The 70477-nt window shown below is 43.6% G+C and overlaps 4 protein-coding genes and 1 pseudogene across 6 annotated transcripts; 2 read left to right on the forward strand and 3 right to left on the reverse strand.

Moving 5' to 3' along the window:
• Positions 1-7318: 7318 nt before the first annotated feature.
• On the reverse strand, positions 7319-8918 carry LOC146980504 (uncharacterized). The gene is made up of 3 exons (XM_085787975.1): positions 8896-8918; positions 8153-8649; positions 7319-7999 (listed from the first exon to the last, which is right to left on the reverse strand). Exons 1-3 carry the CDS (start codon positions 8916-8918, stop codon positions 7488-7490), a joined length of 1032 nt encoding a protein of 343 aa, XP_085644101.1. The 3' UTR covers positions 7319-7487.
• Positions 8919-15372: 6454 nt separating this feature from the next.
• LOC146980505 (WD repeat-containing protein 5-like) lies at positions 15373-27242 on the forward strand. Its single transcript, XM_085785707.1, has 13 exons — positions 15373-15667; positions 17184-17292; positions 17376-17449; positions 17965-18054; positions 20114-20203; positions 21650-21733; positions 21880-21935; positions 22067-22113; positions 22259-22334; positions 22880-22913; positions 23043-23117; positions 24069-24156; positions 27079-27242. Exons 1-13 carry the CDS (start codon positions 15593-15595, stop codon positions 27177-27179), a joined length of 999 nt encoding a protein of 332 aa, XP_085641833.1. The 5' UTR covers positions 15373-15592; the 3' UTR covers positions 27180-27242.
• A 4091-nt stretch (positions 27243-31333) lies between these two features.
• On the reverse strand, positions 31334-38550 carry LOC146980506 (inactive phospholipid phosphatase 7-like; annotated as a pseudogene). Its single transcript, XR_015036534.1, has 4 exons — positions 38272-38550; positions 36597-36916; positions 35044-35225; positions 31334-31563 (listed from the first exon to the last, which is right to left on the reverse strand). The product of XR_015036534.1 is annotated as an inactive phospholipid phosphatase 7-like (transcript).
• A 5034-nt stretch (positions 38551-43584) lies between these two features.
• Positions 43585-44049, forward strand: LOC146980507 (uncharacterized protein BRD3OS-like). Its single transcript, XM_085785708.1, has one exon. The coding sequence runs from the start codon at positions 43699-43701 to the stop codon at positions 44047-44049; it is 351 nt and encodes a 116-aa protein (XP_085641834.1). The 5' UTR covers positions 43585-43698.
• A 5656-nt stretch (positions 44050-49705) lies between these two features.
• On the reverse strand, positions 49706-69922 carry LOC146980508 (bromodomain-containing protein 3-like). Of its 2 annotated transcripts, none has more exons than XM_085785706.1 (11): positions 69749-69922; positions 68344-68455; positions 67395-67532; positions 65369-65516; positions 61746-61915; positions 60387-60818; positions 58156-58284; positions 55181-55363; positions 53515-53747; positions 51747-52045; positions 49706-49867 (listed from the first exon to the last, which is right to left on the reverse strand). In XM_085785706.1, the coding sequence occupies exons 1-11, from the start codon at positions 69838-69840 to the stop codon at positions 49749-49751; spliced, it is 2055 nt and encodes a 684-aa protein (XP_085641832.1). In that variant the 5' UTR covers positions 69841-69922; the 3' UTR covers positions 49706-49748. The 2 variants fall into 2 exon arrangements, with proteins under 2 accessions (XP_085641832.1, XP_085641831.1); XM_085785705.1 differs by having other exon boundaries at positions 55157-55363.
• Positions 69923-70477: the final 555 nt, after the last annotated feature.

Genomic DNA, 70477 nt, shown 5'->3' on the forward strand with positions numbered 1-70477 from the left:
CTGTGTTGTGTTGTAAGCTGCTGTATTGTTGTAAGTTGACAAAAGGTGGAGAGACTGCACATGACTTGGAGTTTTAACAAAAAATTCCAGAAAACTGCTGTCGTGTGTGTGTGTGTGTGTGTGTGTGTGTGTGCGTAGGCACGTGCACACATAGGGCCCAAAGGGTGCTTGAGCCCCTGCCCTTTTTGCCTCGTATTAAAAAGTGCCCTTTTTTTTAATGTTTTTTTTTCAATAAATGCATTCCTGTTGTGCATGAGGATGTAAAAATGCCACGGTTATCTAGGTTATCTACCGTACGCATTTCCTTGTAATATACACGATTGTGTATGTACGTTGGTGTGTGTGTTGTCCGCTGCTGCTCCGCTCTGTCCCTCACTGAGGGGCGGGGGGTGGGGAGCTGCCCCGCGGTGCGCGCTCCCTCACATGCACGTCCAGCACGTCCAGAGAGAGAGAGAGAAGTAGAAGCTGCTGCCTCATCGATAACTCTGTGTGTACCGCTGCTGCACGTAGATGAGACGTGACAGTGGAGCGACTTGTGTCGAATCTTGTGAGGTATAAATCCACCAACATAACTTCCTGTCAGTTCTGACAAGTCGCCGTCCACTTATTCAACGAGCTTAATATGAGTCATATTTCAGAAAAGCACCTTGTGTTTGTTTAGCTGACTGCTTGTTTAGAGTTAAGCCCCACCCCGTCCTCTGTCTAACATCACCTGAATGTACTGAACAACAGCAGCAACAGGAGGAATCACTCACTCAGCTTGATTTCACTGACTATTTGAATTAGTTTCCAGATATTGAGTTACTGCTAATTGTGACTTTGCTGTGGTAAATATTGCTGGTGTTCTGAAATATGCACAGTAGCAGTCACAGTATCATTCCTTGGTTTTGTGTGTGTGTAGCCTGTAGGCTTAGCCTACCTATATTTTGCACTCACATGACTTTTTTTCTGCCATGTTAATGTGCACCCAATACCATAACCATATTATCCTTAGCCTACCAGTTCAGAAGTCATGACTGTTTCGGGAAGTTGGGAAATTGGTCCAGCATGTTGACTGCAGTCCTGAAGGCGTGCAGGCTTTCTCTACCGACTAAATAGTAACTGTAATTTATTTTTATTTATTTATTTTGATATTAAGGCCTGAAAAAATTGTACATAGCCTACTGCCCTTTTCTGATGTTGAGCCCCTGCCCCTCTATAGTCAGATATAGGCCAGATCTGTCCTGACTCCTGCGATACACTTTTATATGGCCTTCAAGAAAAATATTTTGTTAATAATGGCCCACCAATATAGCATTCACATTACTCACATTACAAATCCCATAATACACTACCAGCTAACAGCTACCATACGGTCATGACCAAGCAATAGGCCCAAGCTGGAATGAACAAGTTTGTGACACACTGCAACATCTTTTTCCATTCTTCAAAAAGAGCCTGGATGCTGGATGGAGATTGATGCTCAGTGTGTGTGCAGATTAACATTACCATGTTTGCAATCAATGTAGCACCACTGTATATTTTTTGTGCTTTCCCTATCTATTTCCCTATCTATTTCGAACAAACTTGTTTCAGTTGTTGCTGGTATGTGAAATCTGGTGCATGTCCACTGTCTTTTTTCTCTCGCTGTTTGCTACCGATCTGCATAATAAATTACATTTATAATAACTTTTTAAATAAATTTAGCAACACCACAAAATCCTGGAGGGTCTGGTTAATGTCCTATAGAAAAAAAGGTAGAATAAAAGTTACATTATATTGAGTATTTAGTAATAAAAAAAATTTTTGGGCGTAAAACTAATGTTTGCGATCAACTCAGAATCATGAAAAACCCCTAGTTTGACCCCTCACAAGATACTTAAGGCCAAATTTAACATTTTGGAATGTTCAAAAATCCAGTTACGGGTACCCCAACTTCGAGTAGTTTTTTAGGGGGTTTCCCACGGGAGTTGAATTTCAACATTTTAAGACAGGATATTACGCATGTTCCTTAAGACAATTGTGAAGAAATTTCTTGGTAAGGATTTAGTTCCCAGATTGGTCAAATATCTGCTAAAATGCCCTTACTATTAGGTCAAATCGAAATGTGCTGATTCCCTAACTCCTAAACAGATAAGATGTGTTTTCTTCATGTAGCCTAACTGTCTTCATTTACTTTAATGTTTCAACAAATCCACTCAAAAATGAATTCACTGTATCATACAATTACATCATTACATTCTGTATGAAGCAAGTCCCGATGTCCTCTACAAGGGACAGTCAATAAAAAATTTATAAAAAAGTTTATTGAAAAAAAAAATTGTTGCAACATGTTTCTTTGGACCACAATACTTAAATTATAATTAAAAAAATAAACTAAAAAGTAAAACCTTTTTTCCTCTGGGTCTCAGGAGGGACCAGCCTTTCCCTGTCCCAACAGCTACTGTCAGGTATTGTACCTCCTCTAGGAGGCTGAAAATCACAGGACATGTCTGTCCTGTCCTGAAATGTGTGTTTCTCAGGCACGTGCACATGCACACATAAGGCCCAAGGGGTGCTTGAGCCCTTTTTGCCTCATATTAAAAAGTACCCCTTTTTATGTGTTTTTGGATAAATAAATAAATTCCTCTTGTGCATAGGGATTAAAAAAAAACTGTGGTAGGCTATAAAAATGCCACGGTTAGAGATAGGGATGGGAATCGAAAACCGGTTCCTCTTCGGAACCGGTTCCAACTTGGATCAATTCTTGGAATCGTGTGCGTGTCTGCTTTAACGATCCCCTTATCGATTCCGTTTGGTTCAGAAACTCGCGCATTAATTGATTAATTACGTGACGTTCCGTTAAAATCAATCTTCATTATAAATGAGGGTGCTTAGTGTTTATATCCACATGTCACCGTTTGTTCTCACAAAATAAAGTTAGTGGCGTGTCTGTGTGGAGCGGAGCTGCTGACAGATGCAGCTGACAGTGACGTTTCCTCATCACTAACCTGTGAGCCAGAGCCACCCTCCGGTCCTCCCTCCCTCACGTCGTGAGGACAGGACAACGTCTCCTGAACAGGCTACATGTCTATTCTTTCTGTTTTTCTCTCTTCATTCTAATCACTTCCTTTCAGGTTTTGCTCGTAGCCAGGTGAAACGGTAGCTGCGCCCTGTGTCTTTTCTCTGGCGCGCTCTCTCTCTTTCGCTCGCTCACTCGCTCCGCATAAAAACGAACGTTATGAAAACAATAACTAGTGAGAAGATACAGATGCATAAAAACCATGTAATGGAAACATTGTTAAATTCCTCCTGTGAGCACAGCTGTCCCACAGCCACAGTGGTCTAGTGTTAACCTGTCCAGGCAGGTCGGTCCTGGCTTCTTTTTTAATGTCAGAGCCATTTATGCAGTGTTTTCAACCTTGGGGTTGGGACCCCATGTGGGGTCGCCTGGAATTCAAATGGGATCGCCTTAAATGTCTAGTAATTGATTAAAAATAAAAAAATAAAAAAATAAATAAACTAATTATTTTTCACAATCTTAAACAACTATATTCTTGATATATTCACTTTCTTGAATAAATCAAGATAAAATAAAATGCAGCATATACAAATATCTGAGCTTGCTCATCTTGAATGAGGGTCACCAGAAATTTGTGATGTCAAAAGGGGTCATGAGCCAAAAAAGGTTGGGAACCACTGCATTAATGCAAACAAACCCATTTCTCTTTTATTCCCTCACCCAATGAGAATCGATAAGAGAATCGATAAGGAATCGAATCGATAAGCAATATCGATAATGGAATCGGAATCGCTAAATTCTTATCAATACCCATCCCTAGTTAGAGAGTGAGGTGCTGCCTTATCGATAATGCCTTGTTGCGTGCCACTGCTGCACATAGATGAGCCGTGACAGTGGAGCAACTTAAACCTTTGTAAAGCTAAAGTATGGCTCATTCTATCCACCACTTTATTTTCCCATGATCCAAGTCGGTTTTAGTAGCATTCTAGCGAGCGGCTAACTGGTAGCGTTTGCGGCTAACTGGTAGCATTAGCCACCGGTGTAGGTACTAAATGTGGGGGCTCTGGGCTGCCAAAACCGTTTTGACTAAATCAGATGTTTGTTCAGTCTATAAAACGAATTATTGAACAAACATTACCATTTCTGTGTGAACGTTTTTAGTCATGGCTATCGTAGCCGTTAGCTTTGCTGCTGCTGACAGCTAACAGCAGCAGCTAAGCTAACAGCAGGACGTCAGCTGTTAAAACCCTCCCGTTGTGGGACACGACATGAAACTACTCCAGTTAGCTCAGTCATGTTGGAACTAGGATATCCGCTGGAGAAAATGTTTTTTTCATGGGCCGTTTATTGAGTTATTTAAGACACTGCTAACGGCTAACAGCTAACGGTTAGCCCAGCTAATCTAAAATGTTTGTTCAACAATTAGTTTTATAGACTTCATAAACATCAGAGTAGTCACAACGGTGATATAGTGATGTGAAAATGTGACATAAAGCTAAAACCTCGTCCGTATTGTTATTAAAATTAGGTGATGATTATAAATAAAGTCATCACGGCCAATGTCTATCAACCAGTCTATGCTGTCAACAATACAGTCACGGTGGAATGGAGCGTCATGGCGACACCCAGCCTCATTCTCCGGAAAGTGGTGGATAGGTGAGTGTCAGGTTTTTGTGTTGATCATGATGAAAGTTGGTTTCTTTGAAAGTTGCTACAGCCTCTTCTGAACCACAGTTTTGGGTCATGATAACACAAAGCCTGGAGTGGTCATAGCTTTTCACAGCCTTTTCCCCACTGAATTATTTATTTATTATGCAATATTATAGAATTTGATGGCCGTGTGATGCATCACATCTGCTCCTTTGTTGAAGGAGTTTCCTGAGCTGCAAACCAACACCATGTCCCCATCTAGTGGTCAGATTTCACTACTAGAAGACCTTGTCCCATAAAGAGAACAGAAAACATCAAGGCAACATAACAGATTTATTCCCAAGTAAATGACATATACATATAGCTACAAAGATAGATTGATTTTGATTAAAAAAGAAGAAGAAGATATCAGATTTTAGACTTTAAGAAGGTCACATGTCAAAACATCAGCACCACGTCCAGTTTTATCTTGAACTACACAACATTCAGGTCGGCATCTTACAGTAATGGATGACTGATGTTTGTTCATTTTGAGAACAGACTGATTGATTGATTGAAATGTTTATTTCGAATATGAAAATAAAGTAATAAAAAAAAGAGAATAAGACAAAACATTTAAACATGAAATATAGAATACATATTCGAAAAGGAGTGAGAAGAAGTAAAACTTATAAACTCCCACCCCCTCTCCTTATATATGACTAGCTAAGATCCTTGTCTAAACATATCTTATGTTACAAAATCATGAATATAATTTATTTATAATTTACTTTACGTTTACTTATAATTTACTTATACACACTAATTATACATACATACTAATTATACAAACATACATACACATGTCCACATACAAATACATACACAAACACGCGCGCACATACATGCAACAGAACAGACAAAACCTCATTACATCAGTGTCTTCCTTTCACTCTCGCACTACTTTCATTTCACAGTAGTGTTGAGGTCAAGACCACATACAGTATGATATAAAATCTATTCCAGTAAAACAAAGTTTGGATTGAATAGAAGAACAGAGCTCAGAAACCTGCTGAAGTCTCCTCCCACTTTTGACACTGGTACAACCAAGGCCCAATCCCATTTCCCCCCTTGGCCCTACCACTTACCCCTACCCCTCCGTTTTGCGCGTTCACGTGTAGGGGTAGGGGTGTCCCAATTCCGTAAGGACAGAGGGGTAGGGGGAAGTGGTAGGGCTACTTACCCCTCCAAACGGAGATTTTTCAGAGGCACACTCCAAACGGAGGGGTATGAAAAGTTTCCCAGAATGCATCTTGCGGCAGCCGGCAGCGGTGGCTGTAAAACGAAAATTGTTTTATTTCTTGCTGTAGCGCTGTTATTACGTCATTTTCTTAAGTTTTAATATTTTTTCTTGCGAGAAAGTAACTGTTTAGGTCCCAAATGTGCGGTTAGTTTACCCAAATGACGGCGGGTTAGAAGTTTGCTCCGACGATTTTTGGGAGAAGTGAAGCTCCAGGAGGAAGCGGCTCCTCACAGAGACAGCAGCCGGTCTGCAGAGCTGCTCCGCCGGCCAAACTACGTCCTCGTCCCGGTCCCGCCGGGAGAGAAGGCGGTCGTTAATTAACTTATCCGCAGGTTTTTAGAGGTTTACCACCAGCATGTTACATTCTTTTTAGCATTTAAATGTTGGTCTCATTGATGAAATCTAACACCTGTGGCAGTAGCATTAGTTTATTTGGATGAAAAGTGAAGCTTCATGTATCAGACAGAGGAGCAGGCAGCTGCCTCTGGGCTCTGTACGTACAGAAATCACCACATTTACATCAGTAAATAAATGTTTTACAATGAACCGATCAGTCTGCATTAAGTTTTATCTTATTTTATTAAGTTATATGGTACACGGCTATTTGATTTCTGGCAAAAGCTCGCCACATCAGCTGACGTAAAAGCCAGTGAGACTACGTGATGACGTATGTGACTGTTGAAGGGGTGTCCCAATTCGGAGGGGTTGACTTTCTACCCCTACCCCTTGTAGCTCCGTTTCAAGGGGCGAGGGGCAAGGGGGAGGGGTAGGGGTAAAAAAAGAGAAATGGGATTGGGCCCAGTTTCAGATGGTTACACAAGCATACATTTTTGTAGAACAATTTTGATTACTGTAAACCAAACTGAGCGAGTGACAGAGAGACATTTGCAGTTACAAAAAGTCACTGTGGTGCCCAGCCATGTCTCTTTATCTAGATGGATGGATGGATGGATGGATGGATAGATAGGTATATTTATGTGTTGATGAAAAGAAGTGATCACCGCTGACATGTCTTTACTTGCATACAAAAAGGAGTTCATTGCAAAAAGGGCAATGTGACAAAAATGAAGAATCATGGAGAGCCTCTGGTGCCAATGTGAGATCCATCTTTCTCCCTGTCTTAACCCAAACCCCCTCTCTATTATGTTGGCTTTATCCTCAACACTCCACCTTCACCAACAAAGAGGTACCACTGTCCAGATATTCCATAACCTCTAACCTTTAGACTAAGGAAAAACAAAGCATCACATTACCCCAAAAACCATAACCCCACAGAGAAAGGGAGAATAACAAGGAACACATTCATCATTCCACACAACAGGCCAAATACATGACACATCCCACAAGACAGATAATCATCACCTTCCTCTATTGCACTACTAAGCAACTAATCTAACATCCTTATATACTATGCTGCTCATAAATGTATATGTGCGCCTTTAAAATCTGTATTTATTTGTATTTATTCTGTAAGAATATAAACTATCACTTTTCACAAATGAAATTCCTAACGTTCTTCAAATTTGAATTGAACTGAACTGAGTTGAGGATAATATACCACAATGGAATTGCAAATCATATCCAACTATTAATATCTGCACTGTTTCTTCTCTCAGCAAGCACTTCAAGTTTCCTGTGGTTCCTCCTCATGTTCTCCACCAGGTGCGGTATACCTTCGCTGTACAGCAGCTCATTTCCACTCATCTGACGCAGTTTTGATATCATGTCCTCCAACAGCCTCATCACAGGCTCCAGCAGGACCTGGCGACGGGTCTGCAGCTCGACCACACTCCCCACCCGGCTCAGCAGCCCCAGCTGAGTGACCGTTCGTCTAATTTTATCCTGATTATCAGCAACAACCCTACGCTTCACAGACATGTCACGAAGTTTGGCTTCTGTCTCACGAATCTTATTGTCAGCTGCTGAGATGTCACGACGAGCTTCACTGATCAAGGAATTGTGGTGCAGTATTTGTTTAGAATAACGGTTCATGGCAGATGTCCAGTTATCTACTTCTCGACGAGCTACGTCCGCAGCTTCAGAGGCCCGGTCCATGTCAGATTGAGCACTAACAATCATCATCGGTCCTGAAATTCAAGTAGATTAATGATGAAACACATCAATGACAAATATTGTAACAGAAAACTATAGAGCCAAGTCCCCCTTTTCATTTCAGTGGGATACATACAGTGATCATTTTATTGTTATAAAATAACTAATAACATTGTGTATTTACTCACCAAGAATCCAACCCACAATTGGAATAAAGGAAATACCAATCCCTGTGTTTCGTTTTCTCTCTGCTTCATCCCTCTTTGCTGTCATTTGCCTCAGGGTGTCTTCTGCTGACTGCAGGTTTCTCCTGGCTGTCGCTAAAGCTTGGTTGTAATTGTTTAAAGTGGACTGGAGTGATGACAGCTGCGTATTCAAATTATTCAACTCTTCAGTCTTCTGGCTTTTCTGCCGTGCTAACTGACTATGGTCTGCAGTGAGATTCACAGTCGCCCTATCCACTTGTTCAAGCTTTGTATTGGCCAAGCGCTCTGACTCTTCCATCTGCTGCTTCATGTTCGTAATCTGTCGTCTGATATCATCAAAGGCCTGAGATTCAGCAAGGACCATGTCTGCATTGATACTGAGGAGGATCCCCGAGACAGTGATGAAGGAAGAGAGTCCACTCTTCAGTGGTACAATCAGACTATTGGACAGACTCAACTCCACGTGCTGCCCTCCAGGCCTGTGATGCAGACAGGAAAGGGTTAAAGCTTAGTTACACAATAGAAAGAGCTGAGGAGAGTCCACTGCTACATTTTATTGTAATGGTAAACAGATTCATTTGCCAGATTCACTTAAAATTCCAGGTCTAATTAACAGAAATGAGAAATAATCATGTTTAAATGAATTGTGTGTAACAAAACTCTCTGTGACATACAGCAGGCAATGGCATGGTTTAATTTAGTACAGTAGAGTCTAATATACGTACCCATAATAAGCAACACTATCCATGATCTCAAAGTTACAGCTGGATGCTTGGTCTCTGCAAAATGAAAACAAATACTTGGATCATCTTATACAGGAGGAAAGTCAATGGAACAACAGACTCAAGGGGATTTCCAAAGCCTGGTTACAAAGAGCATGTTACAGGTCAAATACACAATTTGAATATTTTCAATTGTAATGACAAAAATCAGTGAGAATAATTAGTGCTTGACATGCTGAGACCGCCGTGGTCCCTCTGTGTAATTTGATATTCAGCTCCTGTGCCCATATCTTATTTTTCTTGGGGCCTCCCTTCTATAGCCTATAACTCTGACACGTCACACCGGTTTTAGAGTCGCTGCATTGGCTCCCCGTCTGCTTCAGGATCGATTTTACTGTAAGCTTCTTTTACTGTTTCTTAAATGTCTTAACGGCCTTGCGCTCTCTTAAAGCAGATAACAGCGGCACGGCCGTTTCGGCTAATGCTGTGTTCAAGGCAGGCTTTTGAAACCGTAAGTTACAGCTTCAAGTCACAACTACGACTTGGTAGCGTTCCAGGTAACCCGTAGCTCGTGTTTTTACCGTCCTGTTGTCTGTGAAAGTTCCCTATAACGGCCACTCGTAACTTCCGACCCGTGAACTCGTACCAGATCGAACTGGTATGACTTCACAGGAAGGAAAAACACAAAGTACGAGTTTCCTTGAACGCACCATGAGTTAGCAGCCCCCGCCCTTGTCAGGCATCAATTGGTCCTCGTGCTACGTCACCACATTCACGCGCATCCCTTGGCTGCACACACAGCCCTTCATGCCGTTCTCTCCCCTCATTGGATAACACTTGTATCCCACAAGGAAAATTTTCTCCTCGGGTTACAGCAGAGCAGAGTGACGGAGAGACTCGTGTTTAGGCTGAAATACTTCATGTAAGTGATTGCTGACGGAAAATAGGACTATTTAGGACTTATATTAACAAAAACATTCCACTGATATCTGCTTTAAGCCAGAGACACACCGAGCCGACCGTCGGGCGTCGGGCCTCGTCGGACGGCGTCGGCAGCTCGTCTGTTTGGTGTGTTCCTCTCCGTCGGGGAGCGTCGGGTCTTGTCGGGTCTCGTCGGGGCCGATTGAACATGCTCAGTCGGGATTCGTCGGCCGTCGAGAGAGTAGACTCGTCGGGTACTCTGATTGGCTGTGTGCTAGCTATGGCGATTCTGATTGGCCGTGCCCTAAGCGAATCAGCGCGGTGTGTGGGAGGGACGGAAGTGACCACAGTAAACAAACGGTGTCCTAGCCTGTCCTACAGTAAACATGGTATACAAAATAAAAAGAGGAGTAAAGCAATATATTAAGCGGCAATATATATATATATTTAAACATCAAAGATGTTCAATCAAACCCACATAGTTTGAAACAACGTCCAAAACACACACAGCTCACAACTAAGCATATAAAGCCCGTTAGCTTAATGCTAACGTATAATGTAAAACACCATAGACGGGCTAACAGAAATTAGCATCGGCTATCGCCAGTTCGCGGCAACCGAGCCACAGCAGGAAGCTGCTAAAAACTGTTTTAATTTCGGCTTAGCGCTGTTTACACGTGGCTGGTTAAATTGTTTTGGGGAGATTAATGCTGGTCTCATTGATGAAATTTAACAACTGTGGCAGTGGCATTAGTTTGTTTGAATGAAAAGTGAGCAGAGCTGCCTCTGGGCTACGGACTGAAATAACCACATTTACGTAAATAAATAAATGTTTTACAATGAACCGATCAGTCTAATACATTTTATTTTGTTAAGTCAACATGGTTACTGTACATGGCAACTACCACTTTATGACTTAGAATGTGTCTGTATTTCTATGGGGGAGTCCTCGCCACTCAGTCTCTCTGGTCGCCAGTCGGGGCGGTCACAGTGTGTTTCACTTTGTCCTTTCTCCCGACGAGAGGCAACAGACTCGTCGGCCAAAGCCGTCAGCGTCGGGACGCGTCGTGGCGGTGTGTCAGGGGCTTTACTTATCTGACCTGCTTTTACCATATCAACCCTCGCGGACTCTGAGGTCCTCCAGCACCGGCCTTTTATCCATACCAAAACCCAGAACTAAAACCCACGGTGAGGCGGCATTTAGTCTGCCGGAGAGCCTCAGGACTGCAGAGACTGTTGATATTTTTAAAGGAAGGTCAAAGACACACCTTTTTAATCAGGCTTTTAATCCTGCCTGGGGGCTGCCCAACCCTCATACACGTTTACCCGAGGAGGACAAAAATGTCCATGGAAAAAACGCCATAAAAACAGTATACCTTTAAATACCGTTAAATATTCTAATCTAATACAATACCAAACAATAACACATCGACATTATACACAAAACCGGAGCTTTGAGGGTTTTTTTTTTTTTGTTAGTTTTTTTTGGGTGACACATAATCAATCAATCAATCAATCAATCAATCAATCAATCAATCAATCAATCAATCAATCAATCAATCAATCAATCAATCAATCAATCAATTTGTTTATTTCGGGCATGTCAATTTAAATCATCATCACCACACTTCATCTTAGTTCAAATAATACAATACACATGGCCGAAAGGGAAAGCGGGAGAAGCAAAAGCTGATCTATTCCCGCCCCCATTACACACAGAATAAAAAATATTTATCATAATCTTTTCTTTCAGATTTTTTCCCCCTTATTTATTTTTATTTTTATTATTATTTTTTTTTAATGCCAGATTGAAAGGGAAATTTAGTTAAGCTGAATACACTGTTTGGAAAAGGAATGGAAAACGGGATAGATAGTGTAAGCCAAGTAGGCTGTGAATCTGTCAACAAGCGGCTAGAAAGTTCATGTGTAAACATGCATGATGACTACACTGATTTCGTGCTCACAACATGATTACAGATATCTGAGATATGTCTGCACACTCACCTCTTCAGGGAGCCTCTGCTGTCCCGTCACTGCTCATATAAACAAGCTTAGAGTCGTGAAAAGGACGGGTTGGGAGTTGGGTCAAGGAGGCTGGGCTGTGATCACGTGGTTTCTGGGAAAATTGTAAAAGTTAAAGACTTTGACTTTCGATTTTACCTATCTCTCTCTCTTAGAGATAAGATAAGATGCTTTTATTGTCATTGTATATCATGCAACGAAATTTCCATTTGAGGCATTCCCAGATACCCATAGCAGCATTTAAAATAATGTTAATAATAATAATAGGCAAGGCAAGGCATCTTTATTTATATAGCGCATTTCATACCAAGGCAACTCAATGTGCTTTACATAAAGACAAAACATTAAAAAAAAGAAGCATAAGACAGAATAAAAACAAACAAAACACTGAAAACATAGTTAAAAGCAAGAGCAAATAAAAGTAAAATAAAATAAAATAGATAAAGTTTTAAGTTCTCAGCTATAAGCACATGAAAAGAGAAATGTTTTTAACCTGGATTTAAAAGTGTTGACAGTTGGGGCTGATCTCAGGTCTGCTGGTAGTTTGTTCCAGTTGTTGCAGCATCACAGCTAAATGCTGCTTCACTATGTCTGGTCTGAACTCTGAGCTCCACTATCTGACCTGAGTCAGTAGATCTCAGAGCTCTACTGGGTTTAGACTCTACTAACATGTCATTCATGTATTCTGGACCTAAACCATTCAGTGATTTGTAAACCAGTAGCAGAACTTTAAAATCTATTCTGTAGCTGACTGGGAGCCAGTGTAAGGTCTTAAGAACCGGGGTGATGTGATCTGATCTCTTTGTTCTGGTTAAAACTGGAGCTGCAGCGTTCTGAATGAGCTGCAGCTGTTTGACCAGTCAGAAGACCGTTACAGTAGTCAAGTCTACTGGAGATAAAAGCATGAACCAGCTTCTCCTGATCAGTTTGGGACATAAAACCCTTCATTCTGGATATGTTCTTAAGTTGATAAAAGGCTGATTTGGTGACTGATTTGATATGGCTGTTGAAGGTCAGATCTGAGTCTATCAGCACGCCAAGGTTTCGGACTTGGTCTTTAGTTTCAGTGACTCAAGGTGTTTACTGACAGCAACCCTCTTCTCTTTCTTTCCAAAAACAATGACCTCAGTTTTTTCTTGATTTAACTGAAGGAAATAATAATAATTAATAATTATTATTAAATAATAATAATTCATCCTAAAAGCCTAAGCAATAAATAATAACAACAATAAAAACAAGAAGACATATATAATATAAAGTGCAGTGTGTCAGTGTGTTGCCAGCAGGGCTTTCACTGCCCTGGGGAAGAAGCTGTTTCTCAGGCCATCAGTTGGTGCCCTCATGATCCTGAGTCTGCCAGAGGGGAGGGGGTCAAAGAGACATTGTCCTGGGTGTGTCATATCAGACCTAGATCTGTTCCAGGGGTGGGAGGGGGGGGGGCGCCGATGACCTTTTGAGCTGTTCTGGTGATACGCTGCAGATCTCTCCTTTCCTCCATGGTGCAGCTGGAGAACCACACTGTGCACCCATAGCTTACAGTTTTTCTCGATTGCTAAGACACATTTCTCTAAAGTTTCTCTCATTTCCTCTTAACTGTGAACATAAACCCCAGTTTTCAAGCTACATTCACAAAACCTCAGACTCTTCTTGCAAAACCAAACTTTCACCTCAAAACAGTTCAATCTGCGCCCAAAACTGAACTATGTTGTCAAATCACAATTAAAACCACTACTGAGCCGTCACTAAACACTACATCTCAGCTCAGCACATGAAGGTGTAGAAATAAATGTTTATTGTCACTGTAGCTAAATGCATGTTGCAAAACAAAAAACCTGTAGCACTTCTCTCCTTCCCTTTCTTTCACCCTCCTCCTTCCCTCCCCACATCCATTTCACATCCATCCATTTCATCCCTTTTCCTTCCTTCTTATTTTTTCTTCCCAGTTCATCCCTCCCTCCCTCCCTCATCCTCTCTTCCTTCACCCTGTCGTCTCTCATCTTCTCCTCTTGCAAAACAAAAAACCTGTGCATTTAGCACTTGTACATAGTAGGCCTACTGTAAAAAAAAAAAAAAAAAACAAGTACAAAAAACAGAAATCTTGTGCATTTACACGTAGCACTTGTACAGTACAAAAACAAACAGAAATCTTGTGCATTTAGCACTTGTATGCAGTAAGCCTACGTAAAAATAAAGTACAAAAATATAGAAATGAGAAGTGCACAACTCAGCCACAGCATCATTTCTCTGTACTGGATCAGGCCACAGGACTTCATCCTGAACTGGCTACAGTATATGTTCCCTCACATCATTGGACACAAGTGTGATCAATTTTGAGTTGTTGTGTTCAACCAGTGAAACTTGTGCTTTAGTTGTGTTTGACTTTTGCCACCTGTGCTCAGCATTTTGCAACACAGGTGCATCACAATGAAAATGTGTTGGTAAGTTGTGTCTAAACAGGTGAAAAGTGCTGATGGTTTTGCCAAAAGAGACTGATTCAATCAGTGGGTTCAGGCAACTGAGAATTTGGTTCAGACAACAGGGTTTAGTGTTTTAGCAACTGAGAAAAACTGTAAATAAAAGTGAAGTGACTGATTGATGAAGTATTTACAGAATCAACCATATAACCTACATTGATGCAGAACAGCACATCCAAAAGTACAAATAGTCAGAAGCATTGTTGTATAATGATAGAACAATTATAAAATAGAGTTTGAAAAAAAAAGTTAAAGATGGATAAAAAGGGATGAAGAATAAAATAAAATACATGGAGAAAATAAAACATTAAATAAAACAATCACAAAAAGGCTTCAGGGAAAAACATTTCATAGTTACTGTTGCATAGTTGTTTCATATCAGTATCAGTTAAGGACATTAAACACAGTACAGTGTGTAGTTTTATCAGCTTCCTTGTTTAGTAGACAAACTGTTCAAACTCTGACTTAAACAACAAGAAATTATTTGTTTTTTTTAACTTGAAAATTAAAAATTTTGTGTGGTATTGATTGGTTGATAGGATCATAATGCATCATTGTCCTTTTTTTTTTTTGTCTTTTTCACTTTTCTTTTCTTTTTTTTTCAATAGATTGTATTGATTTTTATCAAACAAAACATCGACAACAACATACAAGTGCTCTCTGTATCACAGATATCAATACGGAAAGAAAAACAAGCCAAATGTAAACTTAGCTCATGACTGTCCTTATCCCAAAAGTAAACAAGACATCAGAAAGGAAAAGAAAAAGAGAAGAAGATAATTTAAAAAATAATGAATAAATAAACAATAATAGTAAAAAAAAAAAAAAGGGATTGATATAAAAAAAAAACGTAAATAAACGAAATAGGCTGCAGCCCCTGAATTGGGACACAGCTACAGACCAATAAAATTACATGTATTTTCGCTTTTCTAGTTTTGTCCTTCCTGACTCGCTGTTGGTTGGTCGGTGACGCATGCGCAGTAGCAGCTGCGGCGCTGCCACATTCTGGCTGTTAGCTGCTGGAGCTAAGAGCTAAGAGACCAGAGACCCCCCCTCCCCTCCTCCCCCCGGCCCAGACCCGGACCGGGAGCAGTAGAGTCGGTACCAGTCCAGACCCGGTTCGAACCCGCTCCTAGACCAGGACCAGGGTCTCGGTCCGAGTCAGTTAGCTGGCTGTTAGCACCCGGAGCTAGGTTAGCTTTAGCTTTAGCTTTAGCTGCAGGATCAAAACAAACCGAAGCTAACTGAAGCTAACTGAAGCTAGCGGCGGCTAACGGGACAACATGGCGACGGAGGAGAAGAAGCTGGAGGCGGAGAGCAACAAGCAGCAGACCTCCTCCTCCTCCTCCGGCAGCAAGGTGAGCAGGGGGTTAAAGGGACAGTTCAACATTTACTCAGATCCTCCTCTCACCATAACCCCTGTAGTCAGAGCAGTAGGTTCATCACCGTTAAAGGGACATTGTGTAAGAATTCCTCCCATCTAGCGTTGTGATTGTAGATCACAAGCAACTCAATGGTATTTTTCATGCTGCATTCAGGTGAAATTGGGCAGACGGCAGACGGACGACAGCCACTGCAGGTAACGGCATAAACAAGCCTCTATGTAAACAAGTGGTCCGTCAGCACGAGGCAAAACAATACACGTGACAACATGTTGTCATGACGATGTGGTATTGTTTTACCGTCTTTCTCTGGACTTCTGTGTTAGTGTCACTTCGGCTGCTTGGAACCAGAGCTGAGGCGTTAGAAAATAAGTACCAGGTTCTAGTGGAAAAGCAAAAAAAAACTGAGTAGAGCCGCGCCGCGCTAGTGGAAAAGTGAGGGTTGAAGGGGGTCCCCAACCTTTTCCACTTCTTTCTAGAAAATCTTTGAACGTATATGGAGTAAAAAAAATAACGTTCTCTATGCTGCGTTCAAAACAACTCGGAAGTCGTAAAAAAAACGAGCTCCGAGTTGTAAAAAGTGAATTGAACGGCGTCGAACTCTGAAATTACAGGTCGGAAACTCGGATATCATATCAGAGCTCCGACTTTTCGACTTGACGTCACGACAACATCAAAGAATTTAGACATTTTAAGTTCTTTGTTGAGGTTTGAATGCATATTTTTGTGTATTATTGCAGTAGCCTATATGAAATACGTTTATATTAAGCTGTGATTGTTGTATGGTGTGAAATTGTGAAATAAGGTTTAACTGTTATCAAGGCTGTAACATTATAGGCTATGTGCACTCATCTGCAGCGTCTCTTCTCCTCCAAAATAAACATAATTTACTGCTGCATCTATTCTTCCTATTCAGCGATGAGCCACAATACGACAAATTCCTTCAGGTATCCAGGTTTTTTCTCCCGAGTTCCTGCAGCGTGAACGCAATGATGTCGGAAGTCGGAGATTTCCGAGTTGGGAATTCCGACCTCCAAGTTGTTTTGAACGCAGCATGAGTCTCAGAACAAATATTTGTGTATTTCTGGTGTTTGATTCAAAATGTTGTCCAATGGGGGTCAGTGGTCTAAATATTGGGCCAGTTTCGGGTCATTGATGTAAAACAGTTTGAGAACCACTGAGTTACGCTATTATCTCATAGCGTGGTGAATGTGCAGCTCACAACTTGTCCACCAGAGCGTTGTGGAGTTGTTGGATTGTGTATTTGATGAGTTTGATGAGGGACAGGTTGACCTGGACCGTTCACCTCAACTGTGTTCACTGAGCAGCTCACGTCTCTGCTCCGCCCATCTCAAAACAACATGCACCGATAATTAAAGGTGATGAACCTACTGCTGTGACTATAGGGGTTATGGTGACTAAATGTTGGACTGTCCCTTTAAAGACTATAGGGGTTATGGTGACTAAATGTTGGACTGTCCCTTTAACCCAGTCTAATCCAGCCAAACCAAACTACACGGTGAAGTTCACGCTGGCCGGACACACCAAGGCCGTCTCCTCCGTCAAGTTCAGTCCCAGCGGAGAGTGGCTCGCCAGCTCCTGTAAACACACACACACACACACACACACACACACACACTGTGGTGCTCTGATGGCGCGGTAACCATGGTAACGTCTGTTGCAGCTGCCGACAAGCTGATAAAGATCTGGGGAGCGTTCGACGGGAAGTTTGAGAAATCCATCGTCGGACACAAACTGGTGAGAAGAACTTTTACCACTTTTTCCTAGAATGTTTTTGAGAAATTTTTACCAGTTTCTTCTCAATTTTTCTGTTCTACTTTTTACTAAAAGAAATGTTACCCATTTTTGTATTGTTTCTCTGAGAAACTTTACCAGATTTTTCTAAAAATGTTTAAACTTTTTTTGTTTATTTTTTTTGTGAGAATTTTCACCACTTTTTTCTAGAAATGTTTCAACTTTTTTGGAGAAATTGTACCACTTTTTTTCCAGAAATTTCTCTATAGTCTTTCTAAAATGTAGCTAGGCCTAATTTAAACGTACATTGATTGTTTGTGTATTTCTGGTGTTTTGTCCAATGGGGGTCCGTGGTCTAATTTGTGTCAGTTTTGGGTCCTTGATATAAAAAAGTTTGATACAAGTATGAACTGTGTGTGTGTGTGTGTGTGTGTGTCTCTGTGTGTGTGTGTGTGTGTCTGTGTGTGTGTGTGTGTGTGTGTGTGTGTGTGTGTGTGTGTGTGTGTGTGTGTGTGTAGGGCATCTCTGACGTGTCCTGGTCCTCAGACTCCAACCTGCTGGTCTCGGCCTCCGACGACAAAACACTCAAGATCTGGGACAACAACTCTGTAAGACACACACACACTAGGGATGCACATTTTGAATTTTTTTTTCTGACCGATAACCGACGCTCGTTAACCGATTATTGACCGTTAACCGATAAGATTAAGATGCTTGCGGCGCATGGCAAAAAAAAAAAAAAATTGATAGCTCCATTTTTTTTTTTTTTTGCCGTTAAATACACACGTGTGCCGCGACAGCTGATCAGTGCGTTCTGTCTCAGCTGATCGCGCTCTGGAGGTCAGATCGTCCAATGTAGAACTGTTTTTATACAAAGTGCAGCCAAACAGGCTGAAGGAGCAGCAGAACTCCTCTGACAGCTCCACATCTATGTCCGTGTAGCTACATTTATTGTCTGACCTTCCTTCACTGGGGCTGCTATAGCCTGCTGTCAGTCCTCCTGTGTAACTTTTTGCTGTGAAATATGACTGAAGGCAGTGAACTCTGCATGTCTCGACACGCCCCCATGAGTTGACGACATAAGGACCTAATAATAATAAAAAAATAACCGATAGTATTAATCGGTCAAAGTTCTTGTTATCGGTTAACGGTTAAACGGTTAATCATGTGCATCCCTAACACACACACACACACACACACACAGGCCGAATTCCGATTCCCCCCTTAGCCCTAGCCCTTGGCCCTAACCCTTCGTTTTGCGCGTTCACGTGAAGTGGTAGGGGTGTCCCAATTCTGGTCCAGACCAGGGTTAGGGGGAAGGGGTCTGGCTATCTCGCCCTCGAAACGGAGATTTTTCAGGGGCACACTACGGACCGAGGGCTATGGCAAGTTTCCCAGAATGCATCTTGCGGCAACCGGCAGCTGATTTATTTCTCACTGTAGCGCTGTTATTACGTCACTTTGTTAAGTTTTAATATTTTTTCATGTGATAAAGTAGCTGTTTAGATCCCCAATGTGCGGCCGGTTTATCCACATGAGGCTGTTTAGACGTTTGCTCCCATGTTTTTGGGAGAAGTGAAGCTCCACCTGTGGAGCAGATCAACGGCTCGTCACAGAGACACCACCCGTCCAGAGAGCTGCTCGGCCGGCCAACCTCCCGACCTCGTCCCGGTAGAAAAGACGACCGCTAATTAACTTACCCGCAGGGTTTTAAAGGTTTACCGCCGCATAGTTACATTCTTTTTAGTAGATAAATGCTGGTCTCATTGATGAAATGTAACAATTGTCGCATTAATTTGTTTGAATTAAAAGTGAAGCTTCATGTGTTTTGGACACAGGAGCAGCGCTGCCTGGGGGATCTGTAGCCTACGGACAGAAATCACCACATTTACATCAATAAATAAATGTTTTACAATGAACCGATCATTCTTCATTAAATTTTATTTTATTAAGTTAACGTGGTTCTGAATAGAGGATTTGTGGCAAAAGCTCGTCACGTCTGCTTATGTGAAAGCCAGCAGAGACGACTGATGACGCATGTGATTGTTGAAGTGGTGTCCCAGTTCGTAGGGGTTGACTTTCAACCCTACTCCTTGTAGCTCCGTTTCAAGGGCAAGGGTAAGGGCTAGGGGGAGGGCTAGGGGTAGGGGTAGGGATGAAAAATAGAATCGGAATTGGGCCACAGACAGAGACAGTAGGTGCGTTTCCATCAGCTGTTTAGATGCATCGAGATGTGTCGCATCGGAAAATGATGATGGAAACGCCGTGATTCGCATTAAAATCCCCTGATTCACACAAACTGAAATACGCTGCTATGGCCGGGTTTGGTTGATTGGAATGGGATGGAAACAGCTGTATGCGAATTAAGTGTGACGTAGCCACTTTCACCCCATCTGCTCCCGTGTTTGCAGTTCATTCACAAGACAACATCAGGGTTTCTGCACCGCCACGGCAAAATAAAAGCCCCCACACACCTTCATAATGATGTTACTGCACTTCTTCATAGTTCCTCCTCAGTAAAAACCAAAGTCTGTAGATGGAAACACACAGGATTAGAATTTATTTTAATGCGCATTTCCCAGTAATTCAGATCACTTTGGATGGAAACATGGCTAGTGTTTCCATGGCAACAGAGTGTAACCTCCGCTCCTGTCTCTGTCTCTTTAGGGGAAGTGTCTGAAGACTCTGAAGGGACACAGCAACTACGTCTTCTGTTGTAACTTCAACCCTCAGTCCAACCTGGTGGTGTCTGGATCCGTGAGTTAACTCTATATATCTACCCCTATATAGACCGAATCTCCTTGTTGTTTACATTCTACTTCCTGGTAGAAAACCAGCTGTGATGTGAATGAGATCAATAGTAACGAACGAGAGTTTAGCTATATATCATATTTTTCACGCCCTATCACCGTTTAGACAAATCTGAAATGATTGAAGAAACATTACTATTTCTGTGTGTGTGTTTTGTGTTGCTATGTGTTGGATTTATTCAGTTTGGGGGAATCACAGTGTCTAGAAAGCATCAGTGGCTCAGCTGACAGGGACAGCTAACGGTAGCTAAGCTAACGGTAGCTAAGCTAACGGTAGCTAAGCTAACGGTAGCTAAGCTAACAGCAGGACGTCAGCTGTTAAAACCCTCCCGTTGTGGGACACGACATGAAACTACTCCAGTTAGCTCAGTCATGTTGGAACTCAGATATCCGCTGGAGAAAATATTTTTTCATGGAGCGTTTATTGAGTCACTGAGTTATTAAAGTTAAACAGGTAGCTAACCGTTAGCCCGGCTAATCTATGATAACCATGACTAATTACAAAAATGTGCACACAGAAATAGTAATGTTTGTCCAATCATTGGTTTTATAAACTTTACAAACATCAGATTAGTCTAAACGGTGATATAGTGACATGAAAAATTAGATAAATATAGAGAAACTCTCGTCCGTCACTATTGTTCTCATGCTGGTTTTCTACCAGGAAGTAGTTGTAAACAACAAGGAGATTCGTCCTATACCTGTCTCTCTGTGTAGTGGGAAAGTGTCAGTACAGTCAGGTCAGGTCACAGCTTTATTGGCATGAACAGAAATGTGTTGTTGCCAAAGCATTTTACAAAATATTTACATACATACATATTACAATACAATTCATATTTTGTACAGTACAATTAAGCAATATATCACTCCAGGCCGTGGTCTATGCTCATTCTACCACTCTAAGAGGCGTTGTTCCCCCTTAGAGTGGTAGAATGAGCATAGACCACGGACTGGAGTGATATATTGCTTTTATAAAACGGTTACCAATAATGACAATATGAAAGAGGGATACGCAATCAATTTCATGTAGTTTTCTTCAAGCAGAATAAAAAGCTGTTCCCAGCTGTCCAGACGTTAGCTCCTAGTAGCTCTGTGTCACTGCTCAGTCCCCTCTACCATTGTTAACCCTCTGGAGGTCAAAGTTCACCTTCAACATGTCAATTACACTACTTTACTACATTTTTTAACATCGTAAAAACATCAGCTGTCTTTGATACATGACAACAACTTCCATTCATACCAGTCATACGTGCCTGAGGCGGAGTGATAGCCTACGCTGTGATAAGGCTTTAGAATAGTAGCCACGGTTAACAACCAATCAGATCGCAGGATTTCACCTTTATGTTTTATAATACAGTGTTATCCAACGCTCCTCTGTCTGTCTCTCCTCTAGTTCGACGAGAGCGTTCGTATCTGGGACGTGAAGACAGGGAAGTGTCTGAAGACGCTGCCGGCTCATTCTGACCCCGTGTCTGCTGTAAGCCCCGCCCCCTCTGACCTCTGACCCCTCACAGCTCATTAACATAACGGGAAGGAAGTGACCTCTGACCTCTGACCTGTGTGTGTGTGTGTGTGTGTGTGTGTGTGTGTGTGTGTGTGTGTGTGTGTGTGTGTGATCCACAGGTTCACTTCAACAGAGACGGTTCACTCATCGTCTCCAGCAGCTACGACGGACTGTGGTACACACACACACACACACACACACACACACACACTGAATGTCAAACATGAAACACACTGCAGAACGTAACACTGTGTGTGTGTGTGTGTGTGTGTGTGTGTGTGTGTGTGTGTGTGTGTGTGTGTGTAGTCGTATCTGGGACACGGCGTCAGGACAGTGTCTGAAGACTCTGATTGGTGAGTTCAACATCACACAACATCTGTAACAGCTGTAGAGAGACGACTGATGGTGATGATGATGGTGGTGATGATGATGATGATGATGATGATGATGGTGATGATGAAGATGATGGTGATGATGAAGATGCGTGTCTCTCCTCAGACGACGACAACCCTCCCGTGTCCTTCGTGAAGTTCTCTCCTAATGGGAAATACATCCTGGCTGCCACTCTGGACAAGTGAGTGTTTCACTGTCGTAGCCACATGATGCTAATGTTGCTATGGTGACAGGGTATTGTTTACAACAAGTTATTGTGTAATAGTCAACGTTATTATTCATATTTGGCTGTAACATCCTGATTTCTCTTGATGTTGCTTTGCAAACTGAAACTCGTTATGTTAAATTCCCTCCAAAACGTCACCTCTGGTTGTGAAAACCATGCTACGCTAACTCTCTGTGTTAGCCACATGCTACGCTAACTCTCTGTGTTAGCCACATGCTACGCTAACTCTCTGTGTTAGCCACATGCTACGCTAACTCTCTGTGTTAGCCTAATGCTACGCTAGCTCTCTGTGTTAGCCACATGTTAACTGCCTGTGTTACTGCACGCTAACTCTCTGTGTTAGCCACATGCTACGCTAACTCTCTGTGTTAGCCTAATGCTACGCTAACTCTCTGTGTTAGCCACATGCTACGCTAACTCTCTGTGTTAGCCACATGCTAACTCTCTGCTGTCTCTGTGTCTCTGAGTTTCAAACATTAACTCTGATCTCTGGTTCACAGCACGTTGAAGCTCTGGGACTACAGCAAAGGAAAGGTACAGACCTGTCTGTCTGTCTGTCTGTCTAACCACCTGTCTGTCTGTCCACCTGTCTCCCTGTCTGTCTGTCTGTCTGACCGTCTGTCTGTCTGTCTAACCACCTGTCTCTCTGTCTGTCCTCCTCAGTGTCTGAAGACCTACACTGGTCATAAGAATGAGAAGTACTGCATCTTCGCCAACTTCTCTGTCACAGGAGGCAAGGTGAGATAAAGAAGGCTAACTGAAGCTAACTGAAGTTAAAGCAGAAGTAAGCGATCCGGTGGTTTTGGCTAATGCTGCGTTCTAGGCAGGCTTTTGAAACCGTAAATTACAGCTTCAAGTCACAACTTACGACTTTGTAGCGTTCCAGGCAACCCACTCGTGTTTCTCCGACCTGTTTTACCTGTGAAAGTCACTATAACGGCCACTCGTAACTTCTGACCCGTGAACTCGTACCAGATCCAACTGGTACCACTTCACAGGTCGGAAAAACACCAGTTACGGGTTGCCTTGAACGCATCATAACAGTCCTCGTCCCTACGTCACCACATTCAGGCGCATCCCTTGGCTGCACCAGACTGGCTCTGGCTGCCCTGCATGCCGTTCTCTCTCCTCATTGGATAAAAATTGTAGGATACGAGAAAAGTTTTCTCCTGGGCTCAGAGCAGAGCAGAGTGACTGACAGACCCGTGTTTCAGACCAAACACTCTATGTAAGTGTCCAAAAGGAAGGGTGCTCTTGCGCTTCAGCCGGTAAATCGGTGCTCTCAGACAGGACCAGTAGGTAGGAAGGTGCAATTGGGTCACTTCACGAGGACTAAACCCAAAAGAAACAACTGGAGCACTCGATATAATGCAGATATTTAATACAGGTGCACAACACCTAACGTTTCGACGCAATGCGTTATCGAGTGCTCCAGTTGTTTCTTTTGGGTTTAGTCCTCGTGAAGTGACTCTTTGTAAGTGATTGCTGTCGGAAGATATAACTATTTAAGACTTATATTAACACAAAAATATCGCTTACTTCTGCTAACTGACGCTAACTGAAGCTAACTAAAGCTAACTGAAGCTAACTAACTAAGCAAACTAAGAACTAAACATAACTAGATGTTATTAAAGAGTCAGAATACACTGGACCAATTTAAGTGTGTGTGTGTGTGTGTGTGTCTCTCAGTGGATCGTGTCTGGCTCTGAGGACAGCATGGTTTACATCTGGAACCTTCAGACCAAAGAGATTGTTCAGAAACTACAAGGACACACAGGTATGACCTTTGACCTCTGAGCCGGACTTAGTTAGTCCAGATGTTAGTCCAGATGTTAGTCCAGCTATAGTCCAGATGTTAGTCCACCTGTTAGTACAGCTATAGTCCAGATGTTAGTCCAGATGTTAGTCCAGATGTTAGTCCAGTTGTTAGTCCAGCTATAGTCAAGATGTTAGTCCAGTTGTTAGTCCAGATGTTAGTCCAGCTATAGTCCAGTTGTTAGTCTAGCTATAGTCCAGATGTTAGTCCAGCTATAGTCAAGATGTTAGTCCAGATGTTAGTCCAGCTATAGTCAAGATGTTAGTCCAGTTGTTAGTCCAGTTGTTAGTCCAGCTATAGTCCAGTTGTTAGTCTAGCTATAGTCCAGATGTTAGTCCAGTTGTTAGTCCAGCTATAGTCCAGTTGTTAGTTCAGATTTTAGTCCAGTTGTTAGTCCAGATGTTAGTCCAGCTATAGTCCAGTTGTTAGTTCAGATTTTAGTCCAGTTGTTAGTCCAGATGTTAGTCTAGCTATAGTCCAGATGTTAGTCTAGTTGTTAGTCCAGCTATAGTCCAGTTGTTAGTCCAGCTATAGTCCAGTTGTTAGTCCAGCTATAGTCCAGATGTTAGTCCATCTATTAGTCCAGCTATTGTCCAGTTGTTAGTCCAGATGTTAGCCCATCTATTAGTCCAGCTATTGTCCAGTTGTTAGTCCAGATGTTAGTCCAGCTATAGTCAAAATGTTAGTCCAGATGTTAGTCCAGCTATAGTCCAGTTGTTAGTCCAGATGTTAGTCCAGCTATAGTCCAGTTGTTAGTCCAGATGTTAGTCCAGCTATATAGTCAAGATGTTAGTCCAGTTGTTAGTCCAGGTATAGTCAAGATGTTAGTCCAGATGTTAGTCCAGCTATAGTCCAGTTGTTAGTCCAGATGTTAGTCCAGCTATAGTCCATTTGTTAGTCCAGATGTTAGTCCAGTTGTTAGTCCAGCTATAGTCAAGATGTTAGTCCAGTTGTTAGTCCAGATGTTAGTCCAGCTATAGTCCAGTTGTTAGTCTAGCTATAGTCCAGATGTTAGTCCACCTGTTAGTCCAGCTATAGTCAAGATGTTAGTCCAGTTGTTAGTCCAGATGTTAGTCCAGCTATAGTCCAGTTGTTAGTCTAGCTATAGTCCAGATGTTAGTCCACCTGTTAGTACAGCTATAGTCCAGATGTTAGTCCAGATGTTAGTCCAGCTATAGTCAAGATGTTAGTCAAGTTGTTAGTCCAGTTGTTAGTCCAGCTATAGTCCAGTTGTTAGTCTAGCTATAGTCCAGATGTTAGTCCACCTGTTAGTACAGCTATAGTCCAGATGTTAGTCCAGCTATAGTCAAGATGTTAGTCCAGTTGTTAGTCCAGCTATAGTCCAGTTGTTAGTTCAGATTTTAGTCCAGTTGTTAGTCCAGATGTTAGTCCAGCTATAGTCCAGTTGTTAGTTCAGATTTTAGTCCAGTTGTTAGTCTAGCTATAGTCCAGATGTTAGTCTAGTTGTTAGTCCAGCTATAGTCCAGATGTTAGTCCATCTATTAGTCCAGCTATAGTCCTGTTGTTAGTCCAGTTGTTAGTCCAGTTGTTAGTCTAGCTATAGTCCAGTTGTTAGTCTAGCTATAGTCCAGTTGTTAGTCCAGATGTTAGTCCAGCTATAGTCCAGATGTTAGTCCATCTATTAGTCCAGCTATAGTCCTGTTGTTAGTCCAGTTGTTAGTCCAGTTGTTAGTCCAGATGTTAGTCCAGCTATAGTCCTGTTGTTAGTCCAGCTATAGTCCAGTTGTTAGTCCAGATGTTAGTCCAGCTATAGTCCAGTTGTTAGTCCAGATGTTAGTCCAGCTATAGTCCAGTTGTTAGTCCAGATGTTAGTCCAGCTATATAGTCAAGATGTTAGTCCAGTTGTTAGTCCAGGTATAGTCAAGATGTTAGTCCAGATGTTAGTCCAGCTATAGTCCAGTTGTTAGTCCAGATGTTAGTCCAGCTATAGTCCATTTGTTAGTCCAGATGTTAGTCCAGTTGTTAGTCCAGCTATAGTCAAGATGTTAGTCCAGTTGTTAGTCCAGATGTTAGTCCAGCTATAGTCCAGTTGTTAGTCTAGCTATAGTCCAGATGTTAGTCCACCTGTTAGTCCAGCTATAGTCAAGATGTTAGTCCAGTTGTTAGTCCAGATGTTAGTCCAGCTATAGTCCAGTTGTTAGTCTAGCTATAGTCCAGATGTTAGTCCACCTGTTAGTACAGCTATAGTCCAGATGTTAGTCCAGATGTTAGTCCAGCTATAGTCAAGATGTTAGTCAAGTTGTTAGTCCAGTTGTTAGTCCAGCTATAGTCCAGTTGTTAGTCTAGCTATAGTCCAGATGTTAGTCCACCTGTTAGTACAGCTATAGTCCAGATGTTAGTCCAGCTATAGTCAAGATGTTAGTCCAGTTGTTAGTCCAGCTATAGTCCAGTTGTTAGTTCAGATTTTAGTCCAGTTGTTAGTCCAGATGTTAGTCCAGCTATAGTCCAGTTGTTAGTTCAGATTTTAGTCCAGTTGTTAGTCCAGTTGTTAGTCTAGCTATAGTCCAGATGTTAGTCCACCTGTTAGTCTAGCTATAGTCCAGATGTTAGTCTAGTTGTTAGTCCAGCTATAGTCCAGTTGTTAGTCCAGTTGTTAGTCCATCTATTAGTCCAGCTATAGTCCTGTTGTTAGTCCAGTTGTTAGTCCAGTTGTTAGTCCAGATGTTAGTCCAGCTATAGTCCTGTTGTTAGTCCAGCTATAGTCCAGTTGTTAGTCCAGATGTTAGTCCAGCTATAGTCCAGTTGTTAGTCCAGATGTTAGTCCATCTATTAGTCCAGCTATAGTCCTGTTGTTAGTCCAGATGTTAGTCCAGATGTGCAGCAGTCCAGCTGTGTCCTGTCTGACCCTGTGTCTCTCCGTAGACGTGGTGATCTCCACCGCCTGTCATCCAACAGAGAACATCATCGCCTCGGCCGCTCTGGAGAACGACAAGACCATCAAACTGTGGAGGAGCGACTGTTAGACTGATCCAGATCCTCTGATCCAGATCTACTGATCCAGATCCACCGGTCCTGGTCTAGATCTACTGATCCAGATCCACTGATCCAGATCTACTGATCCAGATCCACTGATCCAGATCCACTGATCCAGATCCTCTGATCCAGATCCACTGATCCAGATCTACTGATCCAGATCCACTGATCCAGATCCACTGATCCAGATCTACTGATCCAGATCCACTGATCCAGATCCACTGATCCAGATCCTCTGATCCAGATCCACTGATCCAGATCCACTGATCCAGATCTACTGGTCCAGATCCACATACAGTCCAGTCCTGAAACCACTGAACCAGATCCAGATCCACTGCCCAGCTCAGAGATTCACCCTCCAGATGTTTGAGTGATTCTTTGAATGGAATTGATGAAGATGATAAAACTGTGATGAAGATCTAAAGTCATCATCATCATCATCATCATCATCATCATCATGTGGAGAAACTCGGCTTCACCTTCTACGTCCTTAGGTCGAGGGGGCGGAGCTTCACTGCAGCTCACCTGGAGAGAGGAGGGGGCTTTTATTTCCTTTTCACTGTTTGAGTTTTTAACAAGCGCCACTTCCTCCCTCCTCCCTTTCACATTAAAAGCCTTTCAGTCGTTCAGGGGTCAGCCTCGTTTCTCTGAGAGACTTTTATTGTTTTGAATTTGTGATTGTGAAGCCGTCGATGATTTAAAGATAACTGTCCAATCACAGCCAAAGAGGAAACTAATAAGGTGGATTAATCGAAGCAGTGTTGAAAATATAAGATCCACTGGTCCAGGTGTGTGAAGGTGGAGCCTGATGACATCACTGTGACATCATCAGACAGAAGTGGAAATGAGTGGACTGGCTCTTTAAAGCATCCTAATGATGTGACCTCACCGTTAACCTGAAATACACCAGATAATTCAGATACGTTATTGAGAAAATGGATCAGACTTCATCATGACGTCAGATGCCGGTTGCTAGGAAACCACTAGGACACGCCCACTCCCCTCTGATCAATCAGTCGTTGCAGTACCTGTGTGTGTGTGTGTTGCATTCACAGACTTTCAATCAGAAACAGCAGCGTCTTCATCATCACCGCTCAATCAGCCGATCGATCAATCAAATGATCAATATTGTTTGGAAGGATTTTTTTCTTCAGTTATTTGTAAATAAAGATTTTTGACTATGAGCTGTTTGTGTGTGTGTGACTTCATTGGGTTGTTATAATTAGCAGCAGCTCATTCATCTGATGTGTTGATATGAAACGTCTGAGAAATGAGTCTCAACTCGTTTATTAGCGGTTAATTGTAAGCTCGGTGCTGTGAAAAGTCACCGCGGTAACGCAGTGAGGAGGAATGGAGCGTTACACTGATGCTGCATTCACCTGCAGTCGGGCAGACGGCCGTCGCTAACAAACCAGGGGCCTCATTTATCATTGTGGATACACCTTTTTTTACACCCTTTTTCCCCCGTTTTGTGCGTACGCACTTTTCTCCGCCAAATTTAGGATTTATCAAACCAAAACCTGACGGGAAAAAGTGCGGACATTTACACCCATTTTGACCCTGGCGTACCGTGATTTACGCCTTTTCTGAGGAACAGGAGGAATTGGCGACACCGTTGCTGAGTCAGAGAACTGCAGTGTGAGAGGGAGAGAGGAGCGGAGTACATTTAGAAGAGCACAGTAGGATTTTTTGAAGTAATTGTGGTAGTAGTGGTGTTGAGATTTGGGAGGTTTTGGTTTTTATTGTAGCTTATTAAAATGCAAGATCATTTTTCTGACTGATTTATTGCCCGATATCGCCGTGTATGTGCTTTCGGAGAAGTTCCGCTTCTTTCCCCCGCTCTCCGCCCGTTGTCTCCGTTGTCACTTTGTTGCTGCTCCACAGAGCCACATGGCTAATTAATATGCACGTGCTGACCATATATAGTTGTATATAGGCGTTCTGGGGGCGGAGTAAGAGGTGTGTTCACGTGTGCACCATTCTTGGGTCCGGTGTGATTTATTGCGGAGAGTTGTGCGTACGCACAGTTTGATTGATCTGAAAAAGGTTTAAATATTTTGAATGTACGCAATTTTCGTCTTTTCGCCGTACGCAAAACTTTAGTAGCAGTTTTACACCCTCTTTGATAAATGAGGCCCCTGGTGTCATTTTAGTCACAGAAGTCCAGAGAAAGCCGGTAAAACAATACCACATCGCCATGACAACATGTTGTCACGTGTAGGCTATTGTTTTGCCTCGTGCTGACGGACCACTTGTTTACATAGAGACTTGTTTATGCCGTTACGAGCAGCGGCTGTCGTCCGTCTGCCGTCTGCCCAATTTAACCTGAATGCAGCATGAAAAATACCATTGAGTTGCTTGCGATATACAACCACAACGCTAGATGGGAGGAATTCCTACACAATGTACCTTTAACACTATTGATCACCCGCTCCATGTAGATATGAATGATATGAACGGCTAATTCAGAGCTGAAAGGAACACTTCACTTTGTTGATGGGGGGGATTACTGATTAATGAAAAACAGTCTTTTGAACCAAATAATCGATTTTCATGAATAGATAACAGGAGAAGTTACAGAATGTCCCTTTAATGAACACGTAATAAACCAAGAGTCATTGACGAGTTCAGGCCGGAGCCAGTGAACGCATCGCCATGTGACCTGTGCAGGTTGCTGAGTGAGTGGGCGGAGCTAGAGAGAGAAACAGGAAACAGTTTTATTTCATCAGTTCAACAACACATCAGCGATCAGATCAATACCTGAGTATCAGTCAATATCAACAATCAATAGGTTATAATCACATCTGTCAATCAAACACCTTCCCTCAATACACTCTTACTAATAACTCACTGTGTCTTCCTGAGCCCCGTTCACACCAGAACCAGAGTCTGATCTGGTTTTGGTCTAAATTAGATTTAAAGGGATAGTTCACCCAAAATTCAAATGTCCCTCATTATCTCCTACTCCCCCTCATGTGGACTAAGGGCTGGGAGAAGTTTCAGAGTCCTCCGTGGCTTCTCTGAGTTACAGGGGGTCTCGGCGTAGCAGAGCATGTCCATATGACGGTTGCAAATGGATACCAACTGTCTTCGTAACAAAAAGACACACCAAAAAACATCCAAATACCTCCATGCTGCTCGTCTGTAATGTCCGTCTTGTATTGAAGCCCCAACATGAGAAATTGTTCCGAAAAAAATTAAATAAGTCTATATTTCAAGCTTGTTTTGTAGCGGAAGCTCCCAGTGACTCAGTTCACTGCTCTTCCTGTGTCGGCGGAACAATTTCTCATGTCGGGGCTTCAATACAAGAGGGACATTACAGACGAGCACTATGGAGGTATTTGGATGTTTTTTGGTGTGTCTTTTTGGACGAAGAAAAGTGAGCTCCGTTCTCAACCGTCACATGGACATGCAGTGCTGCACGGAGCCCCGCTGTAACTCAGAGAAGCCATGGGTTTGGGAATTTTGGGTGTTAAGTTCCTGATTTTAGTCGAATGAAGAAAATGGAAAAAAAAAAAGAAAAAAGATTTGATTTAGACTCGTTGACACACACTCACACTCTCACACACACTTATTCTAAATTCAAAGGTCTGCCATGCGACCAGATCAACCAAACCAACATGGACCATCACGATCCGGTCCAGACCAGATGAGTCCAGTCCAGTAGTTTATAGCAGCCTCAGATTTTTATAGTCCAGTCCAACAGGAACCATAATCCAGTAGGACCGGTCCAAACCAGGCCAAACTGGTCCAAACCGGTCCAAACTGGTCCAAACCAGTTTAAAAAGGTGCAGTGACACATCAGCATCTGGATTCCAGAGTCCAGAGACCAGAATCCAGAGTCCAAAATCCAAAATTCAGAGTCTAGAGTCCAGAGACCAGAGTCCAGACTGGCCTAAAAGAGTCACACGCAGCCAAACCAGTCTAAACCAGTCTAAACCAGTCTGGACCGGTCTGGACCAGTGGAGTCCAGCTCAGCAGACTGGTGCAGGTGAGGATCTGGTCCAGACCGGACTACATCGCTGCAGGTCTGCCTCCGGTCCTAGACCAGCAGAGTCCTAGACCAGCAGGGTCCTAGACCAGCAGGTCCTAGACCAGCAGGTCCTAGACCAGCAGAGTCCTAGACCAGCAGGTCCTAGACCAGCAGAGTCCTAGACCAGCAGGGTCCTAGACCAGCAGGGTCCAGCGCAGCGTGCCGATGGAGATGAGGGTCTGGCAGGTGTTGGAGTCGAGCCAGACCGACTCCACCAGGCTGAAGTGCAGGAAGCCCAGAGCGAAGCCGCAGCCCACGTCCGACAGGTGGTGCTTCCCCAGCAGCACGCGGGACACGCCCACCAGGAAGGCCCACAGGTACAGCAGGATCCTCAGGGGCACCTGGAGGGACAGCAAATCAGGATCAGGATCAGGACTGGGGGTGATGTCACACTAGACTGTGACGTCACCTGTGACATCACTGAAAGATTTATAACTGCACATAAATTAGGCTCTTATTTTGAAATCCAGATCTCCTGTGATTGGAAGGACAGGTGTTAAAGGTAGGACAGGTATTGAAGGTAGGACAAGCATTGAAGGTAGGACAAGTAGGACAGGTATTGAAGGTAGGACAAGCATTGAAGGTAGGACAGGTATTGAAGGTAGGACAAGCATTGAAGGTAGGACAAGTAGGACAGGTATTGAAGGTAGGACAAGCATTGAAGGTAGGACAGGTAGGACAAGTTTGATCCCACAACCTCCCGCACCGGAGGCGACGATGCTAACCTCTTTGCCAAGAGGTTGACAACCACTTGGCGGTTTGGTTAGCACGTCTTTTATGGGTGGAGTGAGTGCACATCCGTTACACAAGCATTGAAGGTAGGACAGGCATTGAAGGTAGGACAAGTAGGACAGGTATTAAAGGTAGGACAGGTATTAAAGGTAGGACAGGCATTGAAGGTAGGACGGGTATTGAAGGTAGGACAGGTATTGAAGGACAAGTAGGACAGGTATTGAAGGTAGGACAGGTATTGAAGGTAGGACAAGTAGGACAGGTATTAAATGTAGGACAGGTATTGAAGGTAGGACAGGTATTGAAGGTAGGACAGGCATTGAAGGTAGGACAAGTAGGACAAGCATTGAAGGTAGGACAGGCATTGAAGGTAGGACAGGTATTGAAGGTAGGACAAACATTGAAGGTAGCACAGACATTGAAGGTAGGACAGGTATTAAAGGTAGGACAAGTAGGACAGGTATTAAATGTTGGACAGGTATTGAAGGTAGGACAGGTATTGATGGTAGGACAAGTAGGACAGGTATTAAATGTTGGACAGGTATTAAAGGTAGGACAGGTATTGAAGGTAGGACAAGCATTGAAGGTAGGACAGGCATTGAAGGTAGGACAGGTATTGAAGGTAGGACAGGCATTGAAGGTAGGACAGGTATTGAAGGTAGGACAGGCATTAAAGGTAGGACAGGTATTGAAGGTAGGACAGGTATTGAAGGTAGGACAGGTATTGAAGGTAGGACAGGCATTAAAGGTAGGACAGGCATTGAGGGTAGGACGGGTATTGAAGGTAGGACAGGTATTGAAGGTAGGACAAGTATGACAGGTATTAAATGTAGGACAGGTATTGAAGGTAGGACAGGCATTGAAGGTAGGACAAGCATTGAAGGTAGGACAGGCATTGAAGGTAGGACAGGTATTGAAGGTAGGACAGGTATTGAAGGTAGGACAAGCATTGAAGGTAGGACAGGCATTAAAGGTAGGACAGGCATTGAAGGTAGGACAAGCATTGAAGGTAGGACAGGCATTGAAGGTAGGACAAGCATTGAAGGTAGGACAGGCATTGAAGGTAGGACAGGTATTGAAGGTAGGACAGGTATTGAAGGTAGGACAAGCATTGAAGGTAGGACAAGCATTAAAGGTAGGACAGGCATTGAAGGTAGGACGGGTATTGAAGGTAGGACAGGTATTGAAGGTAGGACAAGTATGACAGGTATTAAATGTAGGACAGGTATTGAAGGTAGGACAGGTATTGAAGGTAGGACAGGCATTGAAGGTAGGACAGGCATTGAAGGTAGGACAGGCATTGAAGGTAGGACAGGCATTGAAGGTAGGACAGGTATTGAAGGTAGGACAGACATTGAAGGTAGGACAGACATTGGCCGCGTTTCCCAGATTCGATCTTTCTTAAGGACTTAAGAAGGCTCTTAAGAAGGGTTCGGCTAAGAAGGAGCGCTAAGATACGGGTGTTTCCCAGATGCGTTCTTAACTGCCTTCTTAAGATCACGCCAAAGAAGCTTCTTAAGAAGCTCTTAACAGGAGCTGTCCACCACCACGGTACTGAAACTGAATCAATCGATGCCAGGCAAATCGATTATTATATCACACGGCACCTAATACACGCATAAATCACACACAGTAACCAGCGCAGCTGCACCGACGGGCGATGAATAAATCGAAAACGGGATTTCCACTTGTCAAACATGGTGTTAACACAGGTCCCTGTGTCCACGGGCCTGATTAGAAACTTCTCCGCTGTTGTAGCCGCGTTGGTCACGGTGCAGCGACAGACTGCCCGTAGGTGACACGGCACAGCCGCGTAAAGATGCGGCCAGACGGCTGCGTGACCATGTGATTGATGTGTGTGAAAATAAAAATAAAAATGTGCGCAGGGGCTGGCTGGTTTACAGCCAGACAACTCTGGAAAGGATGAAAACATAAGGTAGCAAATAGCTCACCTCATAGAGTATCTCCACTGCAAGTTGAAGCATTGCTGTGGTCTGGGTTTGAATCCACCCACTAAAAAATTATTTTGGTGGTCAACACGTTTTTCTTTTCTCATCATCACTGAATGATCAATGCTATGCATATGTATAGGCTACATATATATTTAGGCAGTGGAGTGTTAATGCGTGACAGTCTTTTTAGTGCCAGCAGTAGGCTATAAAATGGCACAGGAGGATCGGTGTCACGGCTGCCACACTCCGTGACACTGACCCTTGCTTGCGATGCCCCCACCACACCAAGAAGCTGCCCACTGTGTAAAAACACGATGCAACAGCGACACTAGGGGTTGATTTAAGAACGGTTGTCTTTGATGTTCATGCAGATATGGGACGTGGGTGTGTGCGTAAAAAGTTATGATAAATGATAGTCATGATGATTAATTTTATTTATGTGCCTAATGTGCAGAGCACATATTCATCATATTTAGGTTATTTATTGTTCTTATTTTATTTTTTATCTCTTTATTTTTTATTTCGGCACATAATTTAATATGTTTTAAACATACGATGTGCACTGTTTAAATCTTGCTTAGTGTGATATTGATTTGCCTTGAAAAAGTGCTAAAAAGTCGCTAAATAGACTCGAAAGAGTGGGTCAGCTCGATCTTACATTTCCTTCTTAGTGAAAGATCTTCTTAAGCTAAGAGCGACTCTGGGAAACACGTTCTTCTTTCACAGCGCTCTTAAGAGCGCTCCAAAGAAGATCTTAGCGCTAAGAGCTTCTTAACAAATCTGGGAAACGCGGCCATTGAAGGTAGGACAGGTATTAAAGGTAGGACAGGTATTGAAGGTAGGACAGGCATTGAAGGTAGGACAAGTAGGACAGGTATTAAAGGTAGGACAAGCATTGAAGGTAGGACAGGTATTGAAGGTAGGACAAGTAGGACAGGTATTAAAGGTAGGACAAGCATTGAAGGTAGGACAGGTATTAAAGGTAGGACAGGTAAGACAGGTGGAACAGGTAAGACAGGTAGGACAGGTATTGAAGGTAGGACAGGTATTAAATGTGGGACAGGTAGGACAGGTAAGACAGGTGGGACAGGCGAACGGTGACAACGTGGACAGGGACACGTGGACACACCCACTGACCGCCAGCACCAGGTGGTTGAGCAGGAACTTGGACACCATGACAGCGCGGCTCGCGTGGGCCGCTGGGAAAGAATACGTATCCATGGCGATGATGTCCAAAAGCCCCGGAGGGAAGTCCCAGGGTCCTTTGCGTTTGACCAACTTCTGCATCCCAGCGACGGTCATCAGGTCCAGGATCAGAGCTGGACACACAGACCAGAGGGTTAGCACTGCTAATGCTACATGGCTAAGTTTAGCATTAGCAGTATAGCATCAAACTTTGTTCCTTTACCCATCAACAGCTAATGCTAAGCTAAAAATGCTAACAATGCTGTTCTCCCACTAAACCTGCTAGCTCCACTTCCTGACTCAGTGTGAAGTAGCTGCTCTGAGGACCAATCAGAAGCTTTGTTTGTCTTAAAGACAAAAAGACTCAACAGCTAATGCTATTGAGAGTGAGGAGTTGTCGTCACAGCTCAGAGCCCCACCCCCCTTCTCCGCCATGATGGAAGGATTCCGGTGGCAAAAGCCTTACTAGTCTATGGGCAAAACAAAATCGTCTACTCCGTAATTTACTGTTTTACAATGCCTGGAAATCACTGCTGTGTTAAAAACTGCTCCAGTGATTTACTTTCTCCTTATTCTTTCTTGTAATTTGTTGATCTGTTGGCGCAAAAAAGAGCTAGAATTTAGTCCGTCTCTGTGCTGTTCTGATGACGTTGCCCCTGGCAACCGATAGCGTCTCCTTCCATCATGGCCGACCGGACTGTAAAAAGCTCAAACCCCGCCCAGATTAGACCAAATCGGCACGTGACTCCTCACTCTCAATTGTTAGCTCAAATTACAGTCAGATGAGAGCGCAACCAAAGACGGTTTATAAACCAAGATGGTCCCATGACGAGAGAGCTTCCTGTATAGCTACATGTCACTTGGGCTTCTCCATGACTCCGCCCCCTTAAGGAGACCAGCAGGTCGTGACTCCGCCCCCTTTAGGAGACCAGCAGACTGTGACTCCGCCCCCTTTAGGAGACTAGCAGCAGCAGCAGGTCTTGAGTCTATTGACTCCAGTGGGAGAAGTGAACGTGAGCTCAGATTATGGTCGATTCTTTCGCTCCAGAGTCACTGAAGTAAATATTGGACTCATTTTTCACAAGACACATCTCTTCTGAACGTTTAGACATGAAAATGTCAATTTTCAGACGGACACATCAGGAGAAAATGAACTTTGTTCCAGACCTGTCTCCTGATCTCCTAGGCAACGTCAAACAAACATTTGCAAACGCCCGCGCTAATTATTTAAATAATGTTCGTCATGCTAAATATGACCGTTAGCTGTGTAAATATTTAATGTTATCATAAGAAAATATAAATATCCCACTTTCCTCTACGAAAACTTTTATAAATCCACACACGTTCACAACAGGAAGTGGAGGGACGGTGGCCACGCCCACTTTGGGAGACAGGAAGTGAAGCTGTAACATTTCATATCATTGGTGCAGCTTGTCATGAGGCATCTTGGTTTATAGAGGATCTTTGGTGTAACTGTTCAGATGAACCTAGTTCTGGTCTCTCACCGAGCAGCAGGTTGACGAGGACTTCCTGTCCCGCCAGCGTGTTGCTCCTCCACAGACAGAAGAGCGTCCCACAGATCCAGGGCAGGGCGTGTCCGCTGAGCGCCAGCAGCGTCACCATGGAGCGCAGCGGGGCGCCGGCGCCGTGCGTCCGCGCGCACACGCCCATGCGCTTGGACAGACTGATGTCGATGGCGAGCAGCGAGTTGATGGCGATGCCGCTGAACGACGGGTTCAGCTGCATGCAGTCCTGCTCCGGGAACCGAGGGTCCTTCAGCCCGCCGTCCGCCGCCGCGCCGCCGTCCGGGGCGTCCCGGGACGCCCTGGGGACACAAACAGACAACCTGTTGTCACGGTGACCAGTGATGGTAATAACGGCGTTACTAACAGAGCTACAGTTTTCAGTAACAGTAATCCAAAAGTTCCTGTTTTTCCACCGTTACTGACAATAAAATACTCTGTTACTTGACTCAAGAAGTCACTAGATAATAACACACCTGTTAAAGTGACGTTATATGTTATATAAATATATATTATAGACACATTTGTTTCAGTTCATCAACTAGTTGGAAAAAAGCTGTTTATCTGGAACTAACCAACTCACTCAGTATCCCTCCTCCACACAGGCGGAGGGATACTGAGTGAGTTGGTTCGTTCCAACAAAACACAACTCTGCCCACACCAGTAATAAACTAAACTAAACTAAACCAGTCCATGTTTCCCAGAATAAGGGACTAAATTAGCTCCATAAAATGCTTCTGTATAAAAGAAAAATAGATATTTATATAACCGAGTTAGTTCCAGATAAACAGGGGTTAAGGGGGCGAGTCCAAGTTATTTGACATATTTGAACATTTTATAAAAAAGTAATGCAGTTAATTTTCCTGGTGATTAGTTAGTTTTATAATGTAGTAATTCTTTTTTTTTTTTATTATCTTTTTTATTTAGAAAGGCAAATTTCCATCACATACTGTACATTAATTACAGTATTTGTCAATCAAGGACATAGATAAAGCTGGTTACAGGAAGTCTATGTGTTTTTGTCCATATTGCCCTTCTGGAATTTTCTTTTCCGGACTATGACTTGTTTTAGTTGAGAACAATATCAAAACAGAACAGAACTGGGGATATAATGTAGTTCAGTTACTAACTCAGTTACTTTTTGGGGAAAGTAACTAACTATAACTAATAACTTTTTAAAAGTAACGAGCCTGTTTAGAATTTAGACATTTGAAGTTATTTGTTGAGGTTTGAATGCATAATTTTGTGTATTATTGCAGTAGCCTATATGAAATACGTTTATATTAAGCTGTGTTGTTGTATGGTGTGAAATTGTGTTTCCTCGTATGTGATGAAATAAGGTTTAACTGTTATCAAGGCTGTAACATTATATGTGCACTCATCTGCAGCGTCTCCTCTCCTCCAAAATAAACATCATTTACTGCTGCAGTGATTTTTCATATTCAGCGATGAGCCACAATAATACGCCAAACTTCCTTCAGGTATCCATGGTTTTTTTTTTCTTCCGAGTTCCTGCAGCGTGAACGCAATGATGTCGGAAGTCGGGAATTTCCGAGTTGGGAATTCCGACCTCCGAGTTGTTATGAACGCAGCATATGAGCGGCCATGTGAGCTGTGATGTCATGATGTGAGTGGGCGGGGCCTGCATGGCTCTTACCTCAGTCCGGGCTCTTCCTGCTGACTCGGCTGTCTGAACGCAGCTCTTCTGGGGCCGCTGCCCCCCCGGCCCCCCCCCCTCCGGCCCTGGCCCCCCCTGCTCCCGGCGGGGGGGCTGGTTCAGGGACATGAACTCGGGCCGGTTCAGGACGTTGTTCCGGTCTCGGGTCCGGCTGCGGGCCTGGCTGCTGCTGCTGCCGCTGCTGCTGCTGCCGGGCATGATGACGGGGGACTGGAGCTCTGCAGGACCGAGGCGGATCGGGTCTGAGACTCTGAGGGACTCTGCTATTAATAGAGCAGCTGGCCTTCTTCTGCTGTCAGCTGTTCAGAGGGGGGGTGGGGGGTGAGGGGGGTGGAAAAACACTAGGATGTGTGTGTGTGTTTGGTGCTGGATCAGGCTGCAGGTGGACCCGGTCCCGGTCCCTAGACCTGAAACCACAGAGACCACAAGTTTCACACTGCAAAAACTCACAATATTACCAAGAATATTTGTCTTATTTCTAGTCAAAATGTCACTTCTAGTCAAAACAGAACTAATTCTACTTAAAATAAGACTCATCACATTAAAAGCAGCTTGTTTTTAGACACTTTTTAACTTCTTTCAAGCAGATTTTCACTTGAAATAAGTAGAAAAATCTGATAGTGGAGCAAGTTTCTTCTCTGTAACTTTCTTATTACAAGCTCAAAAAAACTTGCTTTCACTGGCAGAGTTTTCTACTTATTTCAAGTGAAAATTAGTTTGAAACAAGTGAAAATGATCTAAAAACAAGTTCATTTTTAGGTGATGAGTCTTATTTTAAATGGAAAGAGATTAGTTTTGACTAGAAATGAGACATTTTGACGAGAAATAAGACAAATATTCTTGGAAAGATTTAGAGTTTTTGCAGTGCAGTCACTTCATTCACTTGTTAGTTTTGTTTTTTTAACTACAAATCCACTTTTCATCAAATTAAAAACATTAAAATTCCACGATCTGGTTGACCTCAAAACTATTCAAATCATGTATAAAGTAATAAAACAACAATTACCTAGCAACAGTATCCAAGGGTTGTTTCAACTGAGAGAAATCAGCACAACTTGAGAGGAATCTACTGTATATATTATTGAAAAACCGTGGCGACCAGGTGTCGGTGGACTGAACGTGAGGAGGAGGAGGAGGAGTCTCCAAATTTACCTCGGTTTGACTCAGCGGCTCCAGACTCAGATAGAATATCATCACCCTGCTGGACCGGACCAGACTGGACCAGGGCCAGGCTAAATAAATACTGCCCCCCTCCCCCAGACACACACACACACACACACACACATTTATTTTAATTTTATATTATACACACACCCAAAGAAACCAAAAAGGCAAAAGCCAAACAAAACCTATTCATATTTACACCTATTTACACAATTTTATTCAAAATAGAGGTTATCTTTACAAATATTTAGTGATTTGTTAATGTCTAATGTTTTTACAGCTTTTCAGTCTTTCATACCATGTTGTAGCAGAGGATTTCTATTTTAAATTCCTGAATCCTTGGTCTTTTTGAGGAACATTTATATTTGTGAATGTAATATTACATTTCCTGTACAAAATTAAAAGATTAAACAAAACAAGTTCCTTGCCCTTTAAACCTTTTCTCATCATGCAGGAGAATTATATCTTCTTTTTCTTGTTTGAGTTTAGGCTTTATACCAGTTTAAAGTTTTCTCCTATTTGTTTACTTCAGATTCAGTTGTGTGTGGTGACGTCACTACAGGTGAGTGAAGTCGGGACCTCCAGCTACGGCTGTAATATGTTATATCATTGAAGACTGACTCAGATTTTTCTTTAAATTGGAACAACGTCCTTTTTGGAAGCTAAGAGGGGACAGAGCCTTCTCCACTGCTGCTCCAAAATTATGGAACGAGCTACCATTGCACATTAGGCAAGCCTCTTCACTGTCCATTTTTAAAACCAGTCTTAAAACCCATTTTTACTCCCTGGCTTTCAACTCCGCATGAGACTTTATTCGTGTTTTATGGTTTGCTTTTATTTATTGTTTTATTGTTTCTAATTGCTTTTAAAAACAATCAAACTGTCTGTTTTATTATTTTATTGCTTTAATTGTTTTATGTCTCTATGTACAGCACTTTGTTTTCAACTACGGTTGTTTTAAAGTGTTAGCCTATATAAATAAAGTTGAGTTTTGGTGTCTATAATGTAAAAAGTAAAAAAACAGAAAGAGCTTTTATGTCATAAATGTAATAATAACAAACTTATTCTTTGAGTCACAGGTGCTTTGGATGAACTGGGATGCCACAAACAGGGGGTTGAGTGACTAAATGTGGTATTTTCCTAAGAAAAACATATAATTGATGCTCTTTGTTTGATGTATTTATTTGAATAACCCCCAATTGTTTGTGTTTACATTAATAACTGCCTTTGTACTGAAAATAATATTGTCAATAAAGATTTATTGAAGAAGAAACAAACAAAGCTCCAGCTACGTCACCAGCTCGGAGCAGAGCGGGTAGGAACCATGTGTCGCTCCGTCATCAGTTCCCACCCGGACGACGCCGCGGACGCACCGTTGCTATTGGCAGCAGCAGCAGCTTCGGGTGCTAACGGTCTATGCTAACCATCCATGATGCTAACGGCGGCTAAAGAAAGAGGAGAAAAGAGACGTTTCTGACGCTTTAACGGTCGCTTTACTGTGATAAGTTAACGGGAGAAAAAAACAAAACAAAAGCAGAAGCTAACGGAGGCTAACAGAAGCTAACGGAGGCTAACGGAAGCTAACAGAAGCTAACGGAGGCTAACGGGAGGTAAACCCAGCTTTAGGCGGCTAACAGCTGTTAGCTCCTCCGCCGACGTCAGCGATAAAAACCGCTGACTCTACGGAAGCCGAGAGGAACGTCACACCTGACGTCACCCAGGTAAGACCCGAACCGAGCCCAGTGACGTCACAGCTGCACCAGTCCGGTCCGGTCCGGTTCAGACCAGAGGCAGCGAGTTCAGTACTGGTCTAATACAACTAACCCTGGACTGAACTGGACCCATTATGGAACCTCCCATACAAATATAAAAATACCTGATTACAGATAGATAGATAGATAGATAGATAGATAGATAGATAGATAGATAGATAGATAGATAGATAGATAGATAGATAGATAGATAGATAGATAGATAGATAGATAGATAGATAGATAGATAGATAGATAGATAGATAGATAGATAGATAGATAGATAGATAATTTATTAGTACAGACTCTGGGTCCAGTTAAAAACACAAGACAGGAGAGAGAAGCGTCTTACAAACTAATTCATAGATATTATATTACCACCACTGCCAGACATTATTTGTTAAAATTTAAAGGGACAACGAGGAGTTTTGGAAAGCGAAGTCTTCTCACACTACATTTACCAATGACAGGTGGGGGTAACGTAGATTCATCCACATTAAAGGGATAGTATCTTTTTTTTTTAAAGTGGGGTTGTATGATGTACAAATAGCCCCTAAGTACTTTAATTGCAGTAGAAGACTCTCTGCACTCCTCCCGTTAGCAACGCCAGCCCATAATACCCCTGCCCAGATATTTACAACATAGACCAGAGCGGCTTTTTTATGCAAATGAGAATGACTGATGCATCCTGGGTAATTCAGCCTAACTGGCTTCTTGACAAACTAAGTAACAAAAAGTTGTCTATTAACAGGCTGTTTACAGACAACACTGAGCCAAAACCTCCCGGTGATTCCACCAAATACCTGTAGATGTCTGGGTCAGACATTTCTGGCCACTGTGTGGAGTCATTGATCACTGTGGGAGGCTAAAGGAGCATACCGTAGATTCATTCAGACATTTCTGGCCACTGTGTGGAGTAATTGATCACTGTGGGAGGCTAAAGGAGCATACCGCTAGATTCATTCATTGTAGTTTTTCAAGATAGCGTGAACGGTGGGTTTCAAAGAGGGTGTCGAAATAATTATGAGACATAGGCCGAATTCCGATTCTCCCCTTAGCCCTAGAGCCCGTGGTCCTAACCCTTCGTTTAGCGCGTTCACGTGAAGTGGTGGTGTCCCAATTCTGATCCAGACGAGGGTTAGGGGGAAGTGGTCTGGCTATCTCGCCCTCGAAACGGAGATTTTTCAGGGGCACACTACGGACCGAGGGCTATGGCAAGTTTCCCAGAATGCATCTTGCAGCAACCGGCAGCTGATTTATTTCTCACTGTAGCGCTGTTATTACGTCATTTTGTTAAGTTTTAATATTTTTTCATGCGAGAAAGTAGCTGTTTAGATCCCAATGTGCGGTCGGTTTATCCACATGAGGCTGTTTAGACGTTTGCTCCGATGTTTTTGGGAGAAGTGAAGCTCCACGGTGGAGCAGATCAGTGGCTCGTCACGGAGACACCACCCCGTCCGGAGAGCTTGTCAGCCGGCCAACCTCCCGACCTCGTCCCGGTAGAAAAGACGGACGCTAATTAACTTACCCGCAGGGTTTTAAAGGTTTACCACCGGCTGGTTACATTCTTTTTAGGAGATAAATGCTGGTCTCATTGATGAAATGTAACAATTGTCGCATTAATTTGTTTGAATTAAAAGTGAAGCTTCATGTGTTTTGGACACAGAAGCAGCACTGCCTGGGGGATCTGTAGCCTATACAGAAATCACCACATTTACATCAATAAATAAATGTTTTACAATGAACCGATCATTCTTCATTAAATTTTATTTTATTTTATTAAGTTAACGTGGTTTTGAATAGAGGATTTGTGGCAAAAGCTCGTCACGTCTACTTATGTGAAAGCAGCAGAGACGACTGATGACGCATGTGATTGTTGAAGTGGTGTCCCAGTTCGTAGGGGTTGACTTTCAACCTATACCCCTTGTAGCTCCGTTTCAAGGGCAAGGGTTAAGGGCTAGGGGTAGGGGTAGGGATGGAAAATAGAATCGGAATTGGGCCATAGTGCTACAAAAGAAACACAAAATAAAACATTCAAATTGATTGTTAGTTAGTCTACGCTCCATCAAAACACAAAAAGCCACTGAGTGCAATGTAAAAATGCCGGACGCTGCCCCTAAATTACCCAGGATGCATCAGTCATTCTCATTTGCATAAAAAAGCCGCTCTGGTCTATGCAGTGTTGTGAACAGACACAAAGAAACGGCCTATTTTCACGGCCTAAAAGAGGTTTTACCTGAAAAAAAAACAGTTCCATTGTTCACTATAATATAATATTTTCCAGGAAAAACACAGTTTTTATTTGGACCTAACCAACTCACGTATCCCTCCGCCCAGGGTTAGCGCCCGCCGATCAGCAGTTGGTTAGCCAGACCAGGACCAGGACCAGGGCCAGCAGCTGTGTGAACATGACCCGGGTCGACCCGGACCTGGACCGGTCCAGACCAGAACCAGACCGCACCGTTCCCGTCCTCGCCGGACCGACGCCGACATGTCGGACTGTGACTGTGACTGTGACCCGCCTGTAGAGGAGCGAGCCGCCGCCACGGAGGAACTGGAACCAGAACCTGAGCAGGGTCCAGGTCCCGGTCCAGGTCCCGGTCCAGGTCGGCCCCCCCTGGCGGAGAAGGCGCTGTCCGAGGCCTTCGCGCGGCTGCGGTACCGCGACACGTCCCTGCTGGTCTGGACCCAGCAGCAGCAGGACCTGACGGCGCCGGCCTCGTACCTGAGCCGCAGCCAGTCCGCGTGGTACAGTCGCTACGGCAACCAGGCGGTTCTGGTCCGGGACAAGACCGGACTGGAGGAGGAGGAGGGCCGGTCCCGCATCTGCAGCCTCATGTAGAACCAGGACCAGGACCAGGACCAGGACCAGGACCAGGACCAGAACCAGAACCAGGACTAGAGACCAGGACTAGAGACCAGGACCAGGACCAGAACCAGAACCAGGACCAGAACCAGGACCAGAACCAGGACCAGAACCAGGACCAGAACCAGGACCAGAACCAGGACTAGAGACCAGGACCAGGACCAGAACCAGAACCGGGACCGAGACCAGGACTAGAGACCAGGACCAGGACCAGGACTAGAGACCAGAACCAGGACCAGGACTAGAGACCAGAACCAGGACCAGAACCAGGACCGGGACCAGGACCAGGACCAGGACCAGGACTAGAGACCAGAACCAGGACCAGGACTAGAGACCAGAACCAGAACCAGGACCGGGACCAGGACCAGGACCAGGACTAGAGACCAGAACCAGGACCAGGACTAGAGACCAGAACCAGGACCAGAACCAGGACCGGGACCAGGACCAGGACCAGGACCAGGACTAGAGACCAGGACCAGGACTAGAGACCAGGACCAGGACTAGAGACCAGAACCAGGACTAGAGACCAGAACCAGGACTAGAGACCAGGACTAGAGACCAGAACCAGGACCAGGGACCAGGACCAGGACCAGGACCAGGACTAGAGACCAGGACCAGGACCAGGACTAGAGACCAGGACCAGGACTAGAGACCAGAACCAGGACCAGGACCAGGATCAGGACCAGAACCAGGACTAGAGACCAGAACCAGGACCAGGACCAGGACCAGGACTAGAGACCAGGACCAGGACCAGGACTAGAGACCAGGACCAGGACTAGAGACCAGAACCAGGACCAGGACCAGGATCAGGACCAGAACCAGGACTAGAGACCAGGACCAGGACCAGGACTAGAGACCAGGACCAGGACCAGGACTAGAGACCAGGACCAGGACCAGGACCAGGACTAGAGACTGGATGTGTGAAGTTGTAAATATTGTATATAACAGTGTGTTACCGTGGAGACGTCAGACGTTACCGTGGTTTCCTCTGGATTCAGCTCGTTAATGAACTCGTTGCTGTTTCCTGTTTGTCCTTTCAGAATAAAAGCCCCTCCACATTAAAACAAACAGGTCATGTGCTGATTCTTTGGCTCCGCCCCCTCATGACGTCACTCACCTGCTGGTTAAAGGTGTTCTCAGCTGCTTCAGGGTGAACGAGTGAAGAAGTGAATAGTGAACAGTGAAAGAGTGAATAGTGAAAGAGTGAACAGTTAAGGAGTGAATAGTGAACAGTTAAGGAGTGAATAGTGAACAGTGAAAGAGTGAACAGTTAAGGAGTGAACAGTGAAAAGTGAAAGAGTGAACAGTTAAAGAGTGAATAGTGAACAGTGAAAGAGTGAATAGTGAAAAGTGAAAGAGTGAACAGTTAAGGAGTGAATAGTGAACAGTGAAAGAGTGAACAGTTAAGGAGTGAATAGTGAACAGTGAACAGTTAAAGAGTGAATAGTGAACAGTGAAAGAGTGAATAGTGAAAGAGTGAACAGTTAAGGAGTGAATAGTGAACAGTGAAAAGTGAAAGAGTGAACAGTTAAAGAGTGAATAGTGAACAGTGAAAAGTTAAAAGAGTGAATAGTGAAGGAGTGAATAGTGAACAGTGAAAAGTGAAAGAGTGAACAGTTAAAGAGTGAATAGTAAACAGTGAAGGAGTGAAAAGTAAACAGTTAAAGAGTGAATAGTGAACAGTGAAAAGTGAAAGAGTGAACAGTTAAGGAGTGAATAGTGAACAGTGAAAAGTGAAAGAGTGAACAGTTAAAGAGTGAATAGTAAACAGTGAAGGAGTGAAAAGTAAACAGTTAAAGAGTGAATAGTGAACAGTGAAAAGTGAAAGAGTGAACAGTTAAAGAGTGAATAGTGAACAGTGAAAGACTGAACAGTTAAAGAGTGAATAGTAAACGGTGAATGAGTGAATAGTAAACGGTGAATGAGTGAATAGGCTTCATGCACAGCTCCACTACTTCCTGTCTCACACTATTGGACAAACTGACAACAACCTGGATTCATCAGTTTGTCCAGTGATGTGAGACAGGAAGTAAAGGAGCTGTGCATAGAGTAGCCTATAGTGAAGGAGTGAATAATGAATGAGTGAATGAGTGAATGAGTGAACGGTGAAGGAGTGAGAGTCGAGTCTCTGGGTCAGTTTATGTGTTTATTTATGAAAACAAAGGAACTCAGAAAATAAGGATCCCATATCAGTAATTACATCAAATAATTCACTTGTTGGTTTGTTGGTTCGTCCTCTCTCTCTCTCTCTGTCTGTCTGTCTGTTTCTGTCTCTCCATCTCTCTCTCCGTCTGTCTCTCTGTCATCTCTCTGTCCATCTCTAGGCGGCGCTACGACCTCAGACAGCTACTATACAGCTACTATACAGTGCTCAACATACGGAAGAAGAAGAAGAACGTACGGCCGGAGTGCATGCAAATACATAAAATCACTTTTTTCCTTTTTCTTATTAAAATACAAAAATTAACTATTAGCATCAAAGCTCGACCATCAACTAAAAACATGAAGGGAGGGAGGGAGGAGGAGGGGGGTTACCACGGCAACGCATCATGGCCGCCGCCCGCCCGCCCGCTTGCTTGGCTTGCTTGCTGTCAAACAACAACAAAACCGTCTGTCTGTCCGTCCCAATCCATGATCGGATCAATATTATTATCGATCGGATCAATATTATTATCGATCCCAGACGTCGACAGAAGGAGGAGAAGAAGGAGAAGAGGAAATGGCGGCCGTTGGCTCCGCCCACAAACGACCAGACGATGATGAACAGACGTAGACGAACGAGTCACATGATTGTGGATTCGATCGATCGATCGGCGTCGTCGTCGGTGGTTTAACAGCGATGATGCGTTCAGGGTTCAGCCAGAGAGTCGGACATTTCAAAACCTCTTCCAGGACTCGTGACATCACACCGACCGACCGACCGGCCGACCAATCAGAGCAGAGCGTCCAAGTACAAGTACAAGTAGTTTTCGGGACCCGACCGGTCACATCCGAGTCCTGTGACCCGCGGTCCCCGAGGAGGAGGAGGAGGAGGAGGAAGAGGAGGAAGAGGGAGGGGGCGGGGCTTCTCTCTGCTGCAGCCAATCAGGAACCAGACTGTAAAAACTTATTAAACGTGACCTGTTTTTATTTCCTGTTTCTCTTCTTCACGTATCAAATTAAAACATTACCCCCCCACCCCCCCCCTCCTTCACCTCCTCCTCTTCCCTCCTTCCCCTCCCTCCTCTTTCCAACTTCCTGTTGGTTCCGACACTAAAATCAGTTTAAAAAAAAAAAAAAAAAAAAAAAAAAAAAACGAGACGAGAGAAAAGAGTCTTTTAAAAAGCTGGTTTCCTTCCTGCAAAAACTCAAAACTTTTCCAAGAATATTTGTCTTATTTCTTGTCAAAATGTCTCATTTCTAGTCAAAACTAATCTCTTTCCACTTAAAATAAGACTCATCACCTAAAAATTTACTTGTTTTTAGATCATTTTCACTTGTTTCAAACTAATTTTCACTTGAAAAACAGTAGAAAAATCTGCCAGTGAAAGCAAGTTTTTTGTGCTTGTAATAAGAAAGAAAAACTTGATCCACAATCACATTTTTCTACTTATTTCAAGTGAAAATCTGCTTGAAAGAAGTAAAAAGTGTCTAAAAACAAGCTGCTTTTTAACGTGATGAGTCTCATTTCAAGTAGAATGAGATTGTTTTGACTAGAAATGAGACTAGAGATTAGAAAAATCTGACAGTGGAGCAAGTTTTCTGTCTTATTATTTATTACAAGCACAAAAAACTTGCTTTCACTGGCAGATTTTTGTGCTTATTTCAAGTGAAAATTTGTTTGAAACAAGTGAAAATGATCTAAAAACAAGTTAATTTTTAGGTTATGAGTCTTATTTTAAGTGGAAAGAGATTAGTTTTGACTAGAAATGAGACATTTTGACGAGAAATAAGACAAATATTCTTGGAAAGGTTTTGAGTTTTTTGCAGTGTAGGAGCCGAACCGGACGAGACCTGTTCCTGCTCCGCATAGTGGACCGGGTCTGGGTGGGACCGGGTCTGGGGGGTCTGAGGGTCCGTTACAGTATGAGTGGTTTGTTTCGGGGGGGTTTGGGGGGGTTGGGCAGCGGTACAAAGACATTTCATATAGAACCTTATAAGACACAAACAAGTTCAGCACAAACCTGAAAATCAAAAGAAACAAATGAAGCAAAATGTAGTGTTAAAAAAAAAAACACATGATAAGAAAAGAAAAGAAGAAAGAGTCCGTCTGGTTCCCGTGGCGAGGGGTCGACCCGGAGAAGGAGCAGCAGCAGCAGCAGCAGCAGCAGAGTGGTCGACCAATCAGCTGCTGGTTTAAAACCATGTTGTCCTACTGGGTCAAGGAAGGAGGGAGGGAAGGATGAAGGGAAGGAAATAAAGGAGGATGGGAGGAAAGAGGAAGGGGAAAAGGAAGGGAAGATAGAAGGAGGGAGGGAGGGAACAGATCGGGTCAATTGGGTCAAAAGGAAGGAAAAAGTAAGGACGAAGGGAGGGAGGGAAGGGAAAAAGGATTGTGGAAAGAAGGAAGGGAAAAAGGAAGGAAAGAAAGATGGAAGGAGGGAAGTATGGGAAGAGAGTAAGGAAGAAGAAATGAGGACAAAGGGAAGGAAGGAAAGAAGGATTGTGGAAAGGGAAAGGAAGGGAGAAAGGAAGGAAAGAAAGGAAAGAAGGAAGGAGGGATGGAGGAAGGGAACAGATTGGGTCCATTTGACCCAGAAGGGTTTTTTAGTTTTGCAACGCTTGGATTTCGCTCCTCACGTTTCAACAGCTGCTGCAGGTCACCATGACAACCACCGACCACGTTTCAACAGCTGCTGCAGGTCACCATGACAACCACCGACCACGTTTCAACAGCTGCTGCAGGTCACCATGACAACCAGCCGACCGACACCGGTTCTGATCGGTTTGATTGAGACACAGAAGAAACAGAAACAGAAACAGGGTCAAGGTCAAAAAGTCCAAATGGAACCGGGTCCGTTTCCACGACGACGATGACTCAGAACAACGACTCAGCAGAAATAATAACTCCTCTCTGCTGGTTCTGCTCCTCCTCTCCTCCTCCTCTCCTCTCCTCCTCTTCCTCCTCGATGCTCTAGATGTTTCTGGAATGTGTCCTCCTTCCTCTTCTCCTCCTCTTCCTCTTCTCTCACTCTGTCGATGCTGTTTTCCTCTTCGTCTCTTCTCTCTCTTCTCTCTCTCTCTCGTTCCTCCAGGAAAAATAGAACAAAACAAAACGAAAAGAAAAAAAGAAAAAGAAAAAAGAAAAGAAAAACAACACTAGGAGCTAAAAAACAGGTCAGCCTATTTACATACAGTCTCCAAGTCTGGGCGTGTGTGTGTGTGTGTGTGTGTGTGTGTGTGTGTGTGTGTGTGTGTGTGTGTGGTTTATAGATGTGTGTGTGTGTGTGTGTGTGTGTGTGTGTGTGTGTTGTTAGAAGTTCAGAGAGTGTGTCTCTGTCTTTGTGTGTCTGTTCAAGATGGAAGTTTACATGGATGTGTGTGTGTGTGTGTGTGTGTGTGTGTGTTAATGTTTTGACCAAGTTCCTGTGTGTGTGTGTGTATGTGTGTGTAGAGTGGATAGAGCTCTGTGTGTGTGTGTGTGTGTGTGTGTGTGTGTGTGTGTGTGTACAGTGTGTGTGATGGTGTGTGTGTGTTCAGTCTGTGTCGGAGGAAGAGGAGGTTCCTGTTGAGGAGCTGTCGTCAGAGGAGGAAGAGGAGCTGCCACTCAACCGACTGGCCCCGCCCCCTGAGGCTCCGCCTCCCGCTGCCTTCTCTGCAGGGGGGAGGGAGAGATGGAGAGATGGAGAGATGTTAATAAACAGATAAATATAATAATAAGAGACAACAAACAGCATGAGCCACGACACCATCCTTTCCACTGTGCGTGCAGTAACCATGGAGATAGAGCCGTATCGCCGTAATTAGCTTAGCTCAAACACTGGAAGTGTATAGGTAGTGTTAGCCTGCCTCCACCTAAAGTCGCTAATTAGCTTAGCTCAAACACTGGAAGTGTATAGGTAGTGTTAGCCTGCCTCCACCTAAAGTCGCTAATTAGCTTAGCTCAATCACTGGAAGTGTATGGGTAGTGTTAGCCTGCCTCCACCTAAAGTCGCTAATTAGCTTAGCTCAAACACTGGAAGTGTATGGGTAGTGTTAGCCTGCCTCCACCTAAAGTCGCTAATTAGCTAGTGTAGTGTTAGTGTATAGGTAGTGTTTTTATTCATTCATTCAGTCATTTATATTAGCACCTGATGTCTAAACCGTCACACTGATAAAGTTAATAAAGTTAATTATTGATTATTCCACAAATTAAAAGCTTTTCTCAACTACCGGATAATGAAATTAAATTTGAAATTTGAAGTTTGAAGTTGAAACGCATGGAAAACAAACTCGCCATGTATTTGACTGATGTGCTGTATGTTTGTTTGTTGTGGGTCAAATGAGCTTTTTAAAGAAAAAAAGTCCAGATTCTCTGATTGCAGCTTCTTCAATGTGAATATTTCTGGTTTCTTTGTTCCTTTATGACAATAAACTGAGTCTCTCTTTGGTTTGTGGACAAAACAAGACATTTGAGGACGATGTCGTCTGGTGGTTTGAGAAACACTGATTGATGTTTTTAGACATTTTTTTTTTTTACATTTTATTGACGAAACAACTAATCGATTAATGGTTTAAATAATCGACAGATTAATGGATAATGAAATGAATCGTTAGTTGCAGCCCTGGAGCATACTGAGTGGTTTTCATAAAGACTCAGGAACTATATGCAGGGTTCCTACACATTTGAAATTTCCAAATTCCATAGTTTTTCCAGACCCTATTTCAAAGGAGGTTAAATCGAAAGCAACTGGACTTAGTTATTTGTCTAGGAAAGACAAATAACTAAGTCCAGTTGCTTTCGAAAAAAAGTTTTTCGAAAGCAACTGGACTTTTCGAAAAAAATCGATTTACATAAGAATGGCAATTCTCATTTAATCTGATTCAGAATCGATATAAAATGTCTCAAAATCGATAAAAAAAATTTAAAAAATTAAACAAATCTACTGGCTGTCGGCCTCCGTTTCCTTAGAATTTAAAAGGCAGCATGTTTAACTGCACTATTGTTTTTAATAAAGAGGCACTTTTAATTTTGCTACTTAAGCAATATGTGATATTGCTTTTATGCAACAGTTTCAACTTAGTTATTTGTCTAGGAAAGACAAATAACTAAGTCCAGTTGCTTTCGATTTAACCTCCTTTGAAATACTATGACCTGGGCAAATGAGAATATGCACCGGCTTTCCAGACCCTAATTTAAAAAAAAATTCAAATAATTTGTGATACTTGAGTAAATAGTTGTGCATTATATAAAAAAAAATAATGCAATTAATAATTTGTTTTCATTATTCTGAATGTGTATGCCATTATGTCACCAAATATTTTCCAGGAGATTGTAGCTAGGTACAAAATAATTAACCCAAATAACTTAGGATAAGACCAAACCCAGATAAGTATTAAGATAAATATATTTCCATACAATAGTTTCCATTTTCCATACTTTTCCAGACCTGGAAATGTATAAAATCAAATTCCATACTTTCCATACTTGCGTAGGAACCCTGTATATGGTTAATAAGCAACAACCTGAGTAACTGATTATTATTCAGACTTACGCAGTAGCTTCCTCTGCTTCTTCTGCAGACAGGACTTGACGTAGCGCTCCAGCTCTCTGAGCGTGGAGGGTTTGAGCGTCTCGAAGTCGATCTCGATCTCGTCGGGGTTGGAGTCTCGGAGCGACGGCTCTCTGGACTGGATGATGTGGACCACGCGCCCCAGCTTCTCCCCCGGCAGCCGGTTGATGTCCAGGCTCAGCTGCCGCTTCTCGTCGTACGACATCGGCAGGGACGACTCCTCGCCGTCGTCGCCGTTGGCCGAGCCCCCGGCCGAAGTCTTGCCGCCTTTTTTCGGTTGCCTAGGAAACAGGAGAGTGAGATGAAGTGAGCCGGCGTCGGTCAGGAGTCTGGAAGCTGCAGCTCTCAGAGATTTATATCTATCGCCTGCAGTAGTCAGGGATTAATGAGCGCGCATGTCGCGCGTCTACATTGGAGGTCGGCTGTTACCAGTATAATCAGAGACCATGAATGAGTTCGCCTCAGTTTCACGTGATTGTCTCTCAGCTTGGACGCACTGGACGCGGAACCGAAGCGCAGCGCCCTGGAGCGGAGGCAGTTTCAGATCGGCGCACATGTTAACCGGTCTGCCTGGTCGCACATCTCGCGCTGTGCGCGCGCCTGCAGCGCTTCAGATCGGTTCATTTCTATTTTTCACGCGAGCCGCGCGCACCGAGAGCGCCGTCTGTCAAGCTGGATAGACCGGATCGTACCAGACAGGAAGTCGGGCACAGAAAAGGCGAGAGAATCCGGTCAATTTTCAAAATAAAATAATTAAATGATGATTAATTAAGTTGTTGCTTGTCCATCTAAACATATTTGAGCATTGCGTCTGCACATGAGACACACACACACACACACGTTTAAAATGTGTGTGTGTGGAAAACCGAGTGAATACGAGTATGAACGACTGCAGTCGATGTCTGACCGGCGCGGAGAGAGGAGGAGAAGTAGCTCCCAGTGCGACCACCCAAGCGCCTGAGAAGCCGCGCGCAGTATGCGCGCACAACTTCCGCGTGCAGTGCGACCAAGGGGTCTGTCAGCCTGTTAGAAAAACTATTTACTGACCCCAGCTGAGACGCTGAGACCCCCCCCCTCCCAAAAACAAAAACTCTTCGGATCTGAACGATTCACACAAGTCACCTAATTGAAAAAGCGAGTTTTGCTTTTCAGCTGTTTGCATCCCTGAATAGTAACGGAAACCAGGGTCTCTGCAGGTTTCACCAGCTCAAATTCAAGACGTTTTAAGACCTTTATGGGTGAAATTTAAAGCTCCAGTCTGTAACTTATTTGTCTTTTTATTATCAAAAATCAAACCTGTCTTTCATAAATCCGTATTTGACTGAAGGTGAATCACAGCTGCATCCAAAGTAAAGCTTTCTGGTTCCTTAGAATGAGTTGTTACAAGTCGTTACAAACACATAAGTGGGCGACGCACCGAACCGAGGCGGCCATGTTGCATCGTGACCGTAGGTAACCACGGAAACGGCCTGTTAAAACTGTCACCACTGTGTAGTGTGAGGAAGGACGGAGGCACCGGTGTTGCATTCAGGTGCAGTCAGGCAGACGGCCGTCGGTCATTTTACTCCACCAGAGAAAGACGGTAAAACAATACCACATCACCATGACAACATGTTGTCACGGACACCACTTGTTTACATAGAGGCTTGTTTATCCTGTTACATGCAGCGTCTGTTGTCTGTCTGACGTCTGCCCCATTTCACCTGAATGCAAAAAAATAAAAAATAAAAATAAAATGGAGATATTATACCTGGTGGCGGTCACTGTGCTGTTGGCTTTCCTGGCCGGCGCCTTCTTCTGATTGGCTGGTTTGGGCTGTTGGGCGGCGGTCTTGGGCTTCTTCTCTTCCTCCATCTTTCCCTTGTTCCCTTTGTCTTTGTCTTTGTCTTTCTTCTTCTCCTTGTCTTTCTTCTCTTTCTTCTTCTTTGGCTTGCTGACGGGAGCCTGGGACAGGACAGCCAGCTGCTCGTGCACCGCCTTCAACTGGTGGAATAAACTAATAATCAATACCTGTCGCCTGATCAACACCTCGGGAGGGCCTGCCACGGGCCAATGACAGCTCAACGCTAAAATCAATGTGCAGATCAACGTTAATTTGTCAAACATCATCACATTCTACGGAAGCGTATTGCATTCACTTGAAAAAGAAAAAAGAAAAACGTTTTTTCTGAGTAATTTTTTTAAAATCTGTTTTTCTGAGTAATTTTCCCGTTTTATTGATTAGGCCTGGGACGAAACGCTTTTCTCCCGATTCGATTCTTCTACGATTTTTTGGATGGCGATTCGATTGAAATTGCGATTCTACGATATTGCCGAGGTGTGTCTGACGACCTCACAACAATGGTCAGACACACCTGGATTATTCGGTCACAGTTGCTATGGCAACAGCTGTCACAGTAGAGACATTTCACAGGAGGAGACAGAAAGATTAAATATCATCTCAAAGTCACCAAAACTTCACTTAGCTTTACTGCTATGGCTGTCGGTTGCCACGAAACGCCGATAGCGACGGGCTAATTTCTGTTAGCCTGTCTATGGAGTTTTACATTATACGTTAGCATTAAGCTAGCGGACTTTATGCTTAGTTGTGATACTGGCTAACATCTAAACATCTCTGACAATATGTTGCCTCAAATACGTTGTTGACTTAACTTAGAACAGATGTAGACATCCTTGTTAAGTTTATCCACGTTTAGTTGGTGTTGTGGTCTACTGCATAACTTTATCCAGAGCAGACACTTCTCTCGATTGAGATGTGGCTTGGGAAAAGGTAAAAAAATCCCCCCGTGGCCTCTCAGGATACCTAGTGTCAGAGTTGCATGTACCCCATGAACACCGTTTGACCATTTTAAACTTAAAATGTCAAGAAAAAACATATAAAAGTGAATGAAAACTGACTAACTGCAATGCATTTCAATGGACGTGGAAGCAGAGAATGTCCCAGTGTATGGGCTAGCTATGAGCACTGTGATTGGCTCATCGCGTTTGGGGGCGTGGCTTAGCCATAGGTCAATTAAGGCATGTGATTAGTTACACACAGGGTATGATACTCCGGTTATGTTTTAGACTTTATCCTTCTATTGTAAGCCTAATGCTTAATGTAGCAGGGAAGGAGTAGACCATAGACTGTATATAAATGAGGAATAGACGAAAAACAGAAAAAAATTAGTCAAAAACAGGGAAAGAAAATGAACAGAAAAACAGATCAGAAAAAAAATTAGTCAGAAAAACAGAAAAAATTACCTCGAAAAAACGACCAAAAAAAAAAATCACTCAGAAAAACCGGATTTTTTTTTTTTATTCAAGTGAATGCAACACGCTTCCGTAACATTACATCATCTCTGACTGATTGAATCTCAATATTAGAGGAAGAAAACCAGGATGTTCTTGACCTGTGATTGCTCGGCAGCACCAACCTGCTCCTGTAGCTCGGCCAATCGCGTGGCTCGCTCCTCCTCGGAGTCGGATGATTCGTCGGAGGAGGAGTTGTTGCTGCTGTCAGAGGAGGCGGTGCTTTTACTGACCAGCGGCGTCGTGGAGGGCACCGACGTCTCCAGACCCTCGTCAGGGATCTTAGCGAAACGCATCTCAAACACGTCCTGACGAGAAACACAGCCATTACACACTTATACACTCATTCAGATTCTGACAATAAACCTCGTTAATTATCACACACTGGACCTTTAATCGGATTCAGCCTATTGCTACCGTTGGATTATTCATAAAACCAAAAGCAAATGAATGCATAGGCCGATCTCTGCTTGTTTTATTTGCACATATGATCAAATAAAGGAGAGCTGCAACAATTAATCGAACAATAAGCAATCCTTAAATCAATCATCATCTATTCTGATAATCTATTAATCAGTTTGAGTAGTTTTTAGAGATTATACACTGATACTAATTCAGATTTTGCCAGTAAACTTAGTTAATTATTACACACTGGACCTTTAGTCGGATTCAGGGGCTTAACAGCTTCAGCCTATTGCTACCGTTTGATTATTCAAAAAAACCTAAAGCAAATGAATGTATAAACCAATCTCTGCTTGTTTTATTTGCACATATGATCAAATAAAGGAAATGAAATCAGAGCTGCAACAATTAATCGATTAATTAAACTATTCTGATAATCTAATAATCAGTTTGAGTAGTTTTTTGAAGGAAAAAAAGTCCAGATTCTCTGATTCCAGCTTCTTCAATGTGAATATTTCTGGTTTCTTTGTCCCTTTATGCAATAAACTGAGTCTCTCTTTGGTTTGTGGACAAAACAAGACATTTGAGGACGTCGTCGTCTGGTGGTTTGAGAAACACTGGTTGATGATTTTAGACATTTTATAACATTTTATGGACCAAACAACTAATCGATTAATCGTTTAAATAATCTACAGATTAATTGATGATGAAAATAATTGCTAGTTTGCGTCGGGGATCTTAGCGAAACGCATCTCAAACACGTCCTGAGGAGAAACAAGAGGAGGGGGGTCGGGCCGGTCAAACGGTCCCATTTCCAGATTCCATTCGATTAATGACGATTATTGATTACCGTTTTTCCATTTGACAGTAACAGTAAAACCAAAAAAAATACACCACAAACTTATTGCACCATTAATAAACAGTCAGCTGCTGAATTACTTAACCCTCCTGTTGTCCTTCTGGGTCAAACTGACCCAGTCTGTTCCCTTCCTCCATCCTTCCTTCCTTCTTTCCTTCTTTCCTTCTTTCAACAACTGTATTCTATACTTTCACTTCAAATAAAATGCAGCATATACAAATTAGGGCCGGGACTTTAACGCGTTAATTACGATTAATTAATTACACAAAAATTAAAGCGCTAAAAAAATTAACGCATTTTAATCGCACTTATTTAAAAAAAAATGATTTTTTTTTTTCAATTTTTTTTCCTCACGTGTGTCTACGTGCGGTGCGCCCGCACGCGAGAGAGGCGGCAGTTTGAGAGGCTGACTGGCGGAGATGAGAGCTGGTGAAACGCTAGCATGGTTATTTAAAACACCATCTCTGATCTCTGCCTGCACATAGACACACAGACACGGCGCACGCTAAATGCGCTATATAGCGCTAATTGCTCAGCTGCAGCGCTATATCTATGACCTGTCACTGTCACAGGTGCAGCTCATCTCATTATGACAGGACTTCACCCTCAGAGCTATTAATTGCGATTAATTGCGATTAATTCATTACAAAGCCTCTAATTAATTCGATTAATTTTTTTAATCGAGTCCCGGCCCTAATACAAATATCTGAGCTGGTGCAACTTGATTGACGCGGTCGCCAGAAGGTTGTGAAGCGCTGCGTTAACGTGTAGTTTCCTGTGATCATGTGACCTCCATTACCAGCTGCTATGGAGACGTAGACGTAACGTGTCCTGTGGTCGAGACTAGGGATGGGCATTTAGAATAATTTTCTAACCGAGTATCCTAACCTGGTTGTAACCGGGTAACCGATTACTGTAATAAATAAAAAATAAAATGAGGTCATGTCTGACTGACAGAGCTCAGCCGGGGCATAAATGCTCTCTGTCCGTCAGACAGTCGCATCACTGACTCACAGCGTCGTCAGACTAAACATCAGCTGGATAATAAGAGTAGAGATGGAGTTTAAGATGCACACACGGGGCAGATGAGCATCTTTATGCCGCGGCCTCCGAGGAGAAAACTTTTTTCTTTTTTTTAAATCATTAGCGGTGCTTATTTATTAGTCCACTACATGTTGGTGCCTTCGCTCCTCTCGGCCTCGCATCGTCTCAGGAAATAACTGGGAAGGTTTCAGAATGTTTGTAAACTGAAAGCAGCAGATTTTCTACCAGACTTGATGACACCTGTCGTCTCCGAGGGAACCACCACAGATTATTGTAGAAGGTTTGAAAGTCCGAGGCTCGATCCAAAAACGCTTTTATACAGCAGAAAATCACATTGCTTGATCCGAAACTGTTTAACACAACAAAAAGCTGAACCATGATGGCATGATGATGTAGTTTGATCCGACACTAGACTGTTGCTCTATCGTGCCGTTTTTTTTAATCCTAGGTTAACCGGGTAATAAATTCATAACCGGATAGCAGTTAACCTACTCGGGTACCCCAACATCCCTAGTCGAGAGTTTGCTAAACCGCTACAGACACGAACAGAAACGTATTCCCTGGTTTCAATTCAATTCAGTTTATTTGTCACTTTCATGAGAAACCATTTGTTTAACATGGGAGCGAGAAGCCGTTCTTCCTGTCATGTTGTATGCATGGTTTGTTTCATGATGAAAAAAAACACAAAAAACGCAATAATCATCGATTTTTGTAAACTTAATAATCGTCCATCCAATAATGGATTCTTTCCCCCCTAACCTAACCCTGCTGGAGCGTGGTGGAGCGGTGACGTACCTGCAGCTTGCGAGCCATGGCCACCACCTCGTGGTCTGGAGGGTTGTACTTGTAACAGTTAGAGAACATTAACCTGACGTCGGTGGCAAAACTCTGGGGGTCGGTGTATTCTCCTTTATCCATCTTTTTCTGAGGAGGAGAGAGACAGAGAGAGAGAAACACAAGGGTCAAAGGTCAAAGCTTCACTGACGACCAGTCAAACGTCGCTGCTCTTCCTCTCCTCGCCACCGGAGGGAGTCAAACCTTTCTTCAGGTTTATAACTCACAAACTTCTCTCTGTTCTCCACCGACTAACGACTAACTCTCTCTCTGTAATTATAAGGCTACGAAAACCAAACAGATTCTATTTTATAGAGATTATACACTTATACTAATTCAGATTTTGCCAGTAAACCTTGTTAATTATTACAAACTGGACCTTTAGTCGGATTCAGGGGCTTAACAGCTTCAGCCTATTGCTACCGTTTGATTATTAAAAAAAAAACAAAAGCAAATGAATGTATAAACCAATCTCTGCTTGTTTTATTTGCACATATGATCAAATAAAGGAAATTAAATCAGAGCTGCAACAATTAATCGATTAATTAAACTATTCTGATAATCTAATAATCAGTTTGAGTCGTTTTTAAAGAAAAAAAAGTCCAAATTCTCTGATTCCAGCTTCTTAAATCTGAATATTTCTGGTTTCTTTGTTCCTTTATGACAATAAACTGAGTCTCTCTTTGGTTTGTGGACAAAACAAGACATTTGAGGACGTCGTCTGGTGGTTTGGAAAACACCGATTGATGTTTTTCAACATTTTTTAACATTTTATTAGCATTTTAGAGGTAAATGCAGAGACTGCTTGATGAAAAACTGTCCCTGAAGGCAACGCGCATCAGCGGTTTTACATGTATTTCCCTCTAAAACAACTCTGTGTGGTAACGTTGTGTTATTATCTCATAGCGTGGTGAATGTGCAGCTCACAACTTGTCCACCAGAGCGTTGTGGAGTTGTTGGATTGTGTATTTGATGAGGGAAACCAAGAAATCCCATAATGAGCCTCCGTAGCGTAGCTCTGAGCAGCTCACGGCTCTGCTCCACCGTTCTAAAAATAGCTTGCACCGACAATTAAAGGTAACGAACCTACTGCTATGACTATAGGGATTATGGTGATGGGCCGATTTGACTAAATGTTGAACTATCCTACAATTTAATCTCTAATCTCTAAGAAGATAGTGGTGTCGTGCTGACTGGTGGTGTGATGTCATGGCGGTGTGTGATGATGTCGTGCGTGCGTTACCCGGACGGTGCTGAGGTCCATGGGGTGTTTGATGATGTTGTGGTAGTAGGTTTTTACAGAGGGGATTGTTGATGTATCATTCACAGCCTCATTTATACAACATTTTATTACTAAAAACATGGAGACATTAGATCATTTAGGGCTGGTGACAGTATTTTCTCATTTACAGAGTGATAAAAAGAGATATCCACAATCCTCCTCTGGAAAAACTAAAGACTCTAATATGTCAACTAAATAAAACAAAGAAGCTTTATCCATTGTTCAGATGTATGTTCTGGAAATGTATGCAAATCAGCGCATATTTCATCAGATATTGCCTCATTTACATATTTAAAAATAAAATTTGACAAAACTTGTAATATAAAAAAATATTTGTCTTAAAGCAGAAGTAAGCGATCCGGTTGTTTTGGCTAATGCTGCGTTCCAGGCAGGCTTTTGAAATCGTAAATTACAGCTTCAAGTCACAACTTACGACTTTGTAGTGTTCCAGGCAACCCACTCGTGTTTCTCCGACCTGTTTTACCTGTGAAAGTCACTATAACGGCCACTCGTAACTTCTGACCCGTGAACTCGTACCAGATCGAACTGGTACCACTTCACAGGTCGGAAAAACACCAGTTACGGGCTGCCCTGAACGCACCATAACAGTCCTCGTCCCTACGTCGCCACATTCAGGCGCATCCCTTGGCTGCACACACAGAGAGGACTGCCCCTTTATGCCGTTCTCTCTCCTCATTGGATAAAGGTTGTAGGATACAAGGAAAGTTTTCTCCTGGGCTCAGAGCAGAGCAGAGTGACTGACAGACCCGTGTTTCAGACCAAACACTCTATAGAAGTGATTGCTGTCGGAAGATACAACTATTTAAGACTTAGATTAACACAAATATATCGCTTACTTCTGCTTTAATTTGAGTGATAAACTTGTGTGATGATGTGGTGCGAGCGTTACCCGGACGGTGCTGAGGTCCATGGGGTGTTTGATGATGTCGTGGTAGTCGTGCAGCTCCAGCGCCTCGGCGTCCACCGGCTTGTAGAACGGCCACGCGTACGCGGCGTGCTTCTTCGACAGCATCTCCTTCAGGATGGCGTCGCAGTGCTTCATCTGCTCGCCCAGCTTCCCGCTCTTCCTCCCCATGGCTCCTCCCCCTCCTCCTCCTCCCCCTCCTCCCCCCCCGCCGCCGCCGCCCCCCACCACCTCGCCGCCCGCCACCTCCTCGCTGGTCTCGCGCCGGGTCTTGGCGGGCCGGGCGGCGGCCTCGCGGCGGGACGAGCCCAGTTTCCCCGACTTGTTGTCCTGAGCGGACGGAGAGTCGGCGCGGCCGGCGGAGATGGCGGAGGTGGTGGGGGTCGTGGTGTCAGCTTTCCTCTTCACGCCTTTCTTCTGTTAGAGACGAGGGGGGGGGGTTAGCGTTAGTTATTGACTGATTTAAATCTTTATCTCAAACATGTGTGAGCAGTGAAAACAAAACAAAACCGAACAAACTAATAGGGCTGTGACAATTACCATTAACAATATCACGGAAAAGTCAATTTCCAGTAGTTCAACCCCAACCAAGTGTTGAGTGCATATAGATGGACATAGTTTTCAGAAGGCCAACATTTCTATATTAAAAATGCTTTAAAAAAAAAAAAAAAAAAAAAGGGTTGCAATATTTCAATTTTGGAGATACTGAATTTTATGTCTTCACTGAATGTTAGTCATAATTATTACTATTAAAATAAACAGAATAAATAAAGACATGGGATGTTTCATTCAGTGTGTAATGGACATATAGGCCTATATAATGTGTTAGTTTCACTTTTTGAATTGAACACATTCTACATCGCGGAGGTGACGTCTTTCTACTTCCTTCACCTCTGAAACGGGGCAGAGCTCCGTGGAAACACCTGCCTGACACAGCAACGTAGGGAACCGTGCATGTCCGCGGCGCACAGCTCCGGCATGGGGGAAAAAACAGTGTCGCCGTCGCACCGACTGCACGCGGATACGCGCCGCTTTAATGAGCGCGCACGTCGCGTCTACATTGGAGGTCGGCTGTTATCAGTATAATCAGAGACCATGAATGAGTTCGCCTCAGTTTCAGGTGATTGTCACTGTCAGCCTGTTAGAAAAACATTTGACTGACCCCAGCTGAGACGCTGAGACCCCCCCCCCCTCAAAACAAAAACTCTTCGGATCTGAACGATTCACACAAGTCACCTAATTGGTCATGAAAAAAGCGAGTTGCGCTTTTCGGCCGCTGTTTGCATCCCTGTAATAAAAGATCTGATCACACACCAAAAAAATAAAGTAAAGTTAGATTGTTACCTTGACAACAGGCTGTGCAGACGGCATCATGGTTGCCGTGGGCTGCGGGGCGGCGACGGGCGGCGTGGCCGGGACCGGTGTGGGCGTGGTGGAGATGACGGGCGTCTGAGAGGGGGAGGGGGAGGGGTAGGAGGGGGGAGGGGAGGCTGAGGACTCGGCCTGTTGACTCACTGACACACAGAGAGAGAGAGAGAGAGACACAGTTAGCACACGCCTGTTACCACGGCAACGCTGGAGAACACACACACACCTGTAACAGGACAAACACCTGGAGTTCATAAGTTCAGATATAAGTTCTATGTTATCTCAAATTCCACAATATTATATTATTATTATTATTATTATAAAAATTGATTCCGTGCTAATTGGCCGACTCCGTGATCCAGAGTCCTGCATCGGGTCGGATCCCCGCGGGTATCCAACGGTTACCCCGCAAAAACGGTGTTCAACGGGTGGATCAACTGTCTTGTGAAAATTCACGGGTCGAGCACAGGCGGAACTCAAATGAACGCGGGTGGGTACGCGGATACAATACAATACAATACATATTTATTTATATAGCACATTTAAAAATACAACCCAGGTTGTCCAAAGAGCTGTACAATAAACACACAAGCAAACTAGTGGCAATACAACTAGATGGAACAGGTAATGTAGTTACAATAAAAACATGCAATAAAACAATAAAACAAGAGTGGAGACATATAAAACTAAAATGCCAAGGAAAAGAGATGAGTTTTTAAAAGAGATTTAAAGTGCTCGAGTGTTTGTGCAGTCCTAATATGCAGAGGTAGGCTGTTCCACAATGTCGGGGCCACCACAGAGAATGCTCTGTCTCCTCTCGTTTTTAGTTTTGCTCTCGGTATAGTTAAGAGCAGCTGATTAGCAGACCTCAGTGCTCGGGGGGCATGGTGAAGAACAAGAAGGTCAGACAGGTACGGTGATGCCAGGCCATTCAGGCACTTAAAAACAATAAGTAAAATTTTAAAATTAATTCTAGAAGAGACAGGAAGCCAGTGTAAAGTGCGGAGAATTGGGGTAATGTGATGGTGACGCTTTGTCCCTGTCAGTAGGCGCGCTGCAGCGTTTTGCACAACCTGCAATCTGCGTATTAAAAACATATCGATGCCAGCATAAGATGAATGTGTGTAGGCTTCCAGAGAAAAACTCACGCGCAGCTGCACGAACCAGCGTAGCAAATCATTTTTTTAAACGATTCAGGAGATTTCCTGATAGTAGCAACCATCTTGATGTAAATAAACAATCTTTAGCCGCTCGTGTGACCGCTCACAGCTTTCCCGTTGGAGTTTACTTAGCCTGTCATCATGGCTTGACTGCTCGGCTTCTGGGTAAAAGCTACAAACACACCGATGGGATCAATGTAAAGGCTGAAGTGTCCTGCTTTCATTAAAAAAAGAATTACGTCTCTATCATTCTCCGTTCCAGAAATAGACGCGGAAGAGTACGGCTTTTTTTTTTTTTTTGCTAAAGAGTACGGCTATAGGCTACCCCGTTATCGCCGGTGATGACGGCGATCTCACGGGCAGCGGGTCGGGTAACGGGTCTTAATATTGACGGGCGGGTCGGTTAACGGGTTGAAGTCAGAAATAATCACGGTGACGCGTCGGGACACGGGCTTAAAAACCTACGGGTGGGGCGGGCGCGGGTTTCCAAAATTGGACCCGTGCAGGTGATCACAGATCATCATAGAGCCCTACATTAGTAAAAACGTTTTAGGGTTTGAATTAGTGCTGTCAAACGATTAAAATGTTTAATCAGATTACTCACAGGGTTGCTGTGGAATAATTTTGATTAAATATCATTCATTTTTAATCTATATTAATCACGTTTGATTTTGCATGAGCAAACAGACTCAAGAAAGAAGAGAATATATTTACACTTAACATGTTTATTAAACACCTTTAACAGTGCTAGTTAACAAAAAACTTTAACTTTATTTCAACACAAACATTTATCCACATTAATGTGGCACCTGTTACTCCTTTTTCAGCAGCTACTGAGACAAACTAACTTGTTGACTGTGGACCGTCTGGTCTGGTGGCGTCTGGTGTGAACGAGCTTCGGCTCACACAGATGGGTTTACTGTGTTAAAGTTTTTAAATCAGATTCATCATGATGATGGATTAATCCGCGTTAATTTGAATATGTATTCAGGGTTCCTACAGCTTAAGCCAAGATAAATTTAAGACTTTTTTAAAGCCACTTGAAATGAAATTTAAGACCGACTTCATAATAAACACAAATGCAGAAAAAAGAAGAAAAAAAAACACCACATCAATTACATAGGGTTAGGGACAATTTTACCCACTTTCCTATGTGATCCAAGGTAAAGTGACTGCTACATGAACATTGGATTGTGTCTCTTTCCAGCTGTCCTTTCAAAATAAATGCATAAAAAGTCAGGAAAAAAAAAAAAAACACTGACTCGGGAGCTGGTGGCGGTGAGAAATTTAGCGTTGACGGCCGCCACTAACTTCTCTATGTCGAAATGTTACCAATTATTTTGAGATTTGAGACTAATTACAACCATAAAATACCACTTACCAAGTGTTAACATTTTTAAGACTTTTGAAAATTTGATTTAAGACATTTTAATGCCAATTAAGGCCTTGATTTTAGATGAATGAACTCAATGCCTTTTAAGACTTTTTAAGGATCCGTAAGAACCCTGTCAAAACATGTATTGTTCTGGTTCTTGGGGGGGGGGGGGCATCATCTCAGGAGTGTGAGACACCAACAACAGGACCAAAGTCGTGTGTGTGTTCCAGCCCAAACCAGCGCGTCCAGTCGGTCGGGTCGGACCAGTCGGACCGGTGACACGGCTCCGATGTTAATGCGTTAATGAGCGGGAGGGGGAGGGGTCAACCAGACACGACGGTGCGTTCAGGTACCGTTGGATTCTACATGGATCAATACTCTGGATTCCTGTGGGAGTTCAGTCGGTACCGGTAAAAGTTCTGATCCATGAATATGTTTCTGTGGGACGTCAAGTTTTAATACTGCAGTTAAAAAAACAAGATGACACCGAGGTCATTTGTACTATACTGTAGTATTACAGTAGTAGTACTGTACTGTAGTACTACGTTTGTTAACATTTTAACTTTATAGTAGTATTAACAATAGTTTAGTATAACAGTAGTACTTCAGTGGTAGTACCTGTGGTAGCAGCGGCAGTAATACAGTAGTACTACACTAGGGCTGTCAATCTTCCGCCCAAACGCGATTCAAATTTCTAACGTTTCTTATGTTAAATATTCACATTTTTCATGTTTTTATTAAATCATTTTTCTCATTTTATTCACCTATACCAGCTTATTATTAGGTAGTTTTAGTTCTATCAACATGTTTACTCCCCCAAACGTCACGACACATGGCGTTAATCTGCGTCGTTGTGGAAGAAACACGTTGGAACAACAGTTTCCACCTTCAAATGTACTTATGTAATGTAATGTAATGTAATGTAATAAAATAAATTACAATTCTGTTCGAATAACGAAGTTCGTCTTGATGGCACTGATCTACAGTAGTATAGTACATACCTGTAGTAGGAGCGGCAGTACTACAGTAGTATTAGAGTATTATTAACAGTATCACAGTATTACCTGTAGTGGGAGCGGTCGGCTGCTTGCTCTTGTTCTTCCCCTTGGGCGCCGGCGGCAGCAGAGCCACTTCCTCCTGAGGCATCTGAGCCACTTTCTGCAGGAAGATCTTCTCCAGAGCCTGAGCCATGAGCACGATGTCGTCTGTGGGCTGAGGTCAGAGGTCAGAGGTTAGAGGTCAGAGGTCAGGATGATGTGAGCCAAAGATCCTCTATAGACCAAGATGGCCCATACAGCTACACTTCCTGTCTCGTGTTGTGAATGTGTGAGTGGATTTATAAAAGTTGTCGTCAGAGGAAAGTGAGATATTTGTATTTGCTTATGATAACATATGTACACAGCTAACAGTCAGATTTAACATGACGAAGATTAGTTCAATAATTACGGCGGGCGTTTGCAAATGTTTGTTTGAACAAAGTTAATTTCCTTCTGATTTGGAAATCTGGGGGGTGGAGTCATTGTCTGCTGGTCTCTAAAGGGGGCGGAGTCATGGTCTGCTGGTCTCCTAAAGGGGGCGGAGTCACGGTCTGCTGGTCTCTAAAGGGGGCGGAGTCACGGTCTGTTGGTGTCCTAAAGGGGGCGGAGTCATGGGCTGTTGGTGTCCTTAAGGGGGCGGAGTCACTGTCTGCTGGTCTCTAAAGGGGGCGGAGTCACAGTCTGCTGGTCTCCTAAAGGGGGCGGAGTCACGGTCTGTTGGTGTCCTAAAGGGGGCGGAGTCATGGGCTGTTGGTGTCCTTAAGGGGGCGGAGTCACTGTCTGCTGGTCTCCTAAAGGGGGCGGAGTCATGGTCTGTAGGTGTCCTAAAGGGGGCAGGGTCATGGGCTGTTGGTGTCCTAAAGGGGGCAGAGTCATGGGCTGTTGGTCACCTAAAGGGGGCAGAGTCAAGGTCTGTAGGTGTCCTAAAGGGGGTCTGTAGGTGTCCTAAAGGGGGCGGAGTCATGGTCTGTTGGTGTCCTAAAGGGGGCAGAGTTATGGTCTGCTGGTCTCCTAAAGGGGGCGGAGCCATGGTCTGTAGGTGTCCTAAAGGGGGCGGGGTCATGGGCTGTTGGTGTCCTAAAGGGGGCGGAGTCACGGTCTGTAGGTGTCCTAAAGGGGGCGGAGTCACGGTCTGTAGGTGTCCTAAAGGGGGTCTGTAGGTGTCCTAAAGGGGGCGGAGTCATGGTCTGTTGGTGTCCTAAAGGGGGCGGAGTCACTGTCTGCTGGTCTCCTAAAGGGGGCGGAGTCACTGTCTGCTGGTCTCCTAAAGGGGGCGGGGTCATGGGCTGTTGGTGTCCTAAAGGGGGCGGAGTCACGGTCTGTAGGTGTCCTAAAGGGGGCGGAGTCACGGTCTGTAGGTGTCCTAAAGGGGGCGGAGTCACAGTCTGTAGGTGTCCTAAAGGGGGCGGAGTCACGGTCTGTAGGTGTCCTAAAGGGGGCGGAGTCACGGTCTGTAGGTGTCCTAAAGGGGGCGGAGTCACGGTCTGTTGGTCTCCTAAAGGGAGCGAAGTCATGGTATGTTGGTCTCCTAAAGGGGGCGGAGTCACGGTCTTTCGGTTTCCCAAAGGGGGCGGAGTCATGGTCTGTTGGTGTCCTAAAGGGGGCGGAGTCACGGTCTGTAGGTGTCCTAAAGGGGGCGGGGTCACGGTCTGTTGGTGTCCTAAAGGGGGCGGAGTCATGGTCTGTTGGTGTCCTAAAGGGGGCAGAGTCATGGTCTGCTGGTGTCCTAAAGGGGGCGGAGTCATGGTCTGTTGGTCTCCTAAAGGGGGCGGAGTCATGGTCTGCTGGTCTCCTAAAGGGGGCGGAGTCATGGGCTGTTGGTGTCTAAAGGGGTGGAGTCATTATCTGTTGGTCTCCTAAAGGGGGCGGAGTCATAGTCTCCTAAAGGGGGCGGAGTCATGGTCTGTTGGTCCCCTAAAGGGGGCGGAGTCATGGTCTGTTGGTCTCCTAAATAAACATTCTACTGACCAAACAACTAGTCGATTAACCCTTTAAATAATCGACAGACTAATGGATAATGAAGATAATGGCTAGTTGCAGCCCTAGTGTTTACCTTGTTGTAGATGTAACAGTTGGTGAACATGGTGTTGAAGTCCTGCATGGCCTCGCTGGCGCTCCAGTAGTAGTTGTTCTCCAGACGCTTCTTGATGGTTCCCATGTCCATTGGGTTCTTGATCACCTTGTGGTAGTCCTGGAAACACGGAGGGTCAAGCTCAGCATCAAGACCACAGACAGGCGTGTGTGTTAGTGTGTGATTGTATAGACCGAATCGCCTTGTTGTTCACATTCTACTTCCGGATAGAAAACCAACACGTAATTTGAATGAGATCAATAGTAACGAACGAGAGTTTAGCTATATCTCATATTTTTCACGCCCTATCACCGTTTAGACAAATCTGAAATGATTGAAGAAACATTACTATTTCTGTGTGTGTGTTTTTTGTTGCTATTTGTTGTATTTATTCAGTTTTGGGGAATCACGGTGTCTAGAAAGCATCAGTTGCTGCAGCAGACAGGGACAGCTGACGGCGGTAGCTAAGCTAACGGCGGTAGCTAAGCTAACAGCGGTAGCTAAGCTAACAGCAGGACGTCAGCTGTTAAAACCCTCCCGTTGTGGGACACGACATGAAACTACTCCAGTTAGCTCAGTCATGTTGGAACTCAGATATCCGCTGGAGAAAATATTTTTTCATGGAGCGTTTATTGAGTCACTGAGTTATTAAAGTTAAACAGGTAGCTAACCGTTAGCCCAGCTAATCTATGATAACCATGACTAATTACAAAAGTGTGCACACAGAAATAGTAATGTTTGTCCAATCATTGGTTTTATAAACTTTACAAACATCAGATTAGTCTAAACGGCGATATAGTGACATGAAAAAGTAGATAAATATAGAGAAACTCTCGTCCGTCACTATTGTTCTCATGCTGGTTTTCTACCAGGAAGTAGTTGTAAACAACAAGGTGATTCGTCCTATAAAGTGTGTGTATAAGAGACTGACCGCCAGGCAGAGCTTGATGGCGTCCACTGGTTGGTAGAAGGGCCAAGCAAACTGATGTTTCCACAGAGTCTTCACCACCACGTTCTGCATGTACTGCAGCTGGTTGGTTTTCCTGAAGGAGACACACACACACACACACACACAGATCATCAAAACTCAATAAACAAATAAGAGTTGTTTTAGAGGGAAATTCATGCAGAACCGCTGATGCCGCGTTGCCTTCAGGGACAGTTTTTCATCATCAGTCTCTGTATTTCCCTCTAAAACAACTCTGTGTGGTAACGTTGTGTTATTATCTCATAGCGTGGTGAATGTGCAGCTCACAACTTGTCCACCAGAGCGTTGTGGAGTTGTTGGATTGTGTATTTGATGAGTTTGATGAGGGAAACCAAGAAATCCCATGAGCCTCCGTAGCGTAGCTCTGAGCAGCTCACGGCTCTGCTCCGCCGTTATAAAAATAGCTTGCATTGACAATTAAAGGTGTACAGAAAAGAAAATTGAATTTAAGCCCACTCTGGGTCATAAAATTTGTGTAATAACTCATCTATCAGACGATGTAGGCCAAACTTTGTGCAAAATTCTATTTTTGAGTAAATTTTCGGGATGAAAGTGTGTATTTTTTTTTCGCATTGGATAATGCAGGCGCACGGATTATACGTCAGCCTGCTCACGATTCACCAGCCACTGATATTGGATCCGTCATCCGTCATTCAAACGTCTGAGACACACACACACACACACACACGGAGCTCGGTCTCGCCCCAAACATTGAATATCCCGCCCGCTCGATAACGAATTTGTTTTCTTTACTCGGGTAAACTCGTGTTGCAGCTCGTAACAACCCGGCGCGACAAACAGGACAAGCGGCCATTTCTGTACACCTTTAAAGGTAACGAACCTAGGGGAGCATACATCAGTCCGACTGCCCAAAAGTCCGACGGCTCATTTCTCCGACTACCCATTCTAAAGTGTTAAGGTTAGGTTTAGGGTAAGGTTAAGGGTTAGGGCTACTTAAGTCAGAGAAATGGGAGGTCGGACTAATGGACGCAAAAATAAAGAAATGTATGGTCGGAGAAATGGGTGGTCGGACAGACGTCATGCGCCCACGAACCTACTGCTATGACTATAGGGATTATGGCAATGGGCCAATTTGACAAAATGTTGAACTATCCCTTTAAGGTCTGGAGGAAAAGTGTTGTTTGTTTGTCATCTCAATAAATTTTAAGTAATTTCTATTTAAGTTGTGTACATTTAAGTCATTAACATTAAAAACACAGTCTTTTTGGTGGTAAAATAGAAGAAAAAGGTTAAAAAAAACTAAAATTTCAAAAAATTAAAATGGAAAAAACGGAATTGGGAGAAAATAAAACACACCACCTCACACCTCTCCGTACAGGTGACCTACCTGCCAGGTTTGGTGGGGTTGGTGACCTCAGGCGGCGCTGGGTTGGTGAGGGTGGGGGGGCTGGGGGGCGCAGCCTCGGGGGCGTCCGACATGGTGGACGGCGGTGACGCAGCGATGCACCGTGGGGCGACAGTGTCTAACCTGAAGGTGAAAAAACTCCCTCTGTGGTCCGAGGGTGTGTGTGTGTGTGTGTGTGTGTGTGTGTGTGAGTGTGTGTGTGTGTGTGTGTGTGTGAGTGTGTGAGCGTGTGTGTGTGTTCAGCTCAGGTGTGGTTGGCGTTGAAGCTTCAGCTCGATGTTTCCCTCCAGGAGACAAACTCCCATCGCACGACCTGAGAAACAGACACAGACACAGAGACAGTTAGTCAACTCATCCTTCAACACACGGGCTCGGGATGTCTCCGTTACTCGTTTTCACAGTTAAAGGAGAATTTCGGTCATTTTGGACCCCTAAATCGTTGTCCTGATGGTCACCCAGTGTTGGTTGGAGCAAAAAATGCGACTAAAATTGATGCAGGCAAACCCGAGTTAAAATAACCGGTGGAGCAGTGCATTGGTAATGTCCAGAATATAGGGGTGGGAGAAAAAATCGATTCACATAGATATCGCAATATCTTTTTTGACGATTTTTAAATCGATTTTTTTTTTTTTTTCAAAAATCGATTTTTTTTTTTTTTTCAAAAATCGATTTTTTTTTTTTTTTTCAAAAAAAATTTTTATTTGATTTTTT

This window comes from Trachurus japonicus, chromosome 9 (genome assembly GCF_045865225.1).
Source record: "Trachurus japonicus isolate A0001 chromosome 9, Traja_1.0".
Classification (NCBI taxonomy): domain Eukaryota; kingdom Metazoa; phylum Chordata; class Actinopteri; order Carangiformes; family Carangidae; genus Trachurus; species Trachurus japonicus.

What these genes read in the sequence shown, in the direction of transcription:
- LOC146980504 (XM_085787975.1), bottom strand. Translation starts at nt 8,918, where the DNA reads ATGGATAGTGTTGCTTATTATGG. An exon ending in GATAGTGTTGCTTATTATGG is followed by an intron (nt 8,650 to 8,895) that starts GTACGTATATTA and finishes TCTGCATCACAG; the next exon opens with GCCTGGAGGGCAGCACGTGG. An exon ending in AATTGTGGGTTGGATTCTTG is followed by an intron (nt 8,000 to 8,152) that starts GTGAGTAAATAC and finishes CTTGAATTTCAG; the next exon opens with GACCGATGATGATTGTTAGT.
- LOC146980505 (XM_085785707.1), top strand. Translation starts at nt 15,593, where the DNA reads ATGGCGACGGAGGAGAAGAAGCTGGAGGCGGAGAGCAACAAGCAGCAG. An exon ending in CCATCGTCGGACACAAACTG is followed by an intron (nt 17,450 to 17,964) that starts GTGAGAAGAACT and finishes GTGTGTGTGTAG; the next exon opens with GGCATCTCTGACGTGTCCTG. An exon ending in AGCAGCTACGACGGACTGTG is followed by an intron (nt 21,936 to 22,066) that starts GTACACACACAC and finishes GTGTGTGTGTAG; the next exon opens with TCGTATCTGGGACACGGCGT.
- LOC146980507 (XM_085785708.1), top strand. Translation starts at nt 43,699, where the DNA reads ATGTCGGACTGTGACTGTGACTGTGACCCGCCTGTAGAGGAGCGAGCC.
- LOC146980508 (XM_085785705.1), bottom strand. Translation starts at nt 69,840, where the DNA reads ATGTCGGACGCCCCCGAGGCTGCGCCCCCCAGCCCCCCCACCCTCACC. An exon ending in GCCGACCGCTCCCACTACAG is followed by an intron (nt 61,916 to 65,368) that starts GTAATACTGTGA and finishes TCTGTGTGTCAG; the next exon opens with TGAGTCAACAGGCCGAGTCC. An exon ending in CCATGGCTCGCAAGCTGCAG is followed by an intron (nt 55,364 to 58,155) that starts GTACGTCACCGC and finishes GTTTCTCGTCAG; the next exon opens with GACGTGTTTGAGATGCGTTT.